Raw genomic sequence first — 72,089 nt, 5'->3', positions numbered from 1 at the left:
ATGGGAGATGAGACTCTGATTGGTTTACTGCACGTTATACCCAAAACACACCCATTACTCATTAAGAGAATAGAGACAAAACACAGCCATTACTCATTAAGGGAATAGAGATGTGCCTTTTAGACCGTTGCGCCGGGAGCGCCGACTATTTTTCCCATCGTTAAACGAGCAAAAGTCGATTTGGACGCCGTAAATGCACTTGCGCCGTGCGCTTTAGAGCATGAGCTTAGATCGTTAATATAGGGCCCCAAAGCTGACGCTCTATCCAGTATACACTCTCCTGAGGTGCCAACTGGGTCTCCAGGACACAACCTTCCTCCAACCATCTTCCTAAACGCCATTCAGTGGAACCTAGAGGAACGGATTGCCGAAGCCACTCACTCTGAGCCCGCTCCACTGGGAGGTCCTGAGGGTCAGATTTATGTCCCATCAGCCTTACCCTCATGGACTCTATACATTCTTCCTTAGGCTTAGGACACCCATGCAGTCAGCAAACCCTCTTGCTCCTCCACAACCGGTACCGGTGGCACCATTCGGAAGTTTAGCGCTACTGTATGTACAAGGATCTTCCACCTGTGCCATCTCCAAATCTCCTCATCACTTACCCATTCACTTCTCAATACCTTGAAGACCCTAGTCCGGTCATCTGGTGTTTTGCCAGATTAGAAGTTTATCAATGTATCATCTTTTTACTCTTTTGATTATTTTTATAACTGTATCCACTGTACGTACGACTGATTGCATACGACTGTTCTATTTTTGCATCCTCCTTTTGATTCTAAACTGAAATCAAGTGGCACTGAGAATTGAGTAAGAGACAAACATAAATTACTCTGAAACGTTAATTGGGAAATTGAGAGATGAAACCATGTTGATGACCTGAGTCTGTGGTAGAGTAGTGAGTTTAATGTGAAACTTGAGGACTGGGACGAAATCTGTTCTGTGGGGTGCGGACTGGAGTCAGTCCTAGAGCCTCAAAACAAATCTTTAGGGTGCAGATTGGATCGACTCCTTTCCTAGAGCTCTTCCTATCCAGCTCCTCGGTGTGTCAGTGAATCTGTCTTCAGGTTACCATCCACAATCCAACAGACAAACAGAACAGAAGATACAGGAGTGTTTGCTGAGGTCATATTGCCACATTCACCAACACAGCTGGAGTTATTACATCACGTTGGCCGAGTACGCACATAAGAACTCCCTTCGACAACCGACCATCGGTCTCACACCAGTGCATACTCGGTTTCCAACCAACCCTGTTTCCCTGGTCCGGAGAGCCTTCAGAAGTTCAGAACTGGTTCAAGGAGAGTGAGTGGGTCTGGGAATGAGCTCACAGAGTGATTTAGGAAACATAAGAGCCAGGCCAACACTGTGAGTAGTGCGTTCACACTGAAAATTTGATAAAGAAAAAGTGCACTTTTTAAGTACCCGGATGATGCACTTATTTAACCGGAAAAACAAAGTGTGGAACGTTGGACACTTCATGCACTCGACTGTCGCAGCTCTAATTACGTAGCGGAGGGGGGGGGGCTATCAGAATCCGATGATGAAAGACAAAATAAGCGTATAAATTCATACACTACACGGCATAGTGCATAAGTGCATAGTGTATAGTGCGTAATCTGGGACACAGCTAATGTCAACTACTGGCTCAACTTACCCCCACAGTACCCAATAGCACCTACCTCCCATGTGAAAAAACCTAAACCTTACCATTCCCATCTTGTCCCTCTTCCCACAGGTTCAGGTGTGTTAGATGAAGGACCAGTGTTTGCTTTACACACGATCCTCAACCACTGAATCAACCACTAGATCTGTCGTTCAAACACACAACTCTGCGATGCTGTTGGCGAATGTTCGTTAGAGCGATGGTTTCGGGAAACACGACTCGTTGAACTGCTGATAACGACGGAACTTGCGAACATAGTTGGCTAACGATGCTTTCGGGAAACACACCCCAGAGCCTCGGATACTCTTCAGTCCTGGGAACTGCAACACAGAGACGTTGATATTATCAAGTTATCAAGTTACCTGATACTTAACTCTGGCTTACGCTCCTGAGACGTGTTCGTTTGAAGCATCCTCATTAAAGTCTCCTCGTGTCTGTCTTCATCAGTTGTGACAATACAATTTATTCAAGTTTTACTTACTTTGTATATCGAAATACACCTGTATATTGTCAGGATCCTGCTCTTACTGTCTTGTCTGTTTTGTCATTGTTTAATGTTTCCTTGTTGGTTTTGTGTCTGAGCACATGGCTCTGTCTTTGTTTGTGTTTGCCATGTGCTCTTCTTGTCCTGCCTCCTTGTTTTCTGTTACCACGCCCCTTTGTTTAGTTCTCGTCTTGCCCTCATTTCACTAATTGTGCTCACCTGATCCTCATGTGCTTTGGTCCCTTTCATTAATTGTGCTCACCTGATCCTTATGTGCTCTAGTCCCTTTATATTGTGCCACTTTTCCTCTTGTCTTTGCTGGTTCGTTTCCACAGAAATTGACAACTTCTGGAGATTGTTTGGAGTTATCTTCATTCCGGTTCCTGTTTGGCTTCCACTCAGCATTACTCACACCACTCATCCTCTCCGTTGTTTTATGTCCTGGTCGCCCGCCGGTTAAACGTGGTGTTTTGAGTATCCTCATCTGTACAAACTGTCCATAATAAACTGTTTGCTCTCTGTTCATTCTGCGCCTGGGTTCTCTCTCTCGTTGAAGCGTGACATAATGAACCAGCCCGAATTGGACCCAGCAGAATGAGCATTCGTGTGGTTCCCCCCGCAACAGCTCAAGAGAGACTAGCACTCCAGCAGGCGTTGGCATCGCTACGCCAGCAGGGCCGTGAGGTAGGATGCTTCGCCCAGTTCTCCTGGACAATGGCTAGGGGATTGGATTACCATGATGCAGCTCTTAAAGAGGCTTTCAACAACTGTCTGGATGATCCCCTTCCTCAGTGGGAGATGGAGGGTTTAAGGATCCTGGACTTTTGGAAATTCACCTATTACCTGCGGCATCGCAAGGATTGGAGGATCCTGCCACCATTAGAGCCTGACTGTATTGACCACCTTACCCATTCTTCTTCGCCGAGTCAAGCTCTTGCTCTTTCGAATCCAACTGAAAAATGAAGGTTGAGAAGGAGAGCAGCTAGGACTGCTGCATCAGTCTTTGTCTCCATCGAGTCATTTTCCTAAGCCAGTTTTGGTCACTCCAGAGCCTGCAGAGACCATTCCAGTCATCACAAAACCTGCAGAGACTGTTCCAGTCACCCCAGAGCCTGCAGAGACCATTCCTGTCACCCCAGAGCCTGCAGAGATCGTTCCAGTCACCCCAGAGCCTGCAGAGATCATTCCAGTCACCCCAGATCGTTCCAGTCACCCCAGAGCCTGCAGAGACCGTTCCAGTCACCCCAGAGCCTGCAGAGACCGTTCCAGTCACCCCAGAGTCTGCAGAAACCATTAAAGTCACCCCAGAGCCTGCAGAGACCGTTCCAGTCACTCCAGAGTCTGCAGAAACCGTTACAGTCACTCCAGAGCCTGCAGAGATTGTTCCAGTCACCCCAGAGTCTGCAGAAACCGTTACAGTCACCCCAGTGCCTGCAGAGACCGTTACAGTCATCACAAAACCTGCAGAGACTGTTCCAGTCACCCCAGAGCCTGCAGAGACCGTTCCAGTCACCCCAGAGCCTGCAGAGACCGTTCCAGTCACTTCAGAGCCTGCAGAGACCGTTCCAGTCACTCCAGAGCCTGCAGAGATTGTTCCAGTCACCACAGAGCCTGCAGAGATTGTTCCAGTCACCCCAGAGCCTGCAGAGATTGTTCCAGTCACCCCAGAGCCTGCAGAGACCGTTCCAGTCACTTCAGAGCCTGCAGAGACCGTTCCAGTCACCCCAACGTCTGCAGAGACCGTTCCAGTCACCCCAGAGCCTGCAGAGACCGTTCCAGTCACCCCAGAGTCTGCAGAGACCATTCCAGTCACTTCAGAGCCTGCAGAGACCGTTCCAGTCACCCCAACATCTGCAGAGACCGTTCCAGTCACCCCAGATTCTGCAGAGACCGTTCCAGTCACCCCAGAGTCTGCAGAAACCGTTACAGTCACTCCAGAGCCTGCAGAGATTGTTCCAGTCACCCCAGAGCCTGCAGAGACCGTTCCAGTCACTTCAGAGCCTGCAGAGACCGTTCCAGTCAGCCCAACGTCTGCAGAGACCATTCCAGTCACCCCAGATTCTGCAGAGACCGTTCCAGTCACCCCAGAGTCTGCAGAGAGATTGTTCCAGTCACCCCAGAGCCTGCAGAGACCGTTCCAGTCACCCCAGAGTCTGCAGAAACCGTTCCAGTCACTCCAGAGCCTGCAGAGATTGTTCCAGTCACCCCAGAGCCTGCAGAGACCGTTCCAGTCACCCCAGAGCCTGCAGAGACCGTTCCAGTCACCCCAGAGTCTGCAGAGACCGTTCCAGTCACTTCAGAGCCTGCAGAGACCGTTCCAGTCACTCCAGAGCCTGCAGAGATTGTTCCAGTCACCCCAGAGCCTGCAGAGACCGTTCCAATCACCCCAGAGTCTGCAGAGACCGTTCCAGTCACTTCAGAGCCTGCAGAGACCGTTCCAGTCACTCCAGAGCCTGCAGAGATTGTTCCAGTCACCACAGAGCCTGCAGAGATTGTTCCAGTCACCCCAGAGCCTGCAGAGACCGTTCCAGTCACTTCAGAGCCTGCAGAGACCGTTCCAGTCACTTCAGAGCCTGCAGAGACCGTTCCAGTCACCCCAACGTCTGCAGAGACCATTCCAGTCACCCCAGATTCTGCAGAGACCGTTCCAGTCACCCCAGAGTCTGCAGAGAGATTGTTCCAGTCACCCCAGAGCCTGCAGAGACCGTTCCAGTCACCCCAGAGTCTGCAGAAACCGTTCCAGTCACCCCAGAGCCTGCAGAGATTGTTCCAGTCACCCCAGAGCCTGCAGAGACCGTTCCAGTCACCCCAGAGCCTGCAGAGACCGTTCCAGTCACCCCAGAGTCTGCAGAGACCGTTCCAGTCACTTCAGAGCCTGCAGAGACCGTTCCAGTCACTCCAGAGCCTGCAGAGATTGTTCCAGTCACCCCAGAGCCTGCAGAGACCGTTCCAATCACCCCAGAGTCTGCAGAGACCGTTCCAGTCACTTCAGAGCCTGCAGAGACCGTTCCAGTCACTCCAGAGCCTGCAGAGATTGTTCCAGTCACCACAGAGCCTGCAGAGATTGTTCCAGTCACCCCAGAGCCTGCAGAGACCGTTCCAGTCACTTCAGAGCCTGCAGAGACCGTTCCAGTCACTTCAGAGCCTGCAGAGACCGTTCCAGTCACCCCAACGTCTGCAGAGACCGTTCCAGTCACCCCAGAGCCTGCAGAGACCGTTCCAGTCACCCCAGAGTCTGCAGAGAGATTGTTCCAGTCACCCCAGAGTCTGCAGAGAGATTGTTCCAGTCACCCCAGAGCCCGCAGAGACCGTTCCAGTCACCCCAGAGTCTGCAGAGACCATTCCAGTCACTTCAGAGCCTGCAGAGACCGTTCCAGTCACCCCAACATCTGCAGAGACCGTTCCAGTCACCCCAGATTCTGCAGAGACCGTTCCAGTCACCCCAGAGTCTGCAGAGAGATTGTTCCAGTCACCCCAGAGCCTGCAGAGACCGTTCCAGTCACCCCAGAGTCTGCAGAAACCGTTAGTCACTCCAGAGCCTGCAGAGATTGTTCCAGTCACCCCAGAGCCTGCAGAGACCGTTCCAGTCACTTCAGAGCCTGCAGAGACCGTTCCAGTCACCCCAACGTCTGCAGAGACCGTTCCAGTCACCCCAGATTCTGCAGAGACCGTTCCAGTCACCCCAGAGTCTGCAGAGAGATTGTTCCAGTCACCCCAGAGCCTGCAGAGACCGTTCCAGTCACCCCAGAGTCTGCAGAGACCGTTCCAGTCACCCCAAAGTCTGCAGAAACCGTTACAGTCACTCCAGAGCCTGCAGAGATTGTTCCAGTCACCCCAGAGCCTGCAGAGACCGTTCCAGTCACCCCAGAGCCTGCAGAGACCGTTCCAGTCACTCCAGAGCCTGCAGAGACCGTTCCAGTCACTCCAGAGTCTGCAGAAACCATTACAGTCACTCCAGAGCCTGCAGAGACCGTTCCAGTCACCCCAGAGCCTGCAGAGATTGTTCCAGTCACCCCAGAGCCTGCAGAGATTGTTCCAGTCACCCCAGAGCCTGCAGAGACCGTTCCAGTCACTCCAGAGCCTGCAGAGATTGTTCCAGTCACTCCAGAGCCTGCAGAGATTGTTCCAGTCACCCCAGAGCCTGCAGAGACCGTTCCAGTCACTCCAGAGCCTGCAGAGACCGTTCCAGTCACTCCAGAGCCTGCAGAGATTGTTCCAGTCACTCCAGAGCCTGCAGAGATTGTTCCAGTCACCCCAGAGTCTGCAGAAACCGTTACAGTCACCCCAGTGCCTGCAGAGACCGTTACAGTCACTCCAGAGCAGTCTATTCCTGATTCTTAAGCGGCCCGCTTTCCCTGTAACGGTCATGGAGTTTGTTTCCGAGCAGACTGCAGTCATTGCCACGCAGGTAACCCCTGAGCACAGTCCAGAGTCTCCTACAGTCCATGAGTCTGCTCAAGTTTCAGAGCAGCTCATTTTATCTGTTTTGGACAAGAATGACAACCTAGAGTCTGTCAAGCACAGACTGTCATGTCCTCAGAAGCCGAAGAAAAGGAGGTCCCATGTTGGCAAGTTTGGACGCCAGGAGGCGTCCATTGGGGAAGGGGTACTGTCGGCTCCAGCCCCTGAGCAAGTTCCAGTGTCGACTCCAGCCTCTGAGCAAGTTCCAGTGTCGGCTCTAGCCCCAGAGCCATGTTCAGTGTTTGCTCCTGAAGCCCCTGAGGGCACCCCAGGTTCAGTGTCTGTCAAGCCCACTCTAGTGACTCCTGAGTCTGTCAAGTCCAGCCATCCCAGATTCAGTCAAGTCAGTTCTAGTCAGCCTGGTGTCAGCTGAGACTGTTCCTGCAGTTTCCACTGAGTCAATCATGACCACTGCAGTCATCCCAGAGTTCGTCAAGCCTGTTCCAGTACCTCCAGAGTCTGGTTGCAGTGACCAACTTTCTCTCCCACCTTCGAGTCAAGTCCTAGATCGTCTTCTGACTCCAAAGAAACGAAGAAGGAAAGCAACTAAGATCACTGCATCAGTTAATGAACAATTTGAGTCTGCTCGTCAGTCCGGAGCTTGCTGCTTTGGAGGATGCTGCCTCAGAGCACGCCAGTGCAGCCCAGGACGGCGCTCCTGAGCCAGTTCTTGAGCAAGCCAGTGCTGTCCAGGAGGACACTCTCGAGTCTATCCCTGAGCACGCCAATGATATCCTGAGAGATACCTCAACAGCCCTTGGGGACATCCTAGTATCCAGTCCTGTGTTTATCCCTTTAGCTACGGAGAATGGTTCCGAGTCAGTGTTCAATACTGTCCAGGTTTCTCCCGAACACACTCCCCTGACACGCACCCTTCCTGCTAGTATTGTCATGGCCCCCGAGTTCATTCCTAATTCCTTCCCAAATCAAGGATTTATCCCTAGAACCGTTCCTGACCCCAAGGCTATTTTCAAGCCCCGGCCATTTCAGCAAGCTCATCTTCCCAGGAAGACCACCAAGTCTGTCCCTACCCCTTCCACCCTGCCCTCTGTATTTCATGGTCATCTCAGTTTCCCTAAGTCAGCACCTCCCTGGTCAACCTTGAACTTTTTACCTGGTCCTATTCCCACCCGCCCAGTCCTACCCTCTGTGTTTCCTGGCCAGTATGGAGCTTCTAGGTTTTCATTCCACCCGCCATCCCCGGTGGTACCTCCTTCGACTCCATTGACTGGTTTGGACGCCAGGAGGCGTCCATTGGGGGAGGGGTACTCTCAGGATCCGGCTCTTACTGTCTTGTCTGTTTTGTCATTGTTTTCCTTGTTGGTTTTGTGTCTGAGCACATGGCTCTGTCTTTGTTTGTGTTTGCCATGTGCTCTTCTTGTCCTGCCTCCTTGTTTTCTGTTACCACGCCCCCTTGTTTAGATCTCGTCTTGCCCTCATTTCACTAATTGTGCTCACCTGATCCTCATGTGCTTTGGTCCCTTTCATTAATTGTGCTCACCTGATCCTTATGTGCTCTAGTCCCTCTATATTGTGCCTCTTTTCCTCTTGTCTTTGCTGGTTCGTTTTGGTGTGTTGTCTGGGTTCTATGTGAGTATTAAGTTTCCACAGAAATTGACAACTTCTGGAGATTGTTTGGAGTTATCTTCAATCCGGTTCCTGTTTGGCTTCCACTCAGCATTACTCACACCACTCATCCTCTCCGTTGTTTTATGTCCTGGTCGCCCGCCTGTTAAACGTGGTGTTTTGAGTATCCTCATCTGTACAAACTGTCCATAATAAACTGTTTGCTCTCTGTTCATTCTGCGCCTGGGTTCTCTCTCTCGTTGAAGCGTGACATATATATATATACACAATATACATACACATATATATATATATATATAAGTATATTTTAGTTTATTTTAGATGCGATTATATATATATATATATATATATATATATATATAATCGCATCTAAAATAAAAGTTTGTGTTTCCATAATATATGTTTGTGTGCTGTGTATACTTATTTTATATATAAATACACACACGCATGTATATATGAGAAATATTTACATGTATTTACTGTATATTTATTTATATATAATCTATAACATAGTTTATATATAAATAACAATTTTTTCTTAAATATATACATGCATATGTGTGTGAATTTATATATACAGAGTGCACACACATATATATATTATGGAAACTAGGGCTGTGTTGAAAAAATCGATTCACCAATTCTGAATCGATTTTCATATTAATTTCTAAAGATCGATCCGTAACTCAGAGGATCAATTTAATAATAGGCCTACATTTTCCCCGTGAACTTTAACTTGCCGCGTCATTGAATTCACGCATGCGCGCGAGGTGGAAGGACATTAAAACAACAAACATGGCGGTCAGTAACGTTAAGCAAGCGGTTGCTTTGAAAACTCCAGAAACGCTCAAAGCTGCGATCTGGCACCATTTCGGGTTCAGAAGCAATGCAGAGAACGAGCTTGACAAAAGCAAAGCAATTTGCAAAGCCTGCCCCGGCCGCGCGCGCGCTCACCTTCACCGTCTTCAAACAACACGAGCGCTGTCTTGCTCTCTCTCCCTCGCGCATATTAATCAAATAAATTGACACGATGGTGTAAAAAAAAAAAACTATCCAGTGATGAAATGTTTTCTGTGTTGTCAAATCTTGAGCGATATCCTAAACTGCCAAGATAATTACCGTAGAGATAATTACACAACGTCTCTACACGTCCGATTCGCGAACTAATGATTCATTTGAACCGATTCAATTTAATGAATGGTTTAAACAACTGATCTGTCCAACACTGAACTCGCGAGACGTCTGAATTGGTGTATAAAAAATCTGTAACACTTTACAATAATGTTCTATTTATTCAACTATTTAACTACATTAGTTAACATTTACTATTACTAAACTGCACTTCTACAACATTGTTAAGTTCAGTTCAGTTCAGTAATACTTTATTAATCCCCAAGGGGAAATTCTTTGTCACAATTGCACAGTTGCACAGTTGCCCACATGTATAATAAACAACAATAAATATTATAAAAGCATTTACATTATTTGGATATGTAATAATGAACATATTCATTCAATCTAATGTTCCAATGAACAAGGGAACACATAACAACTAAAGTATTACACATTAATTTTAAAACCGTTCAGATTAAACAAATAATGTTGCACAGCAACCCAAAATATTTAAAATTTAAAACTAACTAATGGTTCCTGTGCCAGACACTCAGAGGGAAGAATTATAAAGCCTAATGGCCACTGGCAGAAATGACTTCCTGTGGCGCTCAGTGGTACATTTTGGAAGAATAAGTCTTGCACTAAACGTGCTCCTGTGTTTAAGTAGCAGATCATAGAGTGGATGGGAGACATTATCCAAGATGACATTCAGTTTGGACAGCATCCTCCTCTCTGACACCACTGTTAAGGAGTCAAGCTCAACCCCCACCACATTACCAGCTTTACGGATCAATTTATTCAGTTTATTTGCATCTGCCACCCTCAGTCTGCTACCCCAGCATGCGACCGCATATAGGATAGCACTAGCTACCACCGATTCGTAAAACATCCGCAGCATCGTCCTGTCGATGTTAAAGGACCTTAGCCTCCTCAAAAAATAGAGACGGCTTTGGCCCTTCTTGTAAAGTGCTTGAGTGTTCTTGGCCCAGTTCAGTTTATTGTCTATGTGCACTCCCAGGTATTTATAATCCTCCACAATGTCGACAGGGACCCCCCGGATTGATACAGGGGTCACTGGTATATTTGTTCTCCTTAGATCCACAACAAGTTCTTTGGTCTTTGTCACGTTGAGCTGCAGGTGGTTCTGATCACACCATGTAACAAAGTCCCTCACCATAGCTCTATACTCAGTCTCATCACCCTTACTGATACAGCCAACCACCACAGAATCATCAGAAAACTTCTGAAGATGGCAAGATTCTGTGCGATAGTTAAAGTCGGTAGTGTAAATTGTGAAGAGGAAGGGAGAGAGTACCGTCCCTTGCGGGGCCCCGGTATTGCTGATCATGATGTCTGATACACAGTGTCGAAGGCGTACATACTGTGGTCTACCAGTCAGGTAGTCAACAATCCAGGACACGAGGGGGGCATCCACCTGCATTGCTGTCAGCTTCTCACCCAACAAGGCCAGCCGAATGGTGTTGAAAGCACTGGAGAAGTCAAAAAACATGACCCTTACAGTGCTATCCGGCTTGTCCAGGTGGGCGTAGATGCGATTGAGCATAAAAATGATGGCATCCTCTACTCCCAATCGAGGCTGGTAGGCAAACTGGAGTGGGTCCAGTACAGATTTAACTATGGGCCGCAGCTGGTCCATGACCAGTCTCTCCAGGGTCTTCATCATGTGTGAAGTCAGTGCCACGGGTCTGTAGTCCTTGAAGTTACTTGGACGAGGCGTCTTTGGCACAGGAATAAGGCAAGATGTTTTCCATAGCACAGGGACCCTTTGGAGACTCAGGCTCAGGTTAAAGACACGACAAAGCACTCCACATAGTTGGGAGGCACAGGCTTTGAGCACTCCAGGACGCACACCATCAGGGCCAGCAGCCTTATTAGAGTGTAATCTCCTCAGTTGTCTTCTCACCTGGTCCAATGTTAGACCCCCAGAGTCGAAGGTGGAGAAGAGGGAGAGCTAGAGTCGTTATGTTGAAGAGGGCTATTTATCTGAGGGCCGGAGGATGGGGGAGTAAGAATCTCCCCGGGGAAAAGAGGAGGACACTGAGGTGGAGGAGGAGGATGGGAGAGTAGTTGGATTGAAGGTAAGCCTGCTGCTGAGTTAATAGGTGGATGGAGTGGAGACACATTATCAAATCTGTTAAAAAACAGATTAAGTTCATTGGCCCTGTCCACACTGCCCTCAACACCTCTGCTGCTAGTCGGTCTGAAGCCAGTGATGTTCCTCATGCCGTTCCAGACCTCCTTCATGTTGTTCTGCTGGAGTTTATACTCCAGCTTCCTCCTATACTTCTCCTTAGCCTCCCTAATCTTCACCCTCAGATCCCCCTGAATGACCTTCATCTCCTCCTTTTTCCCGTCTCTAAACGCCCTCCTCTTGGCATTCAGGATTTCCTTGATGTCCCTTGTTACCCATGGTTTGTTGTTTGGGTAACAATGTACAGTTTTCGCTGGTACAACACAGTCTACGCAAAAATTTATGTAGTCCGTGATACACTCAGTAAGCCCATCTATATCCTCTCCATGTGGCTCACAGAGTGCACTCCAGTCTGTCACCTCAAAACATCCCCGAAGTGTCTCATAATCCTCCTCTGTCCATCTACTCACCATCCTTGTGGTCACCGGCTGCCTTTTCACCAGAGGCACATAACAAGGATTAATATAAACCATATTGTGGTCAGACCTACCCAGAGGGGGGAGGGGGGAAGAGCAGTAAGCCTCCTTCACATTTGCATACAGCAAGTCCAAAGTTCTCTCCTCTCTAGTATGGCATCTTACATACTGGGTAAAATTTGTTAGTGTGGTGTTCATATTGACATGATTGAAATCACCCGAGATCACAATAAGGGCACTCGGGTGTTGAGTCTGTAGTAGAGATGTGCGGATGGGCTATTATTTCATCCGCAACCGCATCACAAAACTCATCATCCATCCGCCATCCATCCGCACCAACGTTTTTGACCAATTTTCAAAACCGCACCCGCCCGCCATCCGCTGATTGCTGTATACATAGTATTTTTCATTTGATTGGTTCAACCGCCCGCCACCCGCCCGAATTGAATTAAAATATTATTTTTCGTCACGTCATCCGCCCGATCCGCGGTTTATCCGCGGAGTCCGCGGCTGTAACCGCCAACCGCGCATCTCTAGTCTGTAGTTCAGCTATGGCGGAGTGGATAACGTTACACGCCGATGTCGGGTTTGCAGATGGCGGAATGTAAACAACAACGGCGATGGCATGTGAAATTTCTCGTGGCAAATAGTATGGCCGAAGTCCCACAGAAAGTAGTTCAGTGTCCGGGCTACATATACGTTGTTTTACCGTAATGTGACCGGGGTTACACCATCTGTTGTTAACAAGAACAGCCAGACCCCCACCCTTGCACTTACCGCTCTCGATGCGGTCCCTGTCCGCTCGAACAATCTGAAAACCGTCGATGGAGACGTTGTGATCAGGAATATCCGAGTGCAGCCAAGTCTCTGTGAAGCACATTAAACTACACTCCCAAAACTCCCTCTGACTCCGGGCTAACGCTGTTAGCTCGTTCATCTTATTCGCCAGTGATCTCACATTGCCCATGATGAGAGAGGGGAGACACGGTTTAAATCTCATTCTCCTCAGTCTCTGTTGTCTGAATCCCTCTCTCTTCCCTCGCAATTTCATTCCTCCTCTGCAACCTCTGTGTGTCTTCTTCCAGATCTCTCTGGGGATATCTGTAGGCATAGGCGCCGCGGTTGACTTCAGCGCGATCAGCTGTATCCGATTGTAAACAAGGCGGCCATGAAGTTGCTGCACAACAATTCCATGGTTTTCCAAAACTCTCTCACATTCCATGATGAGAGAAAGTCAAGTTAAAATTACTTGTAGACCGCAAATCACACATGTGCATTTAAAATAAAGTTTAAAATAAATAAATAAGGCAACAAACAACTGGGCAACTGCGACCGGCTGCATGCACAGTGGCGCATGCGCACAACCATGATTAATTAATTTCAACATTTAGGCTATAGCCTTCATTGTTGAAATCAAAAGTTGTACAGTATTTGTTAACATAGTTAATGCACTGTGAAGTAACATTACCAAACAATGAACAGCTGTGTTTTTATAAACTAAGATAAACAAAGATTAATAAATACAGTAACAAAAGTATTGCTCATGGTAAGTTCATGTTAGTTAATATGTTAACAATTCAAACCATATCCTAAAGTTACAAACAAATAATGTACACTCATTTAAATAATACTCTGATGTTTAAATCATTTAAAATGAGAATGTAAGTGTGCTCACCCCATTTTTGTTTGTAAGAAAAAATTAGTTTAGATTTCATATCGCAATATATATCGCAGAAAAATAAAATATTGCAATGTCATTTTTTCCCAATATCGTGCAGCCCTAATTCTTAATGTCATTTTTAATAATACATCAGGTTTGCGTCTAAATAATCGGTCTACTGCTGCTGATATACCTCTGCGTCCTCTGTCGTCTACACCAGTGCAAGTTTGTGAAAGCAGTTGTATCACTCTGGAAGGGGGATTGTTCTTTACAACCATCAATACTCCATTAATTTGCAGTTGAATGTCTATAATAATAGTATCAATATGTTGCATAACTACAGTCCTGTAATTCAGGTAACAGCAGGAAAAAAATGCTTTTTTCAAAAACACTTATCTAAATCCCGAAGATCGGATCAGATAGATCGGATCGAATCGAATAATGATAATCGATTCAAGATCTTGAGAATCGGAATCGAATCGATTCTTGAAATTTGAATCGAAACCCAGCCCTAATGGAAACACAAACTTTTATTTTGGATGCCATTAATCACTATTAAAATAAAAAGTCATTTATTAAAACAACTAAAATTGAAATAAAAATAATTCAGAACTATATATAATATATTATAGTTTATATAATTAATTAATGATTAATTTGTGTTTGCCTCACCGGTGTGTGTTTCCACGTCGCCCAGTGTATGGCGACACACGGGCACAGGACTGGCGAGGGCAGCTGGTCCACACAATCACCCTGTAACAGCAGCGTTTTACTGTACGTACAGTAGCGTGTGTGTGTGTGTGTGTGTGTATCACGTGTTGAAGCGTGCATGTGTGTACCATGAGTGTGTGCAGCGCCGGCGTGACGTCCATGCTTCTCCTGATCTCCGGGTCACAGATGAAGTCCAGGGGTTTGTTCAGACTGATGTCCACACACAGCAGGAGCAGAAGCACAACTGCACACACACACGAAACACACACACGACAGGGTTAAACTCAAGATTCTCAACATCACTGATAATAACCAGCAAATCAACATCTCTCTGATTTCAGCTCAGCCCCTCAACAACCGGTTTTGGGAACTTTTTTATATATTTTAAATTAGTTTTTATTTTTTGTATTTTCTTATTTATATTTTATAATATTTATAATATTTTTTATTTCAGTTAAAGTTTTAGTCATTTTGTTTTTGTCACATAGTTATTGTTTTTGTTATTAAATATGTCTAGTTTTTATTGTTGCTTTGACATTTTTTTTATATTTTATTTTATTCCAGTTCATTTTTATTTTATTTGAAATAAAGAATATGTTTTCTTATGATTTTAGATTTTGTTCACTGTAATAACTCATTCTGGAAGTGTGATTTCTAGGCCTTGAAATAACAGAATTGATTTAATTAAACATGCAATTCTGAAGTAGAAAGACTGAAATAGGATTTTCCTGTCAAACATACTCCAATAATCTTTGTTTTATTAATAACTTTGAAAATCTTTTTCTTTTCTTTTTTACAGTGAAGCTCCTAAATATTTTATCAGATTTATTTTGATTAAAAAGAACCCTGAAATTTCTGTAATCCTGACATTGTATTATTTTAATTCTTAGTATTTTAGTTTCTTTTACAAACACATAAAGTTGTCTCCATACATGTTTTGAAAACAGAACCAGGGACTTTTAATATGTTGTGGACAATGAGAGGCCTTTAGTTTGAAGTATATACAAAGTATATTTCATAATTTTGTTTGATTTTATTTTCATTTTACCAATTTATTGATAATGGCCTTGTTATCAATTAAATTAAATTAATTTAAATGTTTTATAATAATAATTTTACCATTTTTTATCCTTAATTTATTGGAGTTTCATGGTTCCTTTAATATATATATATATATATATATATATATATATATATATATATAGATATATATATATATATATATATATATATATATATATATATATATATATATATATATATAGATAGATAGATAGATAGATAAATATATTTATGAATAGCCCAATTAAATACTATTTATTTGTAGAAAAGTTAATTCATATATATATTGAGATAGATAAACATATCTGGAATATATATATATATATATATATATATATATATATATATATATATATATATATATATATAGTACCAGTCAAAAGTTTGGAAACATTACTATTTTTAATGTTTTTGAAAGAAGTCTCTTATCCTCATCAAGCCTTCAGTTAAAAAAAAAAAAAAACAGTAATATTATGAAATATTATTACAATTTAAAATAATGGTTCTCTTTTTTAATATATTTTAAAATGTAATTTATTTTTGTGATGCAAAGCTGAATTTTCATCAGCAAGTACTCCAGTCTTTGGTGTCTTATGATCCTTCAGAAATCATTCTAATATGCTGATTTGATACTCAGTTATTATCAATGATGGAAACAGTTGTGCTGTTTAATATATTTTTTTGGAATACTTTTTTCAGGATTCATTGATGAGTAAAACGTTAACAGCATTTATTCATAAAAACAGCATTTATTCAAAATAAAAACATTTCTAACAATATAAATCGTTACCATCACCTTTTATCAATTTAACGCATCCTTGTTGAATTAAAGTACTAATTTCTTTAAAAAAAATTGTTATTGTTCCCAAACTTTTGAACGGTAGTATATATTGTTACAAAAGATTTCTATTCTAAATAAATACAGTTCTTTTTAACTTTTTATTCATCAAATAATCCTGAAAAAAGTATCTCAGGTTATAAAAAAAATATTAAGCAGCACAACTGTTTCCATCATTGATAATAACTGAGTATCAAATCAGCATATTAGAATGATTTCTGAAGGATCATAAGACACCAAAGACTGGAGTACTTGCTGATGACAATTCAGCTTTGATAAAAAAATAAATTACATTTTAAAGTATATTAAAAAAGAGAACCATTATTTTAAATTGTAATAATATTTCATAATATTACTGTTTTTTTTGTTTTGTTTTTGTTTTTTTTAACTGCAGGCTTGATGAGCATCAGAGAAAATATCTTTCAAAAAAATATCTTTCAAAAACATTAAAAATAGTAACGTTTCCAAACTTTTGACTGGTACTGTATACATACATATATATATATATATATATACAGGGCTCCAGACTAACTTTTTTTATTAGGAGCGCTGTAGCCCCTGACTTAAAATTTTAGGAGCACAAGCAGAAAATTTAGGGGCGCACCTTAAATCATCTTACAATGCAATTATTCACATTTTCCCCCAAAATAACTGTATTACTGACAAATGCTTTGATAATAAATAGCCTTAACGTACAGAAAGTATGGTGCAGTTTTATTTTAAGATCACAGGCTCCAGACTAACATTTGAGGGCAGCGGCACTAAGTTCTACAGAAAGTATTTGGTAGCACTGTGGGATGACAAAGCACTGAGCTTAATTTGAGGTGTATAGATAAAGTTAACTTTAATTATTATCATTCATAATGTCTTAATAATTCAAAAGCAAAATGAGCGACAAAATAGATATTAGGGAGTGAAAATAGCCAATAAGCGTCCTCTGCAGCTATGTTTACAATAGTAATTTAATATTTTTTTCTTTTCTTTTTTTAAATAAGTGTGAGTTTTCCTACTTCTTGAAACTTTTAGTTTTATAAATAGGGACAATCTTTAAAGGATGAACAAAAAATGTTTTGGTCAACACATTAAAAATAACATTTAAATATGATATTATAGTTTTGAAGTGCTGGAAAAAGATGTGTAGGCTACTGTTATAACCACGATATACCATAGTTACAGTAAGTGGTGTTACTACATTAAATCCAAGATGAATGTTGCTGATCTGTGGACCTAAAGCCTTCTATAACTTGTTCGCTCATTGCACACGTTTCTCCTGGTTTCCATGTCAGCGCTGTTTGATCTGATATATGGTTTATAACAGAGAATTCTGCGTCAAATCTGAATGTTTCTCACTGGATCTCGCAGCAATGTTATTAATTCTGTCGCGAACTCAATGGATTTCTTCACTGGATCTCCACGATGTAACTGTTTCGCGTGATCGCGATCGGCCCGCGACTGGCGAGAGAAGCTCTGCGCTGTCTATTATTGGTTCGAACTATTAAACGGTCTATGAAGTAGAAATGAGTAGCGCAGCGCAGCGCAGTTTTTTTCATTTTATTTAATAACATGTCACGGAATACTCTGCTTGAGGCTGAGATGCGTTTTGTGTTTAAACTGCGAAGTGCCTGCAAACTTCTATTTCCCCGCAGTTCTGGGGTAGCGACTGCAACATTCGCAGCTCATGGAGTTCGTCACCTTACTTACAGTACCTCAACCAGCTGAATTTTCGTAGCCAGTCTTCCCGAAAATAGTGGGTTCAGGCCTTTATCATCATCCGACCGACTGTGTCTGTCCCATAGACTGTAAAAAAATAGGTCTGTCCGTGACATTGATATTTGTCTCCGTCTCCTTCCCACAGACGTTTAACTTACGCGCGCTCGCTTATCTCTAGGACCCTCCCCCTCCACACATTAGCCAGTTACAGTGGCCATTCCCTATTCTTCTCACACTCATTGGCCTGCTACACATTCCGGATTCTTTGACGCGCCCCTTCCACGTTTAACGTAAAAAAAATAATAATTACTGGTCGCACATGTGCGACTGGATGTAAAATTCAGTCGCACATTCTCAAATTTTGGTCGCAAAATGCGACCATTTGGTCGCAGTCTGGAGCCCTGATATATATATATATATATATATATATATATATATATATATATATATATATATATATATATATATATGTATATATATATATATATATATATAAGAAAGTCCCCTTGGATTTTAAACAAAAACTGCATGCTAAACTAAGCATATGAAGCTGATATGAACTAATTTCATACAAAATGGCTCATTTACTATATTAACTGGACCATGAGCTTCACCGAAACACCAATATCATAATATCATTATGAATATCATAACATCATGCTCGTCATATGCAGGCGTGTTTCTTAAGACCTAATCGTAAATCTTTGTGTCTTTCCACATGCATGAAGATCAAGATAGAGTTGCTAAGAAGAAGATTCTGCCTCAACATGTCCTGATAATCCAGAGCAAAAGATGAGAAATTCATTCATATTTCATCACTCGGTCAGTGAGTCACTGGAGATGAAAATGCACACACAATCATAACACAATCATGTCGAGAAGCGTATTAACTGTGTACTAAACACTCTTGCACAACAACAGCACTGCAAGCCTGAAGACAATATACACCGTGTTTATTGAGAATATTGACTTTATTCTCGTTTAAAGCACTATACGCCACAGAAATGCACATCATTTCTGAAAGATGCACGTGGAAAATTGGCTGATCCTAATTTGATCTAATATTTGATGCTTTTTAAAATGTTGTAGATTTATGTAGCAAATGAAAATCCATAACATAATGACTATATTTTGATAACTAAAGTTAAACTAAAACCCTAACCCTTGTTCAAGGTAGTTAAAGCAACAGTTTCTCAATTACAGAAGAATATGTAAATTTGTGACGAAAGGCACAATAATTAACATGATAATAAACAACCGGCTGATGTTGACATGATTAGATCCAGAAGGGAAATATTATATATGAAGTTGGGTGTCTATTTTAGAGATAATCTCCATATTCATGATGAAACTGTCTGATATTAATCATGTCATATTATAAAATAGACTTATTGTTGCTACTGTAAAGCTATATTAAAATATTTATAAAATGAAATATATTTTATTGACCATATTGAACAAAAATGTATAAATCAGTCATTTTTTTTTCAATATTGTCAATTAAATATGTTCAAAATAAATAAATCAAACAAGTTTGTACTATTTCTGGGTTTATCTTGATAAATGAATATATGAAATGTATATATTATTTTATCAAGATGAAATAGCACAAACTGTTTTGATTTATTCACACTAAATCTGTCGCTCCATCAGTGTTCAATAAAAACATATATTGTGCAATCATACACCCCCTGAACCCTATAAATGCTTATTAAAACATCAACACGTCTGAATACCTGTTATTAAACCTGCATATTTCACCAGCACTGTCATCTTGCTGTTTTTACTGCATATGCATCATATTTCACATCTGTTTGCACAATATGAACTGGAGCACACAGCTATAACTCCTGTTTAACACGCGTTTCTGCACCGGGGCATGTTGTCACACTGGGAACCTGCCATTAAACACCCAATTATAGACCACACACTTTCCGCAAAGTTCAAACAATAAATTAGCATTATGAAGCAGATATTCCAGAAAAATATGCACAGACTTGTTGATACATTTTCTAACACCATACAGAGAAAAGGAGCGTTTAACTCAAAATCCTGTGATATCATAATCATCCTCGCGATCAGGCGCCAGTGTTTCTGTGTTAAAGTGTGTGTGTGTGTGTGTGTGTGTGTGTGTGTGTGTGTGTGTGTGTGTGTCTTACCCGCGCAGAGTGTGAGTGTGCACATGTCCGCGTGCGTCAGCTTCATAAACGTATGAAAACGTTATTTCTGGATGTGTTGTGAGCGCTGAATGGCGCGCATGCGCAGATGAAGCGCGCATCAGCTTCACGCAGTCAGTGTTTGATTCATGCTTGCCTGTTTATTTCATATGCATTCATCATTCATATTCTCTTCTCTTTAATGAACGCACGATCCGCTCCTCATCATCATCATCAGTGTTTTTTCTAGTGCAATGATTTATGAGTCGAATTCAGACTCACATCGGGTTGCATATTTAAATCAAATTCAGAATAATCTATTTCAAAACAATAATTAACACGCTGTATGATAAATGTGAATCTCTCTTTTAGAGTGTCTCTGTCTGTGTGTTTATGGGGTGCAGGACTGGTCACCATGGCGACCACAAGCAATGGAGAGGATGATAAAGGAAAGCGTCTCTCTCTCTCTCTCTCTCTCTCTCTCTCTCTCTCTCTCTCTCTCTCTCTCTTACACCAGCAGCAGCAGCGCGTGCAGATGTTGTGTTTTATCTCTTATCATCTGGATCTGGATTTAGTGTTAGTGTTGTTGTTCTCTGATGGCCTGTGTTTTCGGAGATGACGCGTCGCGTTGCTGTGCGTCATGTCGTCGCGTGTTTGACGTCGCGTTGATTCTGCCATGTTCTCACACACTGTGCGCGCGCTGCCTGGCCGAGGGGGCGGGCCCGGGCCCGGGTGGGGGCGTGGTCAGGGGCGTGGCCTCTGCCTCTCGTCCAATCTGTGCCGTTCTGTGTTCGAACTGTCGTCACAGTGTCGAGCTGCCCTGCTTTGATTGGTCATCTGCTTTGACCTGTCTGCCCTTTGACCCCACAGTGACCCCTGACCCTAAAGCGAGCGAGGAGACGGGTGAGTGTGAAGACAGTAGCTACGTACATTATTCTCAAGACATGGACAATATCATCATGATAATATATAGGAAAATATTTTTATCAATGGATTATTACTAAAATGGCTTGAGTTACTTGTTACTGCATAGAAACAGCCCTTAACTGTGGTAAAAACACAGGTTCCCTCAATCTTTGTCATAATCATTTAGTATTTTGAATCAGTTCAATTATTCATTTTGTTCTTTCTCTTATTGTTTTCTGTGTCCTTTAGATGGCAGTGTAGATCTTTCTGAAGAGGAAATGGAGAGATCAGTTACAGGTAGACCGTTCATACTGCACACTACACACTGCAGACTGCACACTACTGCATACTGCACACTGCATACTGCACACTACTGCATACTGCACACTACACACTGCAGACTGCACACTACTGCATACTGCACACTGCAGACTGCACACTACTGCATACTGCACACTACTGCATACTACACACTGCATACTGCACACTGCAGACTGCACACTACTGCATACTGCACACTACTGCATACTACACACTGCATACTGCACACTACTGCACACTACACACTGCAGACTGCACACTACTGCATACTGCACACTACTGCACACTACACACTGCAGACTGCACACTACTGCATACTGCATACTACACACTGCATACTGCACACTACTGCACACTACACACTGCAGACTGCACACTACTGCATACTGCACACTACTGCACACTACACACTGCATACTGCACACTACTGCACACTGCACACTGCAGACTGCACACTACTGCATACTGCACACTACTGCACACTGCACACTACTGCATACTGCACACTACACACTGCATACTGCACACTACTGCATACGGCACACTACTGCATACTGCACACTGCATACTGCACACTACTGCATACTGCACACTGCATACTACTGCATACTGCACACTACTGCATACTGCACACTGCATACTGCACACTACTGCATACTGCACACTACTGCATACTGCACACTGCATACTGCACACTACTGCATACTACACACTGCACACTACACACTGCATAGTGCACACTATACACTGCATACTGCACACTACATACTGCACACTTCTTTAAGCTTGGCGTTGATTAGTCGCTGATCATGGCCTACAGGGGGTGCAAAGTCACAATTATGATACTAAATCAGAATTATGTTATGCTAAGATACATATTTTTTTTATCAAACATAAAAAAAGATTTTACATTAAACCAGACTTTCGACTTTGAAATATTGACATATTGTCATATATTATGACATTTTATGATATGATTATGATTTATAAGCGCATGATTATTTTTCCTGTGTGGATGTGTAAATGCACTTCCACAGTCTTCTCTCATATATCTGTGTAACTGACGACTGCAGGTCTGGTGTTCGCTCTGGATTCGTCGTGCTCTGATTCGCTGCTTCGCCTCTCAGGCTCCGCCCTCTCCGTAAGCATCACGGGTCAGGTGTGCTGTGAGGATGAGCGGAACGACCCGCCTCCACTGCCTCAGGTGTGCGGGAGCGTGAGCATCTCCAGAGGACAGTATTACTGGGAGATCGACGTCTGCAACAGCGCCCTCTATAGGATCGGTGAGAAAGGAGACGCTGCTCATGTATATGCAGAGATATTTTGCTAAATAAAACAAATGTCGGCCTTGCTCTTCTACTCCTCCTTCCCTCGGGCCATTTTTGTTCATCAGAGGGGTCCAAGACCCCAGGACTTTTGTCGCACTTGAACCACGAATACACAAAACATTTTTTTTTAATGGATTCGAGGAGTTTTGTGGTCAATCGCTGGTCAGTTTGACCCCCTTGAGAATGAATGAATGCGAGGAATGCTTCAGTACACATAGAAAAACCTAAAAATGCTTTTATAATGTCTAGTACATGTGTGTCTGAATGCATTCTGAAGAGAAACTGACTTTAGGACCCAGAGGAACAGCTCATTTGCTCCATATAGAGCTATAAGGCCATCTAGAGTCATGAAATATCATGTTATATTAATTTTTTCCACAAGAGGTCGGCAAAGACACCCAATGTAAGATATTAAGAGACCAATTAAAAAGTTTAGGCATGAAATTGTGTTATTTTGAATTCAAGTTGAAAGAATGTGGGGAATGTGCTAAAACTACTATTTATTTATTATTTATTGATTAAATCTAGTAATTTAAAGGAAAATAATATTTAAAAAAAAACTATTAAAAAATAGAAAAAAAAAGTATAATTTTAGGGCTTCGGGTCATTTTGACCCGCGAGGGAAAGATGTGTTACAAAACGCGAGGGAAGGATGAGGCATTGTGCTGTTATGATTCATATAAGTGTGATTGGCTCTTTCCTCAGGTGTGATATCATCATGTGATGGGCGTGGCTGGTGGTTGGAGAGGCGTGGCCTAGAGTTTCACGCAGTGTTTGATGGACGGCGTGAGCTCCTCCCCTTTATTCCTCCTCAGCTGAAGACAGTGGGCGTGTTTCTCAATGTGGGCGGAGCTTCAATCACCTTCCACAATCCTGTCACTCAAGAGTTTCTTGCCGCTGTCCCCTCCCACTTTAGTGTTCCTCTCCGTCCTGCTCTCCAATTGGGCCAGGGAAGACTCAAGCTCCGCCCCGGCCTGCCGCCGCCCAATCACGTGTTTCTCAGCTCCAGCTCCACCTATCGGGGTCCAAGAGGGGCGGGGTCTGGGTGCTGGAGGCGGGGCCTGTCGTTTGGGTCCGTGAGGGCCGTGGTTCAGAAGTTCGAGGAGATGTCGACCGTGTCAGACTCAGATTCGGGTCTCGTTTCCAGTGTCGGGTCACTGTCTGAACACAATACTGAATAACAACATCAAGAACATTTACTGACGTCTAGCTTCTGCTGGGGAATGATTTTTCTACTGTTATGTATTTATATTCAGTGTATTTATATTGTGTTCCTTTTGAATGATGATTGAGACTTAAACACACATCTGGACTGAAACACTATACATGCAAAAAAATACTGATATACAAAGGTTTTGAAGGTACCAATCAAAGGTTTTGGATCGATAAGAAGTCTCTTCTGCTCACCAAAGCTGCATTTATTTGGTTAAAAATACAACAAAAAAAACTGTAATATTGTTAAATATTACTCCAGTGTAAATCATCTGTTCTCTATGTGAATATACAGTAAAGTGTAATTTATTCCTGTGATCAAAGCTGAATTTTCAGCATCATTACTCCAGTCTTCAGTGTCACATGATCCTTCAGAAATCACTCTAATATGAGGATTTGATGATCAAGAAACATTTATGATTATTATCAGTGTTGAAAACAGTTTTTTATATTTTTATTTCAGGATTTTTTTGATGAATAGAAAGTTCAAAAGAACATAATTTATCTGAAATAGAAGCTTTTGTAACATTAAACACTTCCGTTCAAAAGTTTGGGGTCAGTAAGAAGTTTTATTTTTGGGGGAAAGAAATTATAGAAATCAATACTTTTATTTATCAAGGATTAATTAAATTGATCAAAAGTCACAAGAAAGATATTTATAATGATACAAAAGATTATGTTTCAAATAAATGCTGAACTTTCTATTCATCAAAGAATCCTGGAATAAAATTGTGCACTATTTTCAACACTGATAATAATCATAAATGTTTCTTGATCATCAAATCCTCATATTAGAGTGATTTCTGAAGGATCATGTGACACTGAAGACTGGAGTAATGATGCTGAACATTCAGCTTTGATCACAGGAATAAATTACACTTTACTATATATTTACATAGAAAACAGATGATTTACACTGGAGTAATATTTAACAATATTACAGTTTTTTTGAATATTTTTAATCAAATAATTCAGCCTTGGTGAGCAGAAAACATTCAAAATCTTACTTTTCAACGGCTGTGTATTAATCACATGATCACCAATAAACTGCCTGTAAAATTGAAAAAAAAATAATAATTCAGGTCCCTGAAATGTGTAAATAATAAGATTATTTCATGGCTTTACTGTGGTCAGTGGCAGCATTCAGCGGTCAGATATCTGCAGATCACGACAGACACTTCAGAGGAGATCTCAGTAATACCTCAAATGTGTCTCAAATCATTGATGTATTACAGTTTTTGTTACTGTTTTGAGTTTTTAGCTTTTATTTTATTAGTTTATATACATATTAGTTTTTTTATGGTTTTTATTTAATTTAGTTGTAGTTCTTCAAATTAAACTAAATGTTTTAGTAATTTTGTTGTGCTTTTTTGTAAGTTTTAGTCCCGATAATAACCCTGGATCTGCACACCCCACACTCATTTACAGCTCTTTATCTCATTATATATTATCTTATATCTACTCTTATAACTATTGACTCCGTTGGGTCTGTTTCTATTTCTCACAGAGAATTCCGGTAAAAACATCTGAGACAAAGTTGATACTGAAATGAGATTTGTGTAAAAGTTAATTTGGAGAATCTGTGATGCAGTTCAAAAAGGCATTGATGCAAATACTGGAATAATCTGGTGAATCTTCAATCGCTCCTCCTTCCTTCTTTCTTTTGTCACACTCTCTGAGTTCGTACTTTGGCCGGGACAGTAAATTCATTAATCATTCATTCCCAGTTCACAGTTTCAGTTTGACATTCGTCTGACGGCTTATAATGTTACTTGATGTTTCAGAACGTTCAGAGAACATTCTAAAGTAACGTTGAGAGAACATTCAAAAGTAATGTTGAGAGAACATTCAAAAGTAACGTTGAGAGAACATTCTAAAGTAACGTTGAGAGAACATTCTAAAGTAACGTTGAGAGAACATTCAAAAGTAAAGTTCAGAGAATGTAACGTTCAGAGAACATTCAAAAGTAACGTTCAGAGAACATTCTAAAGTAACGCTCAGAGAACATTCAAAAGTAACATTGAGAGAACATTCAAAAGTAACGTTCAGAGAACATTCTAAAGTAACGCTCAGAGAACATTCAAAAGTAACATTCTGAGAACATTCAAAAGTAACGTTCAGAGAACATTCTAAAGTAACGTTCAGAGAACATTCAAAAGTAACGTTCAGAGAACATTCTAAAGTAACGCTCAGAGAACATTCAAAAGTAACGTTCAGAGAACATTCTAAAGTAACGTTCAGAGAACATTCAAAAGTAACGTTCAGAGAACATTCTAAAGTAACGTTCAGAGAACATTCAAAAGTAACGTTCAGAGAACATTCTAAAGTAACGTTCAGAGAACATTCTAAAGTAACGTTCAGAGAACATTCAAAAGTAACGTTCAGAGAACATTCTAAAGTAACGCTCAGAGAACATTCTAAAGTAACGTTCAGAGAACATTCTAAAGTAACGTTCAGAGAACATTCAAAAGTAACATTCAGAGAACATTCTAAAGTAGCATTCAGAGAACATTCTAAAATAACGTTCAGAGAACATCCAAAAGTAAGTTCAGAGAACACAGAGAACATTATAGTCACGTTCAGAGAACATTCTAAAGTAACGTTCAGAGAACATTCTAAAGTAACGTTCAGAGAACATTCTAAAGTAACGTTCAGAGAACATTCTAAAGTAACGTTCAGAGAACATCCAAAAGTAACGTTCAGAGAACACAGAGAACATTCTAAAGTAACGTTCAGAGAACATTCTAAAGTAACGTTCAGAGAACATTCTAAAGTAACGTTCAGAGAACATTCTAAAGTAATGTTCAGAGAACATTCAAAAGTAACGTTCAGAAAACATTCAAAAGTAACGTTCAGAGAACATTCTAAAGTAACGTTCAGAGAACATTCAAAAGTAACGTTCAGAAAACATGCAAAAGTAACGTTCCCATAATGTTTGAAGAGTAATAAAATGAAATATTTCTTTAATGTTCACATAACCAAGGATGATCTGGAATGTTCTGAACGCATACAGAAACCCAAAGCATTGGTCACTTGATCAGTGTTAGTCTGAAGACAGTCTGATATAAATCACTGTCTTAAAGATGCTTGAAAACAGACACACAAGTCATTTACCGTGTTAACACAAGCATTGTAAGAGTCTTGCTCTCGGAAAGTGCTTAACCAGATCTAGAAGTGCGGATTTTACTTCTCTTCCAGCTGGAGGTCTCAGTTATTATTGATGAAATATATCTGTAAATATATTAAAGGCATATTAGCATCGTGCTTTTACCTATTTTCACAATACAACTTTTAACACACTTTAAAATAATTGTACTTTAGTATATTTTCTTACTTGAAGTGAAAATTCTGTTAATTTTTAAAGTGCATTTATTTGCACTTTACTTAAAAATATATTTTAGGTATATTTGTAACTGTGTGCTGAAAATGATCATTGTAACTGCATTGAAAGTGTACTTAGTGTAGTATTTGGAATAAGCCAAAGGCATTACTGAGCATATACTTTCCACTCAAATATAATACACTTATGGTAAATTGCTTGTGTTACGTCCAAGGACGTATTCATTTGTGTATTGTATATCAAGAGTGTTATTTGCCAGTGCATATGTGTTTCTCTCTCTCTCTCTCTCTAATTGTGTGTCTGATTAGTAGGATTGATGGCTACCACCTGTGCTCGTTACCTGTGAGCGCTGCTCGCGCACTGATTGGTGCGTGTCCTGAGGAGTCTAATATAAAACCGCAGAGAGAGCGCTGAGGAAGGGGAGAGACAGCGCGGCGTTTGAGATTGTTCCGCTCTCCAAGTCCAGACGAGCGAGTTGCGCTCTGTGGTGTATGTTCGCAATGTGTGTGAGAATGTGCCTTTGTAGCTTTTGTTATTTATGATTAGACAAGTTTTTATGGGTAACGTAGGGGGGAAAGGATACCCATTACTTTTCTCCTGTTTATGGATTAGTTAGGGAGTGAGGGAAGTTATATGTTTTGTTTTGCTTTTTGTTTTGTATAGGTAAGTTAATGTTATCCCCTTTGTAGTTAGAGGTATTGTTTTGTTTTCTTTTGACTTGGGCCCTCCTCCCGAGGTAATACTTTTGTTTGAATTTATTTTGTAATATGTTTCTCTACTTTATATCTGTCTTTTTATAACGCCTGCTGACGTTAAATAAAAGGCAGACACGCCATGAGAGAATAAACTTGTTGGTTCATTCATTCCTTCTTCTGTGACTCTGGGACTGGAGAGCTGGAGATTCTCAAAGTCTCTCCACTTTTTCTTTGTTCGTCGTTCCCTATTTCCCCCTAGATTAAGGGGAAGACGTAACAATTGGGGGCTCGTCCGTTTGTGCGACATATAGTTGAAAGCTTTTCAAGTGAAGAAAACATAGCGGTAAGATAATTTATTCTCTTCTCTCTTTGTGTTGTCTGTGATGTCTTCGTAATAGGGGAGGGGAAAGAGACTTCTTGTGGTAGGAGAAATGGAGTTTGATTTGACAGCTTTCACTCTTTCTCCTACCACAGAAGTTTTTGAACGTTGTAGAAAAAAAGATCTATTGTCGATCGCAGATTTTTTTAGTATTCGGGTGATGAGAGAGGCTACTAAACAGGTTATAAAAAAAGAGTTGTATGACAAGCTAGTAGAGGATGGTATTTTGGCAGAGGGTTCAGATAAGGAGAAATATCAGGATGTGGCACCTATATTTTTTTCAGATTCTGAGCAGGTGCGGTATGATCCCAGGTTGGAGATTAGACTTAGAGAATTAGACTTAGAAATAAAAAAACAAGAATGTGAGTCTCAAATTATTAGGCTGCGGGTTATAGAGGCGGAGAAGGAGCGTGAAGTTCAATTGCGTAAATTAGATCTTGAAGCGTTAAAAAAGCCGGTGCCCGTACCTCGTTCTCGACCACCCTCTATAGCTTCCCCAGTTTCGCCAGTTAGCCCTGATCATGCTTCTACTGTTTCTGCGTTTGACATTAGCAAATATGTTAAACTCGTGCCTCCTTTTAGAGAAGCTGAAGTGGATGCTTATTTTGTAGCCTTTGAGCGAATAGCTGGTAAGCTCAATTGGCCGAAAGATATGTGGGCGTTGTTACTTCAATGTAGTCTCGTGGGTAAGGCACAGGAAGTTATTTCAGCGTTAAGTTTGGAGGATTCGCTTGATTATGATGTGGTAAAGATGACAGTGCTTCGTGTATACGAGTTAGTTCCCGAGGCGTATCGCCAGAGGTTTCGATCTCATGCGAAGACATCCAGGCAAACGTATGTTGAGTTTGGAAGAGAGAAGAGAGCGTTGTTTGAAAAATGGTGCCTGTCTAGCAAAACTGACACCTTTGAACAACTTTGCGAATTGGTTTTGTTAGAGGATTTTAAAAAGAGTATTCCAGAAAAAGTTGTGCAGCACTTAAATGAGCAGAAGATAACCACGCTTGCCGAGGCTGCTGTATCCGCTGATGAATTTGTGCTCACGCATCGTAAGTTTTTCTTGCAAGAGTTACCAACTCCGAATTTTTCTTCATCCGCCGATAAGTTTGTAAGGGAAGAGTTCCCTTCTCAAAGTTTTTCTCGTTCGCGGAAAAACGATGTGCGTCCAAAAATGACTGGTCGTAATTCGGCGCGTCAGGGAGACAGGCGGGCTTGTTTTTACTGCCTGGATCCTGGACATTTAATTTCGGAGTGTAGGGAATGGAATAAAAAGAATGTGAAAACAAAAAGTGTTGCGCTTACGCAGATGCTGCCAGGGGTGAGAGAGGCTGATGTGTCTGGTTATGAACCATTTATTTTGAATGGGCAGGTTTCAATCTCTGATCTTCAGTTTACACCGGTGTCAATCTTGCGAGATACGGGTTCTTGTCAGTCATTTATATTAGAGAGTGTTTTGCCTTTTTCTGAAAAATCGTATACCGGTGCTGATGTGTTAGTACGAGGTATAGAAATGGGCTGTGTACAGGTGCCTCTACATGAAGTGGACTTAAAATCGGATTTTGTCTCTGGCATTGTTAAGTTAGGTGTTCGTAAGCAGTTGCCTGTTGCTGGAGTACATATTATTCTGGGAAATGACCTTGCTGGGGGCAAAGTTTTTCCTAGTCTGGTAGTGATGCATAAACCCATGGTTAAAGAGCAGCCTGACCTAGGTGTTCAGTTCCCTTCTGCTTTTCCTGCATGTGCAGTGACACGGGCTCAAGTTCAAAAGTTTCAAGATGTCGTTAATCTCTCTGATTTGTTTTTGAACACAGAATCCAAGACTGAAGAGACAGAGTCAGGTGAAGTAAGTAAAGTGACAGACACTTCACTGATTCTTGAAGTTCCTTTTAATGTTGGAAAGGAGAAGTTAGCAGTTGAGCAAAAATCTGATGTTTCCTTGGCAGAGTGTGTTAAGGCAGCGGTCAACGTGAAAGACAGAGCGGACGCTAAAGTAGGTTATTTTTGGGAGAATGATGTGTTAATGCGTAAATGGAAACCGCTTTATGATGAAAAAGGTTTGCAGGAGACGTTTCAAATTGTCTTGCCTGTCAGCTATCGTGCTCCAGTTTTAAGATTGGCACATGAAAATCCCATGGCAGGTCATTTAGGAGTGACAAAAACTGTTCGCCGCATTTCTAAATACTACTTTTGGCCCGGTCTTCGATCATCCGTTGTTAACTTTTGTCGTTCTTGTGATGTGTGTCAGCGTATTGGAAAGCCTAATCAGAAGGTGCCCGTGGCCCCTCTGTATCCCATACCGGTAATAGAAGAACCATTTGAACGGCTTATTGTTGATTGTGTGGGTCCGCTGCCCAAGTCCAAATCAGGACATCAGTATGTGCTAACAATCATGTGTGCAGCTACTAGATTCCCTGAGGCCATTCCCTTGCGTTCGTTGAAAGCACAGACGGTAGTAAAGGACTTGGTTAAGTTTTTTACCACGTTTGGTCTACCGCGAGTAATACAGAGCGATCAAGGAACTAATTTTACTTCTAAAACTTTCTCACAAGTTTTGAAGGAATTAGGAATTGAGCACCGAGTATTTAGTCCTTATCACCCTGAGTCCCAAGGAGCCTTAGAAAGGTTCCATCAAACCCTTAAAACAATGATCCGTGCATATTGTTTGCAGACGGGAAAGGAATTTTTCAGTTGAAAATGAAGCAGCAGTTTGACAAAAAGAGTGTTCGGAGGAATCTGCAGGTCGGTGACTCTGTTCTTGTGCTTTTACCAGTGCCTGGTGATGCTTTGCAAGCCAAATTTTCAGGACCATATGTCATAGAGCAAAAGCTCAGTGAAACTGATTACGTTATTCAAACTCCTGATCGTCGGCGAAAAACTAGAGTTTGCCATGTGAACATGCTTAAGGCATATGTGGAGAGGGAACCGAAAAATGCTCTGTCTGTAGACGTGCCATTGGTTTCTTCAGTGGTCACTATAACTGCCTCTTGTGCTGTAGAAGACGATGGTGTTGCTCAAACTTCTACTCCTCATCTGAAGAATTCCAGCATTTTGGGTGATTTATGCAGTTATTTGGTACATTTATCTGAAAAACAGTATGAGGATGTGTGTAATTTGATCCAGTCTTTTCCCTCACTTTTTTTAGATGTGCCTAGTAGAACATCTGTCTTATGTCATGACATTGAAGTGGGAAGTGCATCCCCGGTGAAACAACATCCGTATAGGGTGAATCCAAAAAAACGGGAAATTATGAAGTGCGAGGTAGAATATCTATTGAAAAATGGGTTAGCCGTGCCAAGTCAGAGTCCATGGAGCTCCCCATGCTTGCTAGTACCCAAATCAGACTCCACATATCGCTTTTGTACGGATTATAGGAAAGTTAATAGTCTTTCAACACCTGACTCGTTCCCACTGCCTCGTATTGAAGACTGTATCGATAGGGTGGGAGCAGCCAAATATGTGACGAAGATAGATCTGTTAAAAGGGTACTGGCAGGTGCCTCTTACGCCACGGGCTTCAGAAATTTCCGCCTTTGCTACACCCGATAACTTTCTTCAATATACTGTCCTTGCTTTCGGGATGCGAAATGCTCCTGCAACGTTTCAAAGACTTATGCAGAAGGTTTTATCTGATGTACCGAAGTGTGATGCATACATAGATGATGTGGTGCTCTATTCAGACAGTTGGACAGAACATATGACTAATCTTGAGTTATTGTTTACTCGATTGTCAGACGCTTCTCTGACTGTAAATCTCGCCAAGTGTGAATTTGCGAAAGCAGAGGTGACATACTTGGGAAAGAAGGTGGGTCAAGGAAGTGTGAGACCAATAGAAGCGAAGGTTTCTGCAATAACAACCTATCCATCTCCATCTAATAAACGTGAGTTGAGACGTTTCCTTGGAATGTGTGGGTATTATAGAAGTTTCTGTCAAAATTTCTCCAGTGTTGTGACCCCACTTACTGATCTACTCAGTGATAAGAGAACATTTGTATGGTCTAATGAGTGCGAGCATGCTTTTTTGTCTGCTAAAGATCTTTTGTGTCATGCACCCGTTCTTAAGGCTCCGGATTTCTACCGTCCATTTAAGCTGCATGTGGATGCGAGTTCATCTGGGGCAGGAGCAGTATTGTTACAGGAGGACCATATGAATATTGATCATCCTGTATGCTATTTTTCCAAAAAGTTTTCAAAGTGCCAAAGTAACTACAGCACAATTGAGAAGGAAGCTCTTGCTTTAGTGCTGGCGCTCCAGCACTTTGAAGTTTATTTGGGAGGTAGTAGTGTGCCCATTATTGTATTCACCGACCATAACCCTCTGACGTTTCTTTCCCGTATGTGTAATGCCAACCAGCGTTTGATGCGATGGGCATTAATTGTACAGGAATACAATCTGGATATTAGACATTTGAAAGGCACTGAAAATGTTGTCGCGGACGCACTGTCCAGAGTAGTGTGTGCTGAACCATAAGAAAGGTTGTTTTTGTTTTTCCTAAAATTGGGGGAATATAGGAAAAATGTATTGGTGGGGGTGTTACGTCCAAGGACGTATTCATTTGTGTATTGTATATCAAGAGTGTTATTTGCCAGTGCATATGTGTTTCTCTCTCTCTCTCTCTCTAATTGTGTGTCTGATTAGTAGGATTGATGGCTACCACCTGTGCTCGTTACCTGTGAGCGCTGCTCGCGCACTGATTGGTGCGTGTCCTGAGGAGTCTAATATAAAACCGCAGAGAGAGCGCTGAGGAAGGGGAGAGACAGCGCGGCGTTTGAGATTGTTCCGCTCTCCAAGTCCAGACGAGCGAGTTGCGCTCTGTGGTGTATGTTCGCAATGTGTGTGAGAATGTGCCTTTGTAGCTTTTGTTATTTATGATTAGACAAGTTTTTATGGGTAACGTAGGGGGGAAAGGATACCCATTACTTTTCTCCTGTTTATGGATTAGTTAGGGAGTGAGGGAAGTTATATGTTTTGTTTTGCTTTTTGTTTTGTATAGGTAAGTTAATGTTATCCCCTTTGTAGTTAGAGGTATTGTTTTGTTTTCTTTTGACTTGGGCCCTCCTCCCGAGGTAATACTTTTGTTTGAATTTATTTTGTAATATGTTTCTCTACTTTATATCTGTCTTTTTATAACGCCTGCTGACGTTAAATAAAAGGCAGACACGCCATGAGAGAATAAACTTGTTGGTTCATTCATTCCTTCTTCTGTGACTCTGGGACTGGAGAGCTGGAGATTCTCAAAGTCTCTCCACTTTTTCTTTGTTCGTCGTTCCCTATTTCCCCCTAGATTAAGGGGAAGACGTAACACTTGTATGTTTCGAAGACACTTGTAATGAATTTGTAATGTACTTATAACACAAATAAAGTACACTTTAATATCACTAATCAAGCATGTAATTAGTCCTGACACAGGCATACACTTAAAGTATACGTGAAGATGTTCCAGTTTAGCTCACAAAAATACTCTTAAAGTTGTGCTTTACTGCAATTTAACTATAACTAAAATATACTTAGTACAAAATGAGTTTAGCACACTTCAAGTTAACTAATCATTAACACAGTTGAAGTACACTGGCTGCAAGTATACTTGTATATTTGTTTTGTTCACCAGGGCATGTATAATACAGACACAAATGAGTCAATAACTGCAATGCTTGAGTTCACATTACCGTTTGTGTTTTCCACTGAGATGTTGAAGAGATTGTGTGATTGTGTGACTGACGTTCAGTCGAGGAGAGAGAGCAGAACGAAGGCCTCGATTCGCACCAGTGTCTGAGAGCAGTCTGTCTCCTCCAGGGCTAATAATTTGCATATTAAATGAGTGATTCTGTCCTGTTAACTTCATCTGTTCCTCATTATTATTCCATTATCACAGTTCATTCATGTTGCGACACCCGAGAGAATGGCATATCAGTGAGTTCCTGCTGAACACAAGTGTTTCTGGAAACCTCTGAATCATCACACACTCGCCTCGCCTCAGGGGTTCATGTAGAAACCTCTGCAGATACACATCAACATGAACAAATGAAGCGTTTAAACAACAGATAACTGTCTTATTAGGTTACAAAAACTGCCTTTTAACATTTTAGAAACATTGTTCACACGTTTTTACAGCTTAAATTTGTTAACTCAATGGAAAAAGTGTTTAGATCACTTTAAAAAAAAAATTGTTAACCCGTTGCCTTAAAATTAAGTAAATAAACTTAATGCTTAATTGAAAAAAATTATGTGAACTTGACAATTCCACTTTACATCATTTTTCCACATTACAAAAGTTGACTTAATAATTTTAAGGCAACTGGTTTCCTCAATTTTTTTAAGTTAAGTCCATATTTTTGTCTTTTACACCTGACACAACATGCAACCGAATATATATTTATATAATACTATCAGCTGGTCCAAAAATGTAGTATTTTATGGAAATACATGGATTTGTTTGATCACCATATTCAAAAAAGGTACTTTAGTGCACATCAAAGTATTATAATATATTTAATGTAATTTCCCTTTGATCTAAACCATGGTAGAATATGTAAATATTTAGTTAAAATCAGTTGCATGGTAAATGAGTGATATTTTGTATGGTTATTATGATATTTTAGTAGGCTAACGCGCATGATTTCCGCGTAAGAAAAGACAGAAACTCTTGTGCCAGAATACACACTCATTATAAGTCGCGGTTTCTGTCGGTTTCCCCGTGAATGAGCGTGTAACATCTTCTGTTATCACCTCATGATGAGAGGCAAAGAGCTCATGATCGACTGATGATCGACTCCCATTCTCGGCGGATGCGCGCGCAGGTGTGAAGCGCCATCAGCATGAACACAACACACCTTACACACACACACACACTCAAGCACCTCGTGTGTACCTGTGAACTCATTTCGGAAACGCTAATACACACACACACACCATTTGCTGTGTATATTGTGATGTTTAGTTCTGTCTCACATGTCTGTTAACGGAGCATAACGAGACTGTAACACACACTCTCTCTCTCTCTCTCTCTCTATCACACACACACACACACACACACACACACACACACACACACACACACACACACACACTTCATTACGGAAACATTACAATGCATTAAAATACCAGAGAATGCATTATAAATAAATTATATAAAACATAATAGAATGTATTATATGTAAACTGTTAAGTTATAATAAAATACAAACCATATATAATAATTAAAATGGAAAACACTATTTTTTTTTTTTTTTTGTTATTGAATCCAAAATGTATCATCGTTTAATATAAATGAAATGCATTAGCCCAAAGAAATTTATAAATATATATGATTATAATTCACGTTAACGATAGTAGGCTAGTTTATTTCAGACGAGTGAAAACAGAAGGTTGTTTCCTCGAGTCTCCATAGACTTTTGTCCCCTCTCTCCCAGTGTTCGTGTATCTCTATTTAACTCTAATCTGGGAGTGAAAGGAGAACACGAGGAATCTGCGGCTCTGCTGGAGTTTATTGCGCGCGCCTTTCTCATGCAGAACACCCCGCGCGCGCGTTTAACATCTGCATGGCGGGAAAACCGCGGGGATCCGCGCGCCTTCCGGAGCGACTGATATATGCACGTACTTTATTATTTTGTGATTTTATTATTCCATTATTCGCCATCATTTAGGGCCTTTCAAACCCTGCGGAGGGGAAATGACCCCGTATACAGAGAGGGAAGTCTTTCATAAAGCCATCAGGGTTTACAGGACGAATTATCATCATCGTTAGTGGCGTAATTAGGAGCCCGTTATGGCGGCCCTTTGAATGCTTTGAAGGAAAAATGTTATTAATATATCGTTCATGGAACTTTTGGTCTGAAACGATTTTGTTCGTATAACGTTTTTAAATGTCACTACTTGTTTCAGAACGTTCAAAAGTAGCATTCCCATGTTTGAAGAATGAATGTTCATGACTTATATCGCCAGCTGATAAAAATATGTTCTAAAAACGTTATTTCTGAATGTTCTCCGAACCTTCAACACGTCAGGGTTTTAAATGTTCTAAAGACCGTTATATGAACGTTAAGCGAATGTTCCATTCTTCAAACATTACGTTTTCTGAATGTTACTTTTAAACGTTTCTCTGAATGTTACAGTTGAAACTCCTTTTAAGAGATGTAAACACTTTCCAGCCTCCATAGAGCCATACAGCAGCTCAACAGAGCAAACACTGTGTTGCTGTGAAGAGATGAACTGAGTTTGTCCACTTGTCCTCCTCTGGTTTGCTCTTCATCTCCATGATTCTCATTTGAATGTGCTTGAACCTCCAGGAATCAAAGGCTGAGTGGGAGTCCTTTATTTCTCAAGACTTCCTTTCTTTCAGAAGAACAATGAATGTTCACGGAGGAAGCAAACGCAGTTCTGTTCTCCTCACTCGCTCAAACTTCAGCTCTTCTACACCGACACACACTCGACGAGACTAAACTCAGTTTCATCTTTGATGTTCTAAGTTAATAACGTTCATTTATGGCTTTCATCTGAGAGCATTAACCTCTGAAGATCAATGACGGTTCATTTCCTTCTCATATATCATTGTTTCCTCTTTGATTAACAGGTTAATGCAGGATGACGTCCATTCACAGATAAACCAATCTCCAGCTGACAGGGAACGTTCTGCCAAGGTTTTCTCAACGTTATGAACAAACATTCTTTCACCACACATCAATATTGGAACTTTTTTCTGAAACGATTTTGTTCGTGTGACGTTTTTTAAATGTTACTACTTGTTTCAGAACGTCCAGAGAACACTCAAAAGTAACATTTAGAAAACACTCGAATGTAACATTTAGAAAACACTCAAAAGTAACATTTAGAAAACATTCAAATGTAACATTTAGAAAACACTCAAAAGTAACATTTAGAAAACATTCAAAAGTAACATTTAGAAAACATTCAAAAGTAACATTTAGAAAACATTCAAAAGTAACATTTAGAAAACACTCGAATGTAACATTTAGAAAACACTCGAATGTAACATTTAGAAAACATTCAAAAGTAACATTTAGAAAACATTCAAAAGTAACATTTAGAAAACATTCAAAAGTAACATTTAGAAAACACTCGAATGTAACATTTAGAAAACACTCGAATGTAACATTTAGAAAACATTCAAAAGTAACATTTAGAAAACATTCAAAAGTAACATTTAGAAAACACTCGAATGTAACATTTAGAAAACACTCGAATGTAACATTTAGAAAACATTCAAAAGTAACATTTAGAAAACACTCAAAAGTAACATTTAGAAAACACTTGAATGTAACATTTAGAAAACATTCAAAAGTAACGTTTTAAAAATAACGAATGGAATGTTCCCTCAACGTTCATATAACGGTCCTTAGAACGTTTAAAAACCCTGACGTGTTGAAGGTTCAGAGAATATTCAGAAATAACGTTTTTAGAATATATTGGTGATATTAATCTTGAAAATTCCATTGCATCATTCTTTAAACATTGCCAAACATTGTATTATTGTTATTAAAAGCAACATTCACACAAATTCACGGACAAATGCAAAAGCACTGGCCTTTTTATGATTTTTTTTTTTTTTATCATTATTGTTGATTGGAATATTATATATATATATATATATATATATATATGAGAATAAAAGCGAAACTGTAATTGATTGTTCGAATAGAAGGGATGCCAGACAGAGAATAAGAGTCTAAAGTGATTCATATAGTGTGTATTAAAGGTTGATATTCGCAGGTGAAGTTTTGGGGCATCTGAGGTCCCGCCCCCCTCCTCCTCCCCTCACGAGCACCGGATAAAACCGGGAGTCGCTCGCGCACACACACACACACACACACACACAGCTCGCGACACCGTGAGCACACCCGAGCTCAGTCTGAGGAGGACGAGGACGCGCATTATAACGGACCGTTATTTTTGAATACGAGTTTTTAACACAGGCCTATAACAGTGCTGACTTGTCTTTTGGTGAAGAGAAGGAAAAGTTCGGTGAATCCCGAGGGATGGAGTTGCTGCGCGTGCTGTGGATTCTGGGATGCGCGTGCATGTCTTCGGTTCAGAGCTCGCGCCTGAAGACGCCCGCGTTACCGATCCAGCCCGAGCGCGAGCCCGTCATATCTAAAGGCTTGTCCGGTAAGAGAACCTGCAAACACACACTCTCCAAACTCCAGCTTTAACGCTCTTACACATTAAGCTTTCAGAAGGAGAAGCCACGAAGAGCATGCATTAATATTAAGACGCTTTGGATGTTAAAAGCTCTACTAAAAAAGAGATATACTTAATTGTATTGGAAATATATTCCCTTTTTCAATAGCACATTGCAAATATACTAACAAAATGTTTTACTATCTTTAGATATATTAGCATCATGTTTTCACAATGCAACGTTTAACACTTTAAAATAAGTGTACTTTAGTAGCCTATATTTTCTAAAGATATACTTGAAGTGAAAATTCTGCTTATTTTTTTAAAGTGTACTGAGCATATGCTTTTCACTCAAATATAATACACTTATGGTAAATTGCTTGTATGTTTCGAAGACACTCGTAATGGATTTGTAATGTACTTATAACACAAATAAAGTACACTTTAATATCACTAATCAAGCATGTAATTAGTCCTGACACAGGCATACACTTAAAGTATACGTGATGATGTTCCAATTTAGCTCACAAAAATGCTTTACTACAATTTAATTATAACTAAAATAGACTTTGTACAAAATGAGTTTAGCACACTTCAAGTTAACTAATCATTAACACACTTGAAGTACACTGAAGTACACTGGCTGCAAGTATATGGTGGATCCATCAGTACCTATAAAGATCCTTTATGTTTAAGAGTGTCGATATAAAGATTCTCCATTATTGGCTGTAAAGGTTCTGGACGTGCTTCATGTTTAAGTGTTCGATGTTTCACTGTGGCTCTCCAGATCTTTAAGTACATTGATGCTTTCTTAAAGGACTAAACCAGCAGTGAAACCATTTAAGAATCTTTCATTCCGGTTATATTGAGGAAAATGTTCTTTTGATTTTGAAATGTTGGATTGAATCGCAGAAATGTCTTGGTGATGCGACTGTTAAAGCAACATTCCATTTCACAAACATTATTGGAATGTTTGAGAGAATGTTAAAAAGTAACAAGTTTAGAACATCCAACTGAAAAACATTCCGTGAATGATGTATAAAGAACGTTTTGAGAACAAAAGCCTCCACAAATATCTTTATTCTCTGTAGAAAGCCATCAGTGCATCTGTTGTTTTAAAGAACCTCGAGCCCCAAACACTCGAATACTCTCCACTAGAGCCACATAAACACTATCACTTTCCAGAGACTTCATTTATCTCTGTAGAGCACTGGACAGTTTACGTGTGTGTCCTTGAAAGTGTTTAGCTTAACAATAAATTGTTTAATAGTCTGGCTCTGTAAACGGCCCTCATTCCAGATCCATTAAACACCAAATTTACTCCGATCTCTCATTCTCTCTTCAAAACAAAGCCAAGGAGATGTTTTGGTTTCCAGCGCTGATTTGGTTGGGAAGGAAAGAAATCGTGTTCACTGCTCGTTTTAGCTGGTGTTTTTGAAGGTTTGGCTCAAAAACGGCCGTTTGAAGCTGATTTGTACACATTCCCGATGCTCTCCCACACACACACACACACACACACACACACACACACACACACACACACACACACACACACACACACACACTGTCTCACGCTGCTCTTGTTTATTGTCTCATCAGGTTGCTCCTTCGGTGGCCGCTTTTATTCCCTGGAAGACACGTGGCATCCAGACCTCGGAGAACCCTTTGGTGTGATGCACTGCGTCATGTGTCACTGTGAACCGGTGAGCATCACACACACACACACACACACACACACACACACACACACACACACACACACAGCGTTTCCATGTGGAACTGAGGAACTTTGCACCATTGTCATTGAACAGAATCGAATCGACATTGAACTAAATAATAACACTCTTGACTTTCGTAGAGCTGCTTTGTTGGAAGTTCTTTCAAAGTTATGAACAAATGTTCTTCCAGTAACAATAATAGAACGTTCGTTCAAAGTTATCTGGTCTTTAATAATGTTCTCAAAACATTAGAACAAAAATATTATTTATACATCATTCATAGATCATTTTATTCTAAAGTGTTTCAGTTGGATTTTCGTCTAACATTTTTTAAATGTTTCTACTCGTTTCAGAACATTCAGAGAACATTCAAAAGTAGCGTTCAGAGAACATTCAAAAGTAACGCTCAGAGAACATTCTAAAGTAACGTTCAGAGAACATTCTAAAGTAACGTTCAGAAAACATTCAAAAGTAACGTTCAGAGAACATTCAAAAGTAACGCTCAGAGAACATTCTAAAGTAACGTTCAGAGAACATTCTAAAGTAACGCTCAGAGAACATTCTAAAGTAACGTTCAGAGAACATTCTAAAGTAACGTTCAGAGAACATTCTAAAGTAACGATCAGAGAACATTCAAAAGTAACGGTCAGAGAACATTCTAAAGTAACATTCAGAGAACATTCAAAAGTAACGATCAGAGAACATTCAAAAGTAACGGTCAGAGAACATTCTAAAGTAACATTCAGAGAACATTCAAAAGTAACGATCAGAGAACATTCTAAAGTAACGCTCAGAGAACATTCAAAAGTAACGATCAGAAAACATTCAAAAGTAACGTTCAGAGAACATTCTAAAGTAACGTTCAGAGAACATTCAAAAGTAACATTCAGAGAACATTCAAAAGTAACGTTCAGAGAACATTCTAAAGTAACGATCAGAGAACATTCAAAAGTAACGGTCAGAGAACATTCTAAAGTAACGATCAGAGAACATTCAAAAGTAACGTTCAGAGAACATTCTAAAGTAACGTTCAGAGAACATTCAAAAGTAACATTCAGAGAACATTCTAAAGTAACGTTCAGAGAACATTCTAAAGTAACGATCAGAGAACATTCAGAAGTAACGGTCAGAGAACATTCTAAAGTAACATTCAGAGAACATTTAAAAGTAACGATCAGAGAACATTCAAAAGTAACGGTCAGAGAACATTCTAAAGTAACATTCAGAGAACATTCAAAAGTAACGCTCAGAGAACATTCTAAAGTAACGTTCAGAGAACATTCTAAAGTAACGTTCAGAGAACATTCAAAAGTAATGGTCAGAGAACATTCAAAAGTAACGGTCAGAGAACATTCTAAAGTAACATTCAGAGAACATTCAAAAGTAACGATCAGAGAACATTCTAAAGTAACGCTCAGAGAACATTCAAAAGTAACGATCAGAAAACATTCAAAAGTAACGTTCAGAGAACATTCTAAAGTAACGTTCAGAGAACATTCAAAAGTAACATTCAGAGAACATTCAAAAGTAACGTTCAGAGAACATTCTAAAGTAACGATCAGAGAACATTCAAAAGTAACAGTCAGAGAACATTCTAAAGTAACGATCAGAGAACATTCAAAAGTAACGTTCAGAGAACATTCTAAAGTAACGTTCAGAGAACATTCAAAAGTAACATTCAGAGAACATTCTAAAGTAACGTTCAGAGAACATTCTAAAGTAACGATCAGAGAACATTCAAAAGTAACGGTCAGAGAACATTCTAAAGTAACATTCAGAGAACATTCAAAAGTAACGATCAGAGAACATTCAAAAGTAACGGTCAGAGAACATTCTAAAGTAACATTCAGAGAACATTCAAAAGTAACGCTCAGAGAACATTCTAAAGTAACATTCAGAGAACATTCAAAAGTAACAATCAGAGAACATTCAAAAGTAACGGTCAGAGAACATTCTAAAGTAACATTCAGAGAACATTCAAAAGTAACGCTCAGAGAACATTCTAAAGTAACGTTCAGAGAACATTCTAAAGTAACGTTCAGAGAACATTCAAAAGTAACGGTCAGAGAACATTCAAAAGTAACGGTCAGAGAACATTCAAAAGTAACGGTCAGAGAACATTCTAAAGTAACATTCAGAGAACATTCTAAAGTAACGTTCAGAGAACATTCTAAAGTAACGTTCAGAGAACATTCAAAAGTAACGATCAGAGAACATTCAAAAGTAACGGTCAGAGAACATTCTAAAGTAACATTCAGAGAACATTCAAAAGTAACGCTCAGAGAACATTCTAAAGTAACATTCAGAGAACATTCAAAAGTAACGATCAGAGAACATTCAAAAGTAACGCTCAGAGAACATTCTAAAGTAACGTTCAGAGTAACGTTCAGAGAACATTCAAAAGTAACGGTCAGAGAACATTCTAAAGTAACATTCAGAGAACATTCAAAAGTAACGCTCAGAGAACATTCTAAAGTAACGTTCAGAGAACATTCAAAAGTAACATTCCCATAATGTTTGAAGAATAGTATGTTCCCTTAATGTTCACATAACCAAGAAACATTTAAAACGTTTGAATGTTCAGAGAACACTCAGAAATAACGATTTTGTAACTTGAAGGGGAACGCTATGCAAGTGTTGTTACCGCTGAAATTGAACTGCTGAATTCTGCAACACTGTTGTTTTCCTGTTTATAACTGTCCGAAGCAGCTCTGAAGCAGTCTCTGTATTAACAGCTTGTGTGTTGATTCTTCTCTCTCTCTCTCTCTCTCTCTCTCTCTCTCTCTCTCTCTCTCTCTCTCTCACACACACACACTCTCTGAGCAGCAGAGGAGTCGGAGAGGGAAGGTGTTTGGGAAGGTGAGCTGCAGGAATATGAAGCAGGATTGTCCCGAACCGACCTGTGACGATCCGGTGCTCACTCCAGGACACTGCTGCAAAACATGTCCCAAAGGTACAAAAGAAGTGTGTGTTTTTCTGTGGACAAATGGAAACTAACTGGTGTGTACAGAAATGATGGAAAGCTTGAGCGTGTGTGTGGACGGTCTCGAGCTCCTCATGTTTATGGATGCCGCTCTGGAACATTGACTCTGTTGTTGTACGTTGGTGACATCATGCGCTTTGGTTTCCATGGTTACAGTTGACACATCGAGGAAGGAGGCGGAGTCTTTGTTCGAGTTCTTCCAGGAGAAAGACGACGACCTGCACAAGTCGTACAACGACAGATCCTACGTCAGCTCTGAAGAGAACAGTCATCGAGACAGCGCGACCGGTGAGACTCCGCACAGCAAAATGAAATAATTTTTTTATTAAATCACTTTTTTTATTTTTTGCTTTATTTATATTGTATTATATTTATTTATATTTTATTCAGAAATGTACTTTTAGTTTTTATGTACTTAATTTATTTAATTCTTTGCTTTATTTTAATTTTATTATTATTATTTTTTTTTTTTCAGAAATTTACTTTATTTTATATTTTATTTAAAAAAAATTATCTACTTTATTTTTATTATTTTATTATTTTAAAATGTACTTTATTTTATTTTGTTATTTTTTATTTTCTTTTATTTTCTGCTTTATTTGAGTGATTTTGTTTTATTCTTCAGATTTCGTGTCTCTGCTGACGGGTGTGTCGGACTCTTGGTTGCCCAGTTCCAGTGGAGTCGCTCGGGCTCGATTCACTCTCTCTCGCACCAGCCTGACCTTCTCCATCACCTTCCAGAGGTAAAACACACACCACAGCCCATGTGTGTGTCTCTTACCCGCCCTCGCTCTGTGTGTGTGTGTCTATATGTGTCTTGCCCACCCTCGCTCACTGTGTCTGTGTGTGTTGGTGTGTCTCAGGATCAACAGGCCGAGTGGAATCACCTTCCTGGACTCCGACGGAAACACTGCATTTGAGTTCAGGGTCCCGAGGGCCGACACGGACATGGTGAGTCGATTCACCTTCATTAGTCGATTCACCTTCATTAGTCGAGTCACCCTCATTAGTCGAGTCACCTTCATTAGAGTCACCCTCATTAGTCGAGTCACCTTCATTAGTCGAGTCACCTTCATTAGAGTCACCCTCATTAGTCGACTCACCTTCATTAGTCGAGTCACCTTCATTAGTAAAGTCACCTTCATTAGTCGACTCACCTTCATTAGTGAAGTTGAGTCACCCTCATTAGTCAAGTCACCTTCATTAGTCGAGTCACCCTCATTAGTCAAGTCACCTAGTCAAGTCACCTTCATTAGTCGACTCACCCTCATTAGTCAAGTCACCTAGTCAAGTCACCTTCATTAGTCGACTCACCTTCATTAGTCGAGTCACCCTCATTAGTCGAGTCACCTTCATTAGTCAACTCACCTTCATTATTCGAGTCACCTTCATTAGTTGACTCACCTTCATTAGTCGAGTCACCTTCATTAGTCGAGTCACCTTCATTAGTCGACTCACCTTCATTAGTCGAGTCACCTTCATTAGTCGACTCACCTTCATTAGTCGAGACACCTTCATTAGTCACCTTCATTTGTCGACTCACCTTCATTAGTCGACTCACCTTCATTAGTTGACTCACCTTCATTAGTCACCTTCATTAGTCGACTCACCTTCATTAGTTGACTCACCTTCATTAGTCGAGTCACCTTCATTAGTTGACTCACCTTCATTAGTCGAGTCACCTTCATTAGTCGACTCACCTTCATTAGTCGACTCACCTTCATTAGTCACCTTCATTAGTCGACTCACCTTCATTAGTTGACTCACCTTCATTAGTTGACTCACCTTCATTAGTCACCTTCATTAGTCGACTCACCTTCATTAGTCGACTCACCTACATTAGTTGACTCACCTTCATTAGTCGACTCACCTTCATTAGTCGACTCACCTTCATTAGTCGAGTCACCTTCATTAGTCAACTCACCTTCATTAGTCGACTCACCTTCATTAGTCGACTCACCTTCATTAGTCGAGTCACCTTCATTAGTCAACTCACCTTCATTAGTCGACTCACCTTCATTAGTCGACTCACCTTCATTAGTCAACTCACCTTCATTAGTCTCACCTTCATTAGTCGACTCACCTTCATTAGTCAACTCACCTTCATTAGTCGACTCACCTTCATTACTCACCTTCATTAGTCGACTCACCTTCATTAGTCACCTTCATTAGTCGACTCACCTTCATTAGTCAACTCACCTTCATTAGTCGACTCACCTTCATTAGTCGAGTCACCTTCATTAGTCGAGTCACCTTCATTAGTCGACTCACCTTCATTAGTCAAGTCACCTTCATTAGTCGAGTCACCTTCATTAGTCGACTCACCTTCATTAGTAGAGTCACCTTCATTAGTCGACTCACCTTAATTAGTAGTCACCTTCATTAGTCGATCATTAGTCGAGTCACCCTCATTAGTTGACTCACCTTCGCATTAGTCAAGTCACCCTCATTAGTCGAGTCATTAGTTGACTCACCTTCATTAGTCGAGTCACCTTCATTAGTCGAGTCACCCTCATTAGTCGACTCACCTTCATTAGTCAACTCACCTTCATTAGTCGACTCACCTTCATTAGTCAACTCACCTTCATTAGTCTCACCTTCATTAGTCGACTCACCTTCATTAGTCAACTCACCTTCATTAGTCGACTCACCTTCATTACTCACCTTCATTAGTCGACTCACCTTCATTAGTCACCTTCATTAGTCGACTCACCTTCATTAGTCAACTCACCTTCATTAGTCGACTCACCTTCATTAGTCGAGTCACCTTCATTAGTCGAGTCACCTTCATTAGTCGACTCACCTTCATTAGTCAAGTCACCTTCATTAGTCGAGTCACCTTCATTAGTCGACTCACCTTCATTAGTAGAGTCACCTTCATTAGTCGACTCACCTTAATTAGTAGTCACCTTCATTAGTCGATCATTAGTCGAGTCACCCTCATTAGTTGACTCACCTTCGCATTAGTCAAGTCACCCTCATTAGTCGAGTCATTAGTTGACTCACCTTCATTAGTCGAGTCACCTTCATTAGTCGAGTCACCCTCATTAGTCGACTCACCTTCATTAGTCGACTCACCTTCATTAGTCGAGTCACCTTCATTAATCGATCATTAGTCGAGTCACCCTCATTAGTTGACTCACCTTCGCATTAGTCAAGTCACCCTCATTAGTCGAGTCATTAGTTGACTCACCTTCATTAGTCGACTCACCTTCATTAGTCGACTCACCTTCATTAGTTGACTCACCTTCGCATTAGTCGAGTCACCCTCATTAGTCGAGTCACCTTCATTAGTCGAGTCACCTTCATTAGTCAAGTCGAGTCACCTTCATTAGTCGAGTCTCCTTCATTAGTCGAGTCACCCTCATTAGTCGAGTCACCTTCATTAATCAAGTCGAGTCACCCTCATTAGTCGAGTCACCCTCATTAGTCGAGTCACCTTCATTAGTCAAGTCGAGTCACCTTCATTAGTCGAGTTATTAGTCGAGTCACCCTCATTAGTCGAGTCATTAGTCGAGTCACCCTCATTAGTCAAGTCACCTTCATTAGTCAAGTCGAGTCACCTTCATTAGTCAAGTCGAGTCACCTTCATTAGTTAAGTCATTAGTCGAGTCGAGGCTCGACAACGCAAACTGTGAAACAGGTTCCAAGGCAAAGTTTTGGAAAAAAAATTAAAACCGTGATCATCTTGACTGATGTTTAACTGTGTCTGCGTGTGTGTGTGATGTGCAGATCTGTGGAGTTTGGAAGAATCTCCCGAAGTCTCAGATTCGACAGCTGGAGGCGGAGCAACTGCGTGTTTCCATGACAACCGCTGACAACAAGAAGGAGGAGCTACAGGGAAAAATCATCAAACACAGAGCACTGTTTGCAGGTGTGTGTGTGATGTTTAACAGTGTGTGTTTGTGATGTTTAACTGTGTGTGTGTGATGTTTACCTGTGTGTGTGTGTGTGTGTGTGTGTGTGTGTGTGTGTCTGATGTTTAGATTCGCTTCAGACACGACCTTTCTGATGTGATTTTGGATGCTTTACGTTCATTTACGTTCGGTTTGTGTGACAGAAACGTTCAGTGCGATCCTGACGTCTGAAGAGGTGCATTCTGGGATGGGCGGAATCGCTATGTTGACGCTCAGTGACACCGAGAACAATCTGCATTTCATCCTGATTCAGCAGGGACTCGTTTCTCACGGAAGCTGTAAGTACACTCGTAGAGAAAATAATAAAATAAAAAAATAATTAAATTAGATTTGAAAATAAACAAAATTAAATTAAAATAAAATAATAAAACAAAAAATAGTTAATTCAAATAAATAAAATAAAAAGAAACAAAATAAAATTAAAATAATAATAAAATAAAATAAAAAATAGCAAAATTAAAATAAATAATTAAAAAATAAGCATAAAATAAAACAAAATAAAAATAATAAATAAATAAAACAAAAAATAATAATAAATAATTAAAAATAAAATAAAAAATAAAATACCATAAAACAATTCAAATAAAATATAAAATAATAAAACAAAAATCTTTAAATAAAGCATAAAATAAAATAAAGTAAAAGTAAAAATTTCAGAATAAAAAAAAAAAATATATTAATTAATTAAATATTATTTTAATAAAAACTGTTTTTCATATTGTTTCAGCATCTGCACAGATGCCGGTGAGAGTGAAACTGCTGTACCGACAACATGTGCTGAGAGAAATACGAGCAAACATCTCTACAGACGTGAGTGAACACACACAAACACACACACACACACACACACACACACACACACACACACACACACACACACACACATTCACTGATCTAAAGGAGAACAAGCCATTTATTTCCAATGCTTTTATATTCAGTTAATTTGAATGAAAAGAAAACATCATTCACCTTTGACAACATCAAGTACAGCGATGAATGTTAAGTAAACGTGTGTGTGTGTGTGTGTGTGTGTGTAGGACTCTGACCTGGCTGAAGTCCTAGCGGATCTGAACAGTCGGGAACTCTTCTGGTTATCCCGCGGGCAGCTCCAGATCGCCGTGGAAACGGAAGGTCAAAACCCCCGTCAGATCTCTGGATACATTTCTGGGAAGAGATCATGTGACAGTGAGTGCAGCCAATCAGCAACTATCACCTCATTAATACATAAACAGTTTAAATGCAGGAGTTTTTCCCATTATCAAAACTCATTTCCCCCGTACAGTCATATTCTGCTCATATTTATGGCACAGATTAAAAAATAATTAAGGTAATTGCGAAACTTTCTCTCAAAATTGACTTTTTTCTATTTTTTCTATTCTTTCACGCAATTCTCACTTTATTTCTCGCAATTCTGACTTTATTTCTCGCAATTCTGACTTTATTTCTCGCAATTCTGACTTTCTCTCGCAATTCTGACTTTACATCTCACAATTCTGACTTTATCTCTCACAATTCTGACTTTATCTCTCACAATTCTGACTTTATTTTTCGCAATTCTGACTTTATATCTCACAATTCTGACTTTATCTCTCGCAATTCTGACTTTATCTCTCACAATTCTGACTTTATATCTCGCAATTCTGACTTTATCTCTCACAATTCTGACTTTATATCTCACAATTCTGACTTTATCTCTCACAATTCTGACTTTATCTCTCACAATTCTGACTTTATCTCTCCAATTCTGACTTTATTTCTCGCAATTCTGACTTTATATCACGCAATTCTGACTTTATTTCTCACAATTCTGACTTTATTTCTCGCAAATCTGACTTTATTTCTCGCAATTCTGACTTTATCTCTCGCAATTCTGACTTTATTTCTCGCAATTCTGACTTTATATCATGCAATTCTGACTTTATTTCTTGAAATTCTGACTATTTCTCGCAATTCTGACTTTCTCTCGCAATTCTGACTTTATTTCTCGCAATTCTGACTTTATATCTCGCAATTCTGACTTTATCTCTCACAATTCTGACTTTATTTCTCGCAATTCTGATTTTATTTCTCACAATTCTGAATTTATTTCTCTCAATTCTGACTTTATCTCTCACAATTCTGACTTTATCTCTCACAATTCTGACTTTATCTCTCAAAATTCTGACTTTATTTCTCGCAATTCTGACTTTATTTCTCGCAATTCTGATTTTATTTCTCACAATTCTGAATTTATTTCTCGCAATTCTGACTTTATCTCTCGCAATTCTGAATTTATTTCTCGCAATTCTGATTTTATTTCTCGCAATTCTGAATTTATTTCTCACAATTCTGACTTTATCTCTCGCAATTCTGACTTTATTTCTCACAATTCTGATTTTATTTCTCGCAATTCTGAATTTATTTCTCGCAATTCTGACTTTATTTCTCGCAATTGTGAGATAAAAAGTCGCAATTATCTTTTAAAAGGTTTTATTCTGTTGTGGAAATAAGCTTCCATACATATTCATTTCATTTTCATCGTCTTCAAAATCAGTATATTGATCGCCGACAGCTTCTTCATCATCGTATTCTTCTGTTTAATATCTGAAATCATCGTGTATTAGAGGAATAAAGCTCAACTTAGTGATCATCAGAGATTCAATTATTGTTGCAGAAAAAATATATTTACACTATTACATTCCTCGGGTCACTAGCGACCCTATATACTGTCTAGGTCACACTTTACAATAAGGTTCATTAGTTAACATTAGTTAACATGAACTAAGAATGAACAATACTTCTACAGCATTTATTAATCTTAGTTAACATTAATTTCAACATTTACTAATACATTATTCTCATCAAAGGTTGTATTTGTTAACATTAGTTAATGCACTGTGAACTAACATGAACAAAGATTAACTAATACAGTAACTAATGCATTGCTCATTGTTAGCTCATGTTAGTTAATGCACTAATTAATGTTAACTAATGAATGTTAAATAATGTTGTGAAGGGTTACCACTTTCTACAAAAAAACCCAAAATAATTAGAAAACAGATTTTTCTAGTCATATTGTGTATAATGAATAGATTGAGGAACACTAGGGTAGTGAATGAGGTTGAAGGGTTAATCATGCAGTAAAACACACACACACACACACACACACACACACACACACACACACACACCTCACAGGATCTACACCAGTCTCTGCTGTTTTTATCCCAGCTCATATTTCATCTTTGTGTCATGCTTAAATCATCTTGGCTATTTCTCAGATTTCATAGTTCATAATTATGATTGTGATTGCGAAGAGGTCAGGAATGCACAGCGATGTCGAGAGAGGCCAGAGTCGCTGTAGGATCAGTTACGCGTCGTTACACACACACACAGACACACACACACACACACACACACACTCTGCTGTGTGACTCCAGCTGCTGCATTAACAGCGTGACGTTATGCGTGAGGAATTCAGACTCTGTTTACTCTACATCACAGTCGCCTCTCTTAACCTCACGTCACTCTGTGACCTTTGACCCTGCGTGAGTTCATGTGGGTTTAATTGTTTTCTCGCATGCAAAACTCGCCGTTCACTTTAGTGTTCTCTCACCGACAGGCTGATGAAAGTCATTTATTTGTTCATAGGTTCACATAATGTAAGTCAAGGTTTCATGTTCTGCTACTGTAATTTTATTATGCTACAACTACAACTTTATTGTAACAAAAAAACATTATTGAACTAAAATATATTTCATTAATTTAATTGAAATAAAAATAAGAAATTTGGTCATTGTTGTGTTTTTCTGTCACATCATCAGATTTATTTCATGAAATGTTCCTGTTTCAGCTCTTCAAAGCGTGATGTCCGGCGGATCCGCTCTGACTCCCGGGAAAACCGGCGGCGTGGGATCGGCCGTCTTCACGCTCCATCCCAACGGGTCGCTCGACTACCAGGTGTGTGTGTGTGTGTGTGTGTGTGTGTGTGTGAGTGACTACCAGGTAACGACGCGTTAGCCAAACAAAAAATAAGAAATGAACCAGATTAACTATGTCATAGCATATACCCACATTTGGCGGGTTGTTAATTTCAAACCCTGTATATATATATATATATGTATATATATATATTAGGGATGCACGATTTATCGGCCACCATATCGGTATAGACCGATAAATGTTATATACCGATATATTAAAGCCGATAAATAATGGATTATTTCCTTTACCTGAGACTAATAAGTAACCCTCCAAATTGGCAAGTGATTTGACAGCGTTACCCGCCACAGTTGATTTTTAACCTGCATTTGTTGTGTGTTAATTTCAAGCCCTGGTCTGTGTGTTCTCGGCAGGTTCTGGTGGCGGGTCTGACCAGCGCGGTGGTCGGCGTGACGGTGGAGATGAAGCCGCGGCGGCGCAGTAAACGCAGCGTTCTGTACGACATCACGGCGGACTTCAGCGCGGGTGTGGATGAGCGCGGTGGGGACGGCAGGGCGGCGGGGAGCATCAGCCGTGTGGAGGCCAGACACATTCACATGCTCCTGCAGAACGAGCTGTTCATCAACATCGCCACGGCACAGCAGCAGGAGAGCGAGCTGCGCGGACAGATACGCATGCTACCGTACAACGGACTCGACGCGCGACGCAACGGTAAGAAGCGCTGAAGATAGAACGCTAATAGAACGCTACCCAAACACTGGGTTGTTATGTCTGACCCAGGATCTGTGTTACACAAGAACACTACCCAAGCACTGTGTTGTTACGTTTTCCCCAGGATCTGGGTAACAGAAGAACACTACCCAAGCACTGGGTTGTTACGTCTGACCCAGGATCTGGGTAACACAAGAACGCTACCCAAGCACTGTGTTGTTACGTTTTCCCCAGGATCTGGGTAACACAAGAACACTACCCAAACACTGGGTTGTTACGTTTTCCCCAGGATCTGGGTAACACAAGAAAAATACCCAAACACTGGGTTGTTACGTTTTCCCCAGGATCTGGGTAACAAAAGAACACTACCCAAGCACTGGGTTGTTAAGTCTGAACCAGGATCTGGGTAACACAAGAACACTACCCAAACACTGGGTTGTTACGTCTGACCCAGGATCTGTGTAACATAAGAACACTACCCAAACACTGGGTTGTTACGTCTGACCCAGGATCTGGGTAACACAAGAACACTACCCAAACACTGGGTTGTTACGTTTTCCCCAGGATCTGGGTAACACAAGAACACTACCCAAGCACTGGGTTGTTACGTCTGACCCAGGATCTGGGGAACACAAGAACACTACCCAAACACTGGGTTGTTACGTTTTCCCCAGGATCTGGGTAACACAAGAACACTACCCAAGCACTGAGTAGTTACGTCTGACCCAGGATCTGGGTAACACAAGAACACTACCCAAACACTGGGTTGTTACGTCTGACCCAGGATCTGGGTAACACAAGAACACTGGGGTTGTTATGTCTGACCCAGGATCTGGGTAACACAAGAACACTACCCAAACACTGGGTTGTTACATCTGACCCAGGATCTGGGTAACACAAGAACACTACAAAAGCACTGGGTTGTTACGTCTGACCCAGGATCTGGGTAACACACAAACACTACCCAAACACTGGGTTGTTACGTCTGACCCAGGATCTGGGTAACACAAGAACACTACCCAAGCACTGGGTTGTTACATCTGACCCAGGATCTGGGTAACACAAGAACACTACCCAAACACTGGGTTGTTACGTCTGACCCAGGATCTGGGTAACACAAGAACATTACCCAAGCACTGGGTTGTTACATCTGACCCAGGATCTGGGTAACACAAGAACACTACCCAAACACTGAAAAAATAACCCAAAAGCCTCAACCCAGGATTTGGGTAGAAAGAACAACCCCAGATGTTTTAGAGTGTGATACTGATTTGATTATTAATGACTGCTGTCTTGATCTGCAGAGCTGCCGGTTCCTCTGGCGGGTCAGTTCGTGTCTCCTCCGGTGCGTACGGGCGCCGCGGGTCACGCCTGGGTCTCGGTGGACCAACAGTGTCATCTACACTACGAGATCGTGGTCAACGGCCTCAGCAGGAGCGAAGACGCCTCCATCAACGCTCACCTGCACGGATTGGCCGAGATCGGCGAGATGGACGACTCCTCCACCAATCACAAGAGACTTCTGACGGGCTTCTACGGCCAACAGGTAAACCAATCGAGAGACACAATTCAGCATGGTTATAATTAGGGTGTTAGGTATTGTTTGAATTGTAACGATTCCGATTTCGATTCTGCTTATTGATTCATAATTTCGATTCCAATAAAAATATTTCGGTAAAAATAAAAATTTAGATATCATTCATATTTAGTCTTATTGCAAAACATGTAACTGTATCTGAGTATCATGAACAGAAATCAACAGGTTAAAGAACTCTTGCACAAGGAATGTTTGCCTGTGTTCAGTGAAGAACGAGTGAATTTTCTCAGTCTTCTTTTGTTTGATTAGTGTTATTATAGAGCAGGAATATTAGTGTTATTATAGAGCAGGAATATTAGTGCTGTCACTTTAAGAGCTGCACGGATCCAGTATACTGATACACATGAACATGAAGTCTCTCGCGCTTCAATGGTTTAAAGTTATATTGAAATGCTCACAAAGGTATCGATTAGAGGAATCAATATTTCTATTTTATAAGTATACGATTCCTGACCTCAAGTATTCAATTCCAGAATTGATTTTCTATTCCCAACCCGTTATAATGTAAACTATGTGATTACAGCACAACAAAACGGTTTTCTTTGGCCAGAAGCACAATCATGCTGTCGTTTATTGGATACATTAAAGGGGTTGTTTATAAAACAAAGCTGGTGTTTTCTCAAATGAGCTGAAACCAGTTTAAATTTGTTTTACGTAAAGATTGTCCGTCTCGTTTGCACAAAGCTTGAAGTGTCTCTGTGTCTTCTAGGCTCAGGGTGTGTTGAAGGATATCAGTGTCGAGTTGTTGAGGCATCTGGACCAAGGCATGGCTTATATTCAGGTCAGCACCAAAATGAACCCAAGAGGAGAAATACGAGGACGGGTGAGTACACACACACTTCACACACACACACACACACACACACACACACACACACACACACACACACACTCACTGACTGACTGACTGACTGACTCGCAAACACTCTCACAAACTGACACTCACACACACACACACACACACACACACACACACACACACACACACACACACACACACACACTCACTCACTCACTGACTGACTGACTGACTGACTGACTTGCAAACACTCTCACACACACACACACACACACACACACACACACACACAAATATTGATTTCATTATATATTTCATTATATATATATCATTTATTTAATAAATATATATTTATACTGTTAAGTTTTAGTTGTGTATTTTCCTTTATCTGAAGTAACAGAAGGTGTTAGACTACACTACCCTTGGTTGACTGTACTCTGTGTTGTCCAGATCCAGGTCCCCAACAGCTGCGAGTCGGGCTCTCGGGGGGAGGTGGTGGAGGAGGACGAGTTCCACGAGCTGGTGTTCGTGCGCGACCCGGCGGAGCTGAAGAAGGACCCGCACACATGCTTCTTCGAGGGGGAACACCACGCACACGGGTCTCAGTGGACCCCGCAGTACAACACCTGCTTCAGCTGCTCCTGCCAGGTACACACACACACACACACATACACACACACCCCGCAGTACAACACCTGCTTCAGCTGCTCCTGCCAGGTACACACACACACACACACACATACACACACACCCCGCAGTACAACACCTGCTTCAGCTGCTCCTGCCAGGTACACACACACACACACACACACACACACACACACACACACACACACCCCGCAGTACAACACCTGCTTCAGCTGCTCCTGCCAGGTACACACACACACACACACACACACACACACACACCCCGCAGTACAACACCTGCTTCAGCTGCTTCTGCCAGGTACACACACACACACACACACACACACACACACACACACACACACACCCCGCAGTACAACACCTGCTTCAGCTGCTTCTGCCAGGTACACAAACACACACACACAAACACACACACACACCGCAGTACAACACCTGCTTCACCTGCTCCTGCCAGGTAACACACACAGCCTCAGCTGTAACACACAACACCTCAGCTGTAACACACACACACACACAGCCTCAGCCGTAACACACACAGCCTCAGCCGTAACACACAACACCTCAGGTGTAACACACACACACACACACACACACACACACACACACACATACACAATACCTCAGCTGTAACACACACACACAGCCATAACACACAACACCTCAGCTGTAACACACACACACAACACCTCAGCTGTAACACACACACACACACACACACACACACACACACACACACACACACACACACAATACCTCAGCTGTAACACACACACACACACACAACACCTCAGCTGTAACACACACACACACACACACACACACACAGCCTCAGCCGTAACACACAACACCTCAGCTGTAACACACACCACCTCAGCCGAAACACACACAGCCTCAGCTGTAACACACACTGCCTCAACCGTAACACACACAGCCTCAGCCGTAACACACACACACACACACACACACACACACACACACACACAATACCTCAGCTGTAACACACACACACACACACACACACACACACACAGCCTCAGCCGTAACACACAACACCTCAGCCGTAACACACACCGCCTCAGCCGTAACACACCGCCTCAGCCGTAACACACACCGCCTCAGCCGTAACACACACCGCCTCAGCCGTAACACACACAGCCTCAGCCGTAACACACACAGCCTCAGCCGTAACACACACACCGCCTCAGCCGTAACACACACCGCCTCAGCCGTAACACACACACAGCCTCAGCCGTAACACACACCGCCTCAGCCGTAACACACACCGCCTCAGCCGTAACACACACCGCCTCAGCCTTAACACACACAGCCTCAGCCGTAACACACACAGCCTCAGCCGCCTCAGCCGTAACACACACCGCCTCAGCCGTAACACACACCGCCTCAGCCGTAACACACACCGCCTCAGCCGTAACACACACCGCCTCAGCCGTAACACACACAGCCTCAGCCGTAACACACACCGCCTCAGCCGTAACACACACCGCCTCAGCCGTAACACACACCGCCTCAGCCGTAACACACACCGCCTCAGCCGTAACACACACCGCCTCAGCCTTAACACACACAGCCTCAGCCGCCTCAGCCGTAACACACACAGCCTCAGCCGCCTCAGCCGTAACACACACCGCCTCAGCCTTAACACACACAGCCTCAGCCGCCTCAGCCGTAACACACACCGCCTCAGCCGTAACGCACCGCCTCAGCCGTAACACACACCGCCTCAGCCGTAACACACACAGCCTCAGCCGTAACACGCACCGCCTCAGCCGTAACACGCACCGCCTCAGCCGTAACACACACACCGCCTCAGCCGTAACACACACACCGCCTCAGCCGTAACACACACACCGCCTCAGCCGTAACACACACCGCCTCAGCCGTAACACACAACGCCTCAGCCGTAACACACAACGCCTCAGCCGTAACACACACCGCCTCAGCCGTAACACACACCGCCTCAGCCGTAACACACACCGCCTCAGCCGTAACACACACAGCCTCAGCCGTAACACACAACGCCTCAGCCGTAACACACACCGCCTCAGCCGTAACACACACCGCCTCAGCCGTAACACACACCGCCTCAGCCGTAACACACAACACCTCAGCCGTAACACACACCGCCTCAGCCGTAACACACACCGCCTCAGCCGTAACACACACCGCCTCAGCCGTAACACACACCGCCTCAGCCGTAACACACACCGCCTCAGCCGTAACACACACCGCCTCAGCCTTAACACACACAGCCTCAGCCGTAACACACACAGCCTCAGCCGTAACACACACAGCCTCAGCAGCCTCAGCCGCCTCAGCCGTAACACACACCGCCTCAGCCGTAACACACACCGCCTCAGCCGTAACACACACAGCCTCAGCCGTAACACGCACAGCCTCAGCCGTAACACGCACCGCCTCAGCCGTAACACACACACAGCCTCAGCCGTAACACACACACCGCCTCAGCCGTAACACACACCGCCTCAGCCGTAACACACACCGCCTCAGCCGTAACACACAACACCTCAGCCGTAACACACACCGCCTCAGCCGTAACACACACACCGCCTCAGCCGTAACACACACCGCCTCAGCCGCAACACACACACAGCCTCAGCCGTAACACACACCGCCTCAGCCGTAACACACACCGCCTCAGCCGTAACACACACCGCCTCAGCCTTAACACACACAGCCTCAGCCGTAACACACACAGCCTCAGCCGCCTCAGCCGTAACACACACCGCCTCAGCCGTAACACACACCGCCTCAGCCGTAACACACACCGCCTCAGCCGTAACACACACCGCCTCAGCCGTAACACACACAGGCTCAGCCGTAACACACACCGCCTCAGCCGTAACACACACCGCCTCAGCCGTAACACACACCGCCTCAGCCGTAACACACACCGCCTCAGCCGTAACACACACCGCCTCAGCCATAACACACACCGCCTCAGCCGTAACACACACCGCCTCAGCCTTAACACACACAGCCTCAGCCGTCTCAGCCGTAACACACACAGCCTCAGCCGCCTCAGCCGCCTCACACACCGCCTCAGCCTTAACACACACAGCCTCAGCCGCCTCAGCCGTAACACACACCGCCTCAGCCGTAACGCACCGCCTCAGCCGTAACACACACCGCCTCAGCCGTAACACACACAGGCTCAGCCGTAACACACACCGCCTCAGCCGTAACACACACCGCCTCAGCCGTAACACACACCGCCTCAGCCGTAACACACACCGCCTCAGCCGTAACACACACCGCCTCAGCCATAACACACACCGCCTCAGCCGTAACACACACCGCCTCAGCCTTAACACACACAGCCTCAGCCGCCTCAGCCGTAACACACACAGCCTCAGCCGCCTCAGCCGCCTCACACACCGCCTCAGCCTTAACACACACAGCCTCAGCCGCCTCAGCCGTAACACACACCGCCTCAGCCGTAACGCACCGCCTCAGCCGTAACACACACCGCCTCAGCCGTAACACACACAGCCTCAGCCGTAACACGCACCGCCTCAGCCGTAACACGCACCGCCTCAGCCGTAACACACACACCGCCTCAGCCGTAACACACACACCGCCTCAGCCGTAACACACACACCGCCTCAGCCGTAACACACACCGCCTCAGCCGTAACACACAACGCCTCAGCCGTAACACACAACACCTCAGCCGTAACACACACCGCCTCAGCCGTAACACACACCGCCTCAGCCGTAACACACACCGCCTCAGCCGTAACACACACCGCCTCAGCCGTAACACACAACGCCTCAGCCGTAACACACACCGCCTCAGCCGTAACACACACCGCCTCAGCCGTAACACACACCGCCTCAGCCGTAACACACACCGCCTCAGCCGTAACACACAACTCCTCAGCCGTAACACACACCGCCTCAGCCGTAACACACACCGCCTCAGCCGTAACACACACCGCCTCAGCCGTAACACACAACACCTCAGCCGTAACACACACCGCCTCAGCCGTAACACACACCGCCTCAGCCGTAACACACACAGCCTCAGCCGTAACACACACAGCCTCAGCCGCCTCAGCCGTAACACACACCGCCTCAGCCGTAACACACACCGCCTCAGCCGTAACACACACCGCCTCAGCCGTAACACACACCGCCTCAGCCGTAACACACACCGCCTCAGCCGTAACACACACAGCCTCAGCCGTAACACACACCGCCTCAGCCGTAACACACACCGCCTCAGCCGTAACACACACCGCCTCAGCCATAACACACACCGCCTCAGCCGTAACACACACCGCCTCAGCCTTAACACACACAGCCTCAGCCGCCTCAGCCGTAACACACACAGCCTCAGCCGCCTCAGCCGCCTCACACACCGCCTCAGCCTTAACACACACAGCCTCAGCCGCCTCAGCCGTAACACACACCGCCTCAGCCGTAACACGCACCGCCTCAGCCGTAACACGCACCGCCTCAGCCGTAACACGCACCGCCTCAGCCGTAACACACACACCGCCTCAGCCGTAACACACACACCGCCTCAGCCGTAACACACACACCGCCTCAGCCGTAACACACACCGCCTCAGCCGTAACACACAACGCCTCAGCCGTAACACACAACACCTCAGCCGTAACACACACCGCCTCAGCCGTAACACACACCGCCTCAGCCGTAACACACACCGCCTCAGCCGTAACACACACAGCCTCAGCCGTAACACACAACGCCTCAGCCGTAACACACACCGCCTCAGCCGTAACACACACCGCCTCAGCCGTAACACACACCGCCTCAGCCGTAACACACAACACCTCAGCCGTAACACACACCGCCTCAGCCGTAACACACACCGCCTCAGCCGTAACACACACCGCCTCAGCCGTAACACACAACACCTCAGCCGTAACACACACCGCCTCAGCCTTAACACACACAGCCTCAGCCGTAACACACACAGCCTCAGCAGCCTCAGCCGCCTCAGCCGTAACACACACAGCCTCAGCCGTAACACACACCGCCTCAGCCGTAACACACACAGCCTCAGCCGAAAACACATACCGCCTCAGCCGTAACACACACAGCCTCAGCCGTAACACACACAGCCTCAGCCGTAACACACACCGCCTCAGCCGTAACACACACAGCCTCAGCCGAAAACACATACCGCCTCAGCCGTAACACACACCGCCTCAGCCGTAACACACACAGCCTCAGCCGAAAACACATACCGCCTCAGCCGTAACACACACCGCCTCAGCCGTAACACACACAGCCTCAGCCGTAACACGCACAGCCTCAGCCGTAACACGCACCGCCTCAGCCGTAACACACACACAGCCTCAGCCGTAACACACACACCGCCTCAGCCGTAACACACACCGCCTCAGCCGTAACACACACCGCCTCAGCCGTAACACACAACACCTCAGCCGTAACACACACCGCCTCAGCCGTAACACACACACCGCCTCAGCCGTAACACACACCGCCTCAGCCGTAACACACAACACCTCAGCTGTAACACACACCGCCTCAGCCGTAACACACACCGCCTCAGCCGTAACACACACAGCCTCAGCCGTAACACATAGTAGTCTGGCTGCAAGTAAACTCAGCATATTTTGTTTGTTCACCAGTGACCGTCGCTCATTATGTGTGTGTGATGTGTTTAATCTCTGCAGAAGAAGACGGTGATCTGTGACCCGGTGATCTGTCCTGCACTCTCGTGTCCTCACACTCTCCAGCCTGAAGACCAGTGCTGTCCGGTGTGTGACGGTGAGTAACGAGACAGCGCTATTAACACTCATCCTTCCCTCGCGGTTCAAAATGACCCCAAGCCCTAAAAATATACTTCATTTTTAATTTTTGTCCAGAAAGCTTATTGTATTCAATTTTGAATGCATTTTTTGGTTATATTTTTATTTTGTTTACCTTTAAATTACTAGATTTGAACAATAAATAATAATTTAAGCACATTCCTCACATTCTTTCAACTTAAATTCTAACTCACAATTTCATGCCTAAACCTTTTAATTCAGCTCAAAATGTCTTTGCCGAGCTCTTGTGGAAAAATAATAATATAACATGATATTTCATGACTCTAGATGACCTTATAGCTCTATATGGAGCAAATGAGCTGTTCCGCTGGGTCCTAAAGTCAGAAGTAATTTTTTGGTAAAGTTTTAGCATTTTTAGTTTGAATTTTGAGCATTTTTAGGTTTTTCTATGTGTACTGAAGCATTCCTCGCATTCATTCCTAAGGGGGTCAAATTGACCCATGAGGGAAGGATTTGTTACTGTTTTAAATTTCATCCTCAAAACTCCTCGTATACATACATTTTTTGTGTGTATTCGTGGTTCAAGTGTGACAAACGTCCTGGGGTCTTGGACCCCTCTGATGAACACTACATTTTGAATGTTTAATGTGTGCTATAAAGTTTGTGTTTTAACACTGTTTTTGATTTCTGTCAGCAGAAAAAAAAGAGACCAAAGAGACGACTGTTGTAGAAAAAATTGAGGAAGATCCAGAAGGTTAGTTTATATTAAATCAATACATAAAATGTAATATTACAACTATTATTTTAAATGTGCATCTGGTTGGGAGTGTATAGTAAGATGTTTATTTCTAATTTCAGGCTGTTATTTCGAAGGTGATCAGAAGATGCACGCACCTGGAACAACATGGCATCCGTTCGTCCCCCCGTTCGGGTACATCAAGTGTGCCGTGTGCACCTGCAAGGTGAGATAACACACACTACAACTCACGACAGAAGTACTTTATGATGTGGTTATGAACAAAAACACCAAATGTGGACTCAGAAATTACAGTTTTTTTCAACTGCTTACACAAAATCCTTACTTGTTACACAATTTCTGAAACCTGACACTCAAACACCAGACACACACACCACATCTGCAAAACCAAGCGCTAAATCTCGGCCTTCGACTCAGTTTTCAATTACATAGAACACTTTTTGCAAACCTTAACACACACTTCTCTATGTAACGCACAACTCTAACAGTAAGAATCTTGATTTCCTTTTTCAAACACAACTTATCAAAACACCACAGTTATTCATCAGAGCCTCTCACACTCCTCACATGTGCAAACACTATTTACTGAACTCCAGCCAATCACGGCTTTAGAATAGGCCTATAAAAGGTCAAAGGTCGAGTTATAGGTTGTTCGGACTGTGTAATACTGTATTCACAACCACAAATGCATACAGTAAAAAAATTAATAGTTTGGTTTCAATCTTGCTTTCGTGTTTACCGTGAATTTTTCAACATTTCTGCTAAATACTTTCAGTCTTGAACAGAAATGTGCGTGAAAGAAGAGCTTTAGGTTTTGAATAAGTGTGTGTATATGAAATATCCAGAAATATAATATTAATGGCAAAAGTGTTTGCAACGCAAGACAAATGTTTGCTTTTGAGATGTATGTGATATTTTGAAAGCAGTGCTTCATTTTGCAAGAAATGTGAGGCATTTTGCATTTTGTGTGCAATTTTTGAATTAATGTGTAAAGTTTTTTAAAAAAGAGGCGCAGTTTTGAAAATGTGTGTTTGAAAATGTGTAACAATTAAAAAACGCAGTGTATTAATGTTTACCCTGATTGTCTGATGTGTCACAGGGCTCCACAGGAGAAGTGCACTGCGAGAAGGTGACGTGCCCGCCCCTAACCTGCAGTCGACCAATCCGAGCCAACCCTTCAGACTGCTGCAAGGCGTGTCCTGCCGAAGACACGCCCCCTCTGGAGGACGAGGAGATGATGCAGGCCGACGGAACGCGCCATTGCAAGTTCGGCAAAAACTACTACCAGAACAGCGAACACTGGCACCCGAGCGTCCCGCTGGTGGGCGAGATGAAGTGCATCACCTGCTGGTGTGACGTGAGTCTTCTGCGCTTTATTGCACACTTTAGTGTGGAAGAGAAAAAAAGAAAAAAAAAGAGATATAAACATAGAATTTCGAGAAAAAAGTAGAAATTGCGAGATGTAAACTCAGAATTGCGAGAAAAAACTCAGAATTGAGATATAAACTCAGAATTCCGAGTAAAAAGTAGAAATTGCGAGAATGTAAACTCAGAATTCAGAGAAAATCATAATTGCAAGATATAAACTCAGAATTGCGAGAAAAAACTCGCAATTGCGTGATATAAACTCAGAATTAAGAGAAAAAAGTAGAAATTGCAAGAAATAAACTCAGAATTGAGAAATAAACTTAGAATTCAGAGAAAAAGTAGAAATTGCGAGATGTAAACTCAGAATTGAGAAATAAACTCAGAATTGATAAATAAACTTAGAATTGAGATACAAACTCAGAATTGAGAAATAAATTCAGAATTGAGAAATAAACTTAGAATTGAGATACAAACTCAGAATTGAGAAATAAGCTTAGAATTCAGAGAAAAAGTAGAAATTGCGAGATGTAAACTCAGAATTGAGAAATAAACTCAGAATTGATAAATAAACTTAGAATTGATAAATAAACTCAGAATTGAGAAATAAACTTAGAATTCCAACAAAAAAGTAGAAATTGCGAGATGTAAACTCAGAATTGAGAAATAAACTTAGAATTCAGAGAAAAAGTAGAAATTGCGAGATTTAAACTCAGAATTGAGAAATAAACTCAGAATTGATAAATAAATTTAGAATTGAGATACAAACTCAGAATTGAGAAATAAACTTAGAATTGATAAATAAACTTAGAATTGAGATACAAACTCAGAATTGATAAATAAACTTAGAATTGAGATACAAACTCAGAATTGATAAATAAACTTAGAATTGAGATACAAACTCAGAATTGATAAATAAACTTAGAATTGAGAAATAAACTTAGAATTGAGATACAAACTCAGAATTGAGAAATAAACGTAGAATTCAGAGGAAAAAGTAGAAATTGCGAGATGTAAACTCAGAATTTAGAAATAAACTCAGAATTTATAAATAAACTTAGAATTGAGATACAAACTCAGAATTGATAAATAAACTTAGAATTGAGATACAAACTCAGAATTGAGAAATAAACTTAGAATTGAGAAATAAACTTAGAATTGAGATACAAACTCAGAATTGATAAATAAACTCAGAATTGATAAATAAACTTAGAATTGAGAAATAAACTTAGAATTGAGATACAAACTCAGAATTGAGAAATAAACTTAGAATTCAGAGAAAAAGTAGAAATTGCGAGATGTAAACTCAGAATTGAGAAATAAACTCAGAATTGAGAAATAAACTTAGAATTGAGATACAAACTCAGAATTGAGAAATAAACTTAGAATTCCAACAAAAATGTTGCAATTGCGTGATATAAACTCAGAATTCAGAAAAAAAGTAGAAATTGCGAGATTTAAACTCAGAATTCAGAAATAAACTTGGAATTCAAACAAAAAAAGTCAAAATTGCGAGATATAAACTCAACAATTGTGAGAAAAGTCAGAATCAATAGATAAAAAAAGTCACAATTACCTTTTTTATTCCACTGTGTAATATTCCAGAGCATGTAGAGATGTGAGTTGACATGACTAACGTCTCTGGTCGTTCCAGCATGGCGTGACGAAGTGCCAGCGGAAGCAGTGTCCGCTGTTGAGCTGCAGGAACCACATCCGCCGAGAGGGAACGTGCTGTCCCGAGTGCATAGGTGAGCTCTGATCATAAACTGAACCCTGAACACTTTAACCCTCTGCTGCTCTTCGCAAAAATGTCACATTTTACTTTATTTCTTTAATGAAATGAATACTATATTTCATACTATATTTCATATTTCATATCTCAATACTGTACTATATTTCAGTTCAATAATGTTTTTTATTTCATATTTTGTATTTTTAAGGGATTTTATGGTAGTAAATTATATTTACGCTGTATTTATAATCCATTTATTCACTTTTTGAGCATAAACCTGAAAATTACATTTCCAGCTTAAACGGGTAAATCTTGAACAATTTAGAGCGACAGACTGAAGTTTGATCTCTTTAAAGGTGACACTTGGCAGATTATTGCTGAAGTGAAAAAAGTTTTAAAAAGTGAACTTACAGAAAAAGTTACAGAATTTTATGTTTATTGTTATGAAAAATGTGCAAAAATACTGTTTTCAATTTTTATATGAAATATATATTTTCAAAAACACGTTTAAGCATAAATCTAAACTCGCTGTGTTCCAGATATGAGGTTGATATCTCATATATGGTCTTTCAGTGAGATGATGTTCGGCTGCAGTACCAAACGCTTCCACTAGAGGAAACTCTCTTATTCATTTCCAATGCGTCATTTCTGACCGCGAGAAACACAAGTGTGAATACTTTTTTCAGGACCATTTAACCTGTCGAATCATGACCATGATTTTGTTCACACAGCAAGTGCAGTTTCGTACCATTCCGATGAAAAAAAAATAACACATTTAAAAATTTCGGTTAAAAATGAGGGTCGACACAAACTAAATCCTGAACAATTCACTCAGCAAACGTCCCCTCTTTTTTTTACAGAGGACTTTATGGAAAAAGAAGAAATGGCAAAGATGGTGGAGAAAAAGAAAAACTGGAGACACTGACACTTTCCTCAACGCTCACCATCCTCCTGTTCTGAGATCAGGCCGTCTCAAACCCGCACAACGGGACGCCTGAGCACTGCACAAACACACCAGCGCACCAAACAGAGGAGGAGCTCCAGGACACACAGAATGTAAGAAGGAAGTTTGAGAGAAAGTGGTTCTGAAGAGTCACAAACAGAAGGAGAATGAATCTCGGCTGCTGCAGTTGTTGGAGTTTCCCGTTGACTGATTTTCTCACGGGAAAGTTTGTTTTCATATCGTTTGTGTATTTGACTTGGTGCAAAACATCAGACACTCGTACTAAGATTGTACACATCATCATCATCATCATCATACCTCTAAATGTGTGCATGTGAGCACGACGTAAAAAATACGCTACTCAACAAAATGCACATTGCAATCTTTCATAAAGCACATATGACTCAAATCCCAACCAATCAGCAGGACTGTTGTGATGCATCTGATTGGAGATTCGCCCTGTGGGAGGGGCTTGCCATGGGGGCGGGGTTTATCATGCTCATCAACATAAGCCCCGCCCACTTCTGTTCCGCTGCACCTGATGTTGTGAGTCTGTTTGCTGGTATATAATATTTTATGGCTATTTTCTTTAAGTATTTTGATGGTTATTATGAATATTATTGCATTTTGTATTGCATATTTATTAATGATGAATAAACAATAAAGTTTTAAAATTTATGTTGTCATAAAAGAAGCATGTCGTATATTTTTCTCTCCGCACAAACACGTTTGACATGATGACGTTTAACCCTCTGGTGCTCTTCGCGTCGGTCAAAAATGACAGAAATATTTTTTTATTTCAATTAAATTAATGTACTATATTTTAGTTCGATAATGTTTTTTATAAATTTTTTTGTACTTTTAGGGGATTTTAAGATACTACATTATATTTCTGCTGTGTTTATAATCCATTTATTCACTTTTTGAGCATAAACCTGAAAATTACATTTCCAGCTTAAACGGGTAAATCTTGAACGCTTTAGAGCGACAGACTGAAGTTTGATCTCTTTAAAGGTGACACTTGGCAGATTATTGATGAAGTGAGAAAAGTTTTAAAAAGTGAACTTACAGTAAAAGTTACAGAATTTTATGTTTATTGTTATGAAAAATGTGCAAAAAATACTATTTTTAATTTTTATATGAAATATTTATTTTTAAAAACATTTTTTACTCTAAAACTGTGAGAAAATCTAAGCCATAAATCTAAACAAGCTGATGAAACAAAAACTGATCTTTCAGTGAGAGTGTGTTCGGCTGCAATACCAAACACTTCCACTAGAGGAAACTATTCATTCATTTCCAGTGCGGCGTTTCTGACCGCGAGAAACACAAGTGTGAATATTGTTTACAGGACCATTTAACCTGTTTGAATCATGACCATGATTTGTGTGTGTGTTCCGGACCATTCTAATGAAGAGGAAGAAAATTAAAGTAAAAATTCTCTGTCAAAACTGACCGTAGAGCACCAGAGCCGACTGCCTTTTTCAGGAACAGTAAAAGCTTTTAAAAGTGAAAACATCTTTAGATCTTATTTCATGCGTTTAACCTAAAATGCAACTCGTTTGTGGGTTTCGGCCTACAGAAATACACCATTCCTCTATCTCCGTCTACTTTTCCCAGAAGCCCTTCTGAGGGTGTTGAACCCAATAATTCCACCAGGAAAGTCGTCACTGGTCAATTGTGCTGAATGTCGTTCTGGAGGTTTTCCTCATCTTCCTTCTGTTCCCACTTTAGTCTCCCAACTTTCCCTCTGATTAATGCGCCGGTCATGAATGTTTCTCATCGAGGAACCAGATTGGATCGGTTTTCTCAGCCTCGTTCCAGTTGTCTGACTTAATTCTTGTGTCTTCGGTGTCAAGCGGAGAAAACTCAAGGGAAAGTAATGCTTATTTTCCACCAGGCTGTAAATAAAACCAGCTAATCAATTCTTAGAGCACTTCTAAACCTCAGCATTTTCCATTCGCTGTTCCCGTCTGTTGTTCATCTTCCCTTATATAACACTCAAGCCATCGGGCTTTTCGGGAGATGAACAACAGGCTTTAAAACAGTACTTCTGTTCTTCAGTGTTGTGCATTAATAAAAGTATTGATTTCTTTTATTCCCCAAAATTCTATTTCAGATAAATGCTGTTCTTTTGAACTTTCTATTCATCAAATAATCCTGGAATAAAACTGTTTTCTACACTTGATCATCAAATCCGAGTGATTTCTGAAGGATCATGTGACACTGAAGACTGGAGTAATGATGCTGAACATTCAGCTTTGATCACAGGAATAAACTACACTTTACTATATATTCACATAGACAACAGGTGATTTACACTGGAATAATATTTAACAATATTACAGTTTTTTTCTATTTTTCATCAAATAAACACAGCCTTGATGAGTACAAGAGACTTCTTTTAAAAACATGAAACAATCTTACCGATCCAGAACTTCTGACTGGTAGTGTCCATGTGTTTGATATTTGGCAGGTGTTTAGCACTTCGATCAGTGCCGGCCCGAGCCTTTTGGGGGCCCTAAGCAGAATTTGATTTGGGGCCCCCCTCCCAACACGCGGAGTCACCTGTGCTGTGCTTGACGATTATTGACACAATGTCACTCTATAATGTTACATTATAAATTAATACAATGAGGTTATGTATTAATACAAAATAAATAGCCTACTTAATAAAAAATAGATACTTAAATAAAAATGTTTTAACTTTTTCTTTACTCTTTTACTAACTCTTTGAAACTTCTGAAAACAAATTGTCACAAAACATATAAAAAATTATAATTTGCAAAATATCCTCCAACGCTTTGCAACACTTTGCAGTTTAAATGATGACTTGTATGAACATGACGGAATATGTTTTTATGTTTCCACTGTTCGATCGCGTCCGCGCCTCACACACACACACACACACACACACACACACACACACACAGACACACAACATAGCATTGCAATGATATCGCATCCTGTTCGTTATAGCCGTAATAAAATATAATAAAAAAATAGTCAACCTAACATATAAAAATTACACTGCTCTGTTTAAATAGTCAGTAGTAGCCTAATTCGTACCATTCAACGCTGCGCAGCCTAAGCACCACTCCACTGTGATGTTTCCAAGCACATTTTTGCGCATGTGAAGAGAATGATTTTTTCCCTCGATTGGATTTCAAGCACATTTTTGCGCATGTGAAGAGAATTATTTTTTCCCTCGATTGGATTTCAAGCACATTTTTGCGCATGTGAAGAGAATTATTTTTTTCTTCGATATTGGAACGTGGGTGAAGTACAAAGAAGCCTATAATAAAGAATAGTTTGCCATCCAAATCCATCGCGAATGTTTAAACATTTTGATTCTAATGAGAGAGATACGTGAGCCCAACGCCGCTTTCACTTTCGCTTTAAATTAATTCGTTTTGGCTTGTTTATAGTTATTTTTTATCCTTGTTCTGTTCTGAATATCATTAAACTTAAAGGATAAATCATTGATCAAATCAAATTTTTGTGACATGGCTTAACATTACCGTGACTTTTCGCACGAATTGTCTGTGCACGCAAGGTTATGCGCATGACTCAAACACTGGCAGTCACTGCACCAGTTGTAGGCAGTACTGATCATGAAATCAGAATTTTCTTGTCTTGAATTATTAATCCATTCATTCATTTATGTCTTTTGTTTAAGTTAATTAATATGTAAAAAAAAAAAAAAAAAAAAAACTCGCTTGGGGGGCCCCCTGGTGGCGAGGGGGCCCCAAGCAGCCGCTTAGTTCGCTTATGCCTCGGGCCGGCCCTGACTTCGATGCTATTATTGATCTGCACGTTTGTTTGAGTTCCTCCTATCCGAGGCTTTGGGAAACACAGACTTGTTGTGGTGAGGAGTGTTTGGGAAGCGCCCTCTTGTGTTCACACCAGTAACTGCAGTAACTCCAGACACAAAGAGAGAGAGAGAGATGAAGTCTAGAAATCATTTCTGGATCTGCACAGTATTAATACACACCTTTATTGTATATTGAATAGATAAAAAAAAAAAAAAAACTTTAACTCAAAAGTAATAAGTCTCTCCTAACGTTTCACCCACTTTAACCCTCCATGCATTATGTTCTAAAAAGGAGGGATATTATTTGGTAGAAATCCTGTTCATCTCAATGTCATTTGCCCCACTTTAAAAATAAAAGCATTCGCCTGAAACAGCCGTGATTGTTTATTTTCTGTTCTTTCTTTCTGACTTCTCGTGAGTCTGCATCCCTGGAAAACAGCTGATGTGTGTGTGTGTGTGTGTGTGTGTGTGTGTGTGTGTGTGTGTGTGTGTGTGTGTGTGTGTGTGTTTATAATAACAACATGAGCTAAATTATTACCCAAAGTAATAACAGTGACAGTGCAGCATTCTTCCAAGATTACTGTAGAAGAAACGCGGAAATGTTCCTGTTTCTCCAAAAATACCCCACAAGCCATTCTTTGAAATAATAACATCAATAAATAAGCCAGCTTTGTATAATCACTGACTCATAACTAACTCATACTTGTACTTTACACTGATTCAAGAAATCAAAGATAGTGGCGTCTAGTTTAACGCTGGATTCTGTTAAATTTACGGTAAAAACTGGCAGATATGTTTGCCAGAAATCCACCGTAAAAAATACAGTAGCAACATTTATTTTTTACAGACTTAACTTACATTTAGAGTAAAAAAAAAAAAAACATTTCATTTTCTGATATAATGTTAATTTACCCACATCTTGAAGTACTAATATCTGTTTTGTCCCACTGTAATACACTGACATCCACCAATCACAGTGGAGATGAGTCACATGATCAAAGCTCATCACAAGCAGATTTTCCAGAAGAAAGTTAATATTAATATATAGAAGCTGCACAGTCATTCACACACACACACACACACACACACACACACACACACACACACACACACTGAACACCATCATGGTAACACACATGACATTTAAGAAATGCAGTAAACATTAATTTAACAACATTAAATGTAACATAAAATCCTAATGTACATAACTGATTAAAAAACTAAGAAAACTATGAATAAAAACAGTAATAAAAAAAACAAAAAAAACATCAAATGTGAAGAGTCTCGCAGGGAATTGTGGGAATGTCAATTTACGTTTTTTTGACTTGTTCTTTTTCACTTCCAAAAACTGTAAACATTAAATGTATGGTTAGATCTGTCACAGTTATTCACCGTATATCGTGCGTAAACTTTCTGTTAACCAATTAACAGTTTACGGTCTTTTACCGTTAAAATCGCGGTAACGTTTTACAGTGCAGCGTTTCCCAAACTGGGGTCTGCAAGTGGAGGAAAACCCAGTTATTGACTGGTAACCCTTCCCAGTAAGGCTGAGCTGAGCCTTCACTCCCACACACTGTTGACCATCAAACTACGTCCAGCTTCAGCTAGAAATCATGTATAAATAGTATTCTGGTGGTGTGTATAAACAGTGATTTGTTAAAACACTCTGGACGGAGCAATACAAGTGTGTGTTTCCTCCATGAAGTGTTTATGCACTTGATGCAAATTCTCATGAACTCATTTGTGCTTTAACAACTTCATTCTGGGTGGATTTGTATTCATGGAAAAGGACAGGTTTGAATCTGAGCTGGAAAAAGAAAGTATGAACAATTATTTAATTTAGCTAATTCACATCTCTTTACTGTGAAAACTTGGTATGAAGCAAAAGTTTAGACGTGAACTGAGTATTTCAGCTCATCTCTATTGGAAGATTCCCACACTAGAATATCTGATTCTACATTATAAATATAGCCAATCATAATGTAAAAAATGAAATGTTCTGAAGAACTGTTTTCGTGATTGATCACAGCTCTCTCTTCTGAGAACTCCAGTACTCATGTACTCGTGTTCATACACAGTGGGCGGAGCTTCTTCATATTTAGCACAACACACACTTCGTTCACGTATAAAAACTCTCACACACTGTCCCGCCACTGACCTGCAGTACACTGAAGTGTGTGTGTGAGAGATCTCCATCATGGGTGTGGACGGTGAAGACCAGAGTCGGCTGGTAAGTGCTTCTTCTGTCTTTCTGCCCCTGCTGGTACATGCGGGAACTACACCATCTAAGAGATGTAAAAAATGAAGAAGCGATGGTGATAAATAGCAGTGCAGCTGCAAAAACTTTATTAAATGTATTTAATAATATTCACTGAATGCATATGAAGGGTTAATCTGCAATGAAACACAATAAATATCACGAACGTACTTTATCTACTGACAGACTCCTCTGTGTGGAAGGCCATTTCATCAATCATGCTTTGGTTATATTTATGAGTTTAAAGTCGAAATTATGACTTATAAAGTCATCATAATTATGACTTAAAAAAATCCTAATTATGACATTACCATTTTGAAATACTGTCACAAATATTGCATATTTGTAAATAAAAAAAAATCTAAATTATGATATACTAATTTATAATTATGAGATGAAAGACCTAAATCATGACATACTAAATTGGAATTATTACTTGAAAACAGTGACGACATTTAAAAGTCAAAATTCTGACAAGTCATAATTAATTATATAAAAAGTCAAAATTATGACACTAAGTCGACTTCAAAAGTCAAAACTATGACTTGTCAAAATATAGGCTACAACTTAAAATAGTTGAAATTATAACACAAGTCATATTTATTACATGAAATTTTGAAATGATGACTTAAAAAACAATAACATAAAAGTCAAATTTCCATTATACTAAGTTGACAAAAAAAAATCATAATTATGACATTAAAAATGATGACATGCTGCATTAATACTGAAGGAT

At 41.1% G+C, this 72,089-nt stretch overlaps 2 protein-coding genes across 2 annotated transcripts in view; both read left to right on the top strand.

Moving 5' to 3' along the window:
* The first annotated feature begins 38,064 nt into the window (after nucleotides 1-38,064).
* Nucleotides 38,065-65,969, top strand: chrd (chordin). The gene is made up of 21 exons (XM_081371599.1): nucleotides 38,065-38,373; nucleotides 39,985-40,088; nucleotides 42,930-43,056; nucleotides 43,243-43,374; nucleotides 43,712-43,829; nucleotides 43,950-44,037; nucleotides 46,819-46,960; nucleotides 47,147-47,281; nucleotides 47,731-47,813; nucleotides 48,041-48,188; nucleotides 50,836-50,942; nucleotides 51,338-51,635; nucleotides 52,940-53,181; nucleotides 53,942-54,055; nucleotides 54,482-54,679; nucleotides 60,390-60,483; nucleotides 61,183-61,239; nucleotides 61,344-61,447; nucleotides 62,342-62,599; nucleotides 64,262-64,355; nucleotides 65,200-65,969. The coding sequence occupies exons 1-21, from the start codon at nucleotides 38,244-38,246 to the stop codon at nucleotides 65,262-65,264; spliced, it is 2,838 nt and encodes a 945-aa protein (XP_081227725.1). The 5' UTR covers nucleotides 38,065-38,243; the 3' UTR covers nucleotides 65,265-65,969.
* A 5,324-nt stretch (nucleotides 65,970-71,293) lies between these two features.
* Nucleotides 71,294-72,089, top strand: part of clcn2c (chloride channel 2c) — a gene marked incomplete at its 5' end in the record, with an annotated part of 33,051 nt that continues 32,255 nt past the window's right edge. Inside the window, one exon of the mRNA XM_081370027.1 lies at nucleotides 71,294-71,326. Within this exon, the coding sequence (XP_081226153.1) occupies nucleotides 71,294-71,326 (33 nt within the window). The remainder of the gene's footprint in view (nucleotides 71,327-72,089) is intronic.

The sequence above is a fragment of the Scardinius erythrophthalmus genome (assembly GCF_964197995.2).
Source record: "Scardinius erythrophthalmus genome assembly, chromosome: 7".
Classification (NCBI taxonomy): domain Eukaryota; kingdom Metazoa; phylum Chordata; class Actinopteri; order Cypriniformes; family Leuciscidae; genus Scardinius; species Scardinius erythrophthalmus.
This window is presented reverse-complemented; position numbering and strand designations above follow the sequence as displayed.

Bases quoted from the DNA above. Each gene is read 5' to 3' on its own strand.
- chrd (XM_081371599.1), top strand. From the start codon at position 38,244: ATGGAGTTGCTGCGCGTGCTGTGGATTCTGGGATGCGCGTGCATGTCT. The intron at 51,636-52,939 runs GTAAGAAGCGCT...CTTGATCTGCAG, and splicing joins ACTCGACGCGCGACGCAACG to AGCTGCCGGTTCCTCTGGCG. The intron at 62,600-64,261 runs GTGAGTCTTCTG...TGGTCGTTCCAG, and splicing joins GCATCACCTGCTGGTGTGAC to CATGGCGTGACGAAGTGCCA.